Raw genomic sequence first — 72,089 nt, 5'->3', positions numbered from 1 at the left:
ATAATAATAATAAAATAAATGCTTGCACCTTGGAAGAAAAGCTATGACAAGCCTCAACAGTTTATTAAAAAGCAGAGACATCACTTTGCTGACAAAGATCCATATAGTCCAAGCTGTAGTTCTTCCAGTAGTCATGTATAGATGTGAGAGTTAGACAATAAAGAAGGCTGAGCACCAAAGAATTAATGCTTCCAAACTGTGATGCTGGAGAAGACTCTTGAGATTTCCTTGGAGAGCAAGGAGATCAAGCCAGTCAATCCTGAAGGAAATCAACCCCGAATATTCACTGGAAAGACTAATGCTGAAGCCAAAGTTCCAATAATTTGGCCACCTGAGTAAACAGTGAACTCCTTGAAAAAGACCCTGATGCTGGGAAAGATGGAAGGCCAAAGGAGAAGAGGGCAGCAGAGGATGAGATGGTTTGATAGCAGCACAATGTGCTCAATGCACATGAATTTGAGCTAACTCTGGGAGACAATGAAAGACAGGGAAGCCTGACGTGCTACAGTCCATGGGGTTGCAAAGAGTGGACACGACTTATTCAGTGACTGAATAGCAGGAATAATTTTGGGAAACAAAAAAAAGTCTTTATTTGCAGAGTATATGATCATTTATGTAGAAAATCAGCAGAAGCTACATAGAAGAGTAGATTTTTGAACGATAATATTCTATCTGTTTCTTCAGAGCAATCTCTTTATCTGAAAAACTTGTGACTTCCCTTTTTCTCTGCAAAAATTCTGGGGTCTTATATGCCTAACCATTTTACTCTTCATAGAAGGAAGAAAACATAGAAATTGTTGAGCTGGGACAGATCTTAGGAATATTCTAATAAAATGCCTTATATCTGTATTTTAAGAGCAATGTGATAACGGCTCAGAGAGGCAAAGACTTCCACACATAATCACACAATGGGTTAATATCAGAACTTCCAGTTGAAAAGTTTTGCTTCCTCAAATATGAGTTTTTTAATCATGTGAATCTAAAGAAATTGTAAATATTGAACATAGTAAACACATGCTGTTAAATTTTAACTCTCTAGTAAATTAACATGAGAAAGCTGAAAGGTTACAAAAGTTTGTGGTAACCTGTGTTACCCCAGATAAGAGGGACATCAAAGTTTAGGGTACAACAGCCTTCTACCTAAAGTCCTCAATCAGAGCTCAAAAAGAAACTTGGATGTTAATAGAAGACATACTCTCTTGCCCTTTGCTCTCAGTGATCCCCAAAATTATAAATAAAGAATATGTCAGAATATTTGAGTACAGAATCTACTTTCTAGGCCCCTGACCAGAACTCTAATTTGTGAGTAGGTAGAGAATAGGCATTGCTGCTGCTGCTGCTGCTGCTGCTACTAAGTCGCTTCAGTCGTGTCTGACTCTGTGCAACCCCATAGATGGCAGCCCACCAGGCTCCCCCGTCCCTGGGATTCTCCAGGAAAGAACACTGGAGTGGGTTGCCATTTCCTTCTCCAATGCATGAAAGTCAAAAGTGAAAGAAGTTGCTCAGTCGTGTCTGACTCCAGGGACCCCATGGACTGCAGCCTACCAGGCTCCTCCGTCCATGGGATTTTCCAGGCAATAGTACTGGAGTGGGTTGCCATTGCCTTCTCTGAGAGAATAGGCATTAGTTGAGGCTAAAAAAAATCACACCATCCCCTAAGTAAGCAAGGTTCAGTGTGGTGAGGGAATCTCCCAGGTAGAAAGAGTTCACCTCACCAGGAGAGGGAGAGAAGTCTGAGCAACAGGCTTCTCCAGCCTTTGGGGTCATTGTACAAATGTCCTGCTTTGATTTCACCCTACCCAGACTCACAAAGCTCAAATGTATAGAGTTCTGAGGAACAAGAAGAAAAGCAGGGACTACTAATAGCAGCCACAGAGTAGAAGTTGTTGCAGTTCACAGGGACCTACTTAAGAGACAAACTCAGCAGATTCTACCACTGATTAAACAAAGATCTTGCAAGCCACCTGGCATTTCCTGCAGATGACACCAGATTTTGCACCACAAGTATTCACATTTGCTGATGTGGCTACAGGAATCTCCCCACCCCTCCCCTACTCTGTCCCTAGACCCCAGCCAGAGTCCAAGACCCACACCCAAAGCCAGCTCTTTTTCTGAGGCTGTGTGAGTGCAAGATGCAAGCATAGACTCCTCTGGCTGATACCCACTGCTGGTCATACACTTAGACTAACTGCTCCAGCTGAGCACCCGCACACACCCAGCCTGAGCCCTGTGTGTGGCCTCCACTGCAGTGCACATGTCTAGAGGGAGAGTTTGCAGCTGTGGGAGAAAATGCCAACAGCCATGACCCCTGCAACTGCCAGTGAGCCCTTACTTGGCCTGATTCTTGCTTCCTACACATTATATATATGTCTGCACCTGGCTTCTGCCCCAACATAAGACCTGTAGCTGACTCATGCTGCTGAGTTTGTGTCCACCACTTTCTCTGGCCACCACCAATGCCTGTCCTGTTCCCTAGCCACTGGGCCTTTAGACACCACTGAAGATGCCTATTATCCTTACAGCCACTGTGCAACCCCAGCAGTGTTCATCAAGGTCCACATAGTTTGTCAGTGTTGTGGTACCAGTGGCCTGAGATGAAGAAACATCATGCCCCTTTCCTCAGACTCAGTGCTTCCACATGCTCCCACAACTCATACCTTGCAGCACTTGACCTAGAGTAACAGCATATGTCAGCACACTCCCACTCACAGGTGAAAATCTCTTACTAAAGACAGTCCATAAAGCCTGGAAGAGGTGGATGCTTTTTCAAATCTGTAGACCTATGAGGAAGGTTCCGGGAATCACTGAAGAATCAGGGGGAAATGACTCCATCAGAGGACTACAGTAAATCTCCAATAGCTGGACGTAAAGGAATGGAGATCTAGGAATTGTCCAACAAAGCGTTATAAACAATTGTTCTAAAGGTGCTCTGAGAGCTACAAGAGAATACTGATAAACAATTTAACAGTAACTGGAGACAATCAAAGAACTAAATGGGAAGTTCAACAAAGAGAAAATATAAAAAGAACCAAATATTGCTTATGAGTACAATGACTGAACAATAGACGGTTTCAACAGCAGAGTGGAGAAAGCAAAGAAAAGAAGCTGTGAGCCTAAAGACAGAAGATTGAAATTATATTTTCAGAGGAGTAAATTAATACAACAATGCAGCAGCAGCAGAGAAGGAATGAAGAAATGTTATGGAACATATTGGACATCTTCGAGAGAAATAATGTATTCACCATTGGAGTCCCAGAAGGAGAAAGGTAGGCAAAAGGAGTGAAGGGCTTACTTAAAGAAATAATAGCTAACAGCTTCCCAAACTTGGAGAGACAGTTGGCTATTCAAGTTCATGAAGCAAATAGATTGCCCAAAACTTCAATCCAAAACAATCTTCTCCAAAATATGTGTAATGAAACTATTTAAAATCAAAAATGAGAGAGTTTTAAAAGCAACAAAAGAAAATATATTTCTCTTATAAAAGGGATTAAACCTTAAGGCTATTAGAATATTTCTCAACAGAGACCTTGCAGACAAGGAGATAATGGGATGGTATATATTCAAAGTTCTAAGAACAACAACCAAAAAAAAAAAAAAACTTCCAATAAAGAATGTTTTACCCAGTATGGTTATCCTCCAGAAGGGAAGGCAAGATAAAGAATTTTCCAATAAAAATAAACACAATAGTAAACAAGTGGGACCTGATTAAACTTAAAAGCTTTTGTACAGGAAAGGGAACTATAAGCAAGGTGAAAAGACAACCCTCAGAATGGGAGAAAATAATAGCAAATGAAACAACTGACAAAGGATTAATTTCCAAAATATACAAGCAACTCATACAACTCAATGCCAGAAAAACAACCCAATCAAAAAGTGGGAAAAATACCTAAACAAACATTTCTCCAAAGAAGACATACAGATGGCTAACAAACACATGAAAAGATGCTCAACATCTCTCATTATTAGAGAAATGCAAATCAAAACTACAATGAGATATCACCTCACACCAGTCAGAATGGCCATCATCAGAAAGTCTACAAATAATAAATGCTGGAGAGGATGTGGAGAAAAGGGAATATGCCTCTTCTAAGGCGGCTCTGTCTTGCCACGCTGATTACTGGTGGATATGCGTGACAGGAATACTCTTGCACTGTTGGTGGGAGTGTAAATTGATACAGCCACTATGGAAGACGTTATGGAGATTCCTTTAAAAAACTAGGAATCAAAGCACCATATGATGCAGCAATCCCACTCCTAGGCATATACACTGAGGAAACCAAAATTGAAAAAGATACATATGTCCCATTGTTCATTGCAGCACTGTTTACAATAGCTAGCACGTGGAAGCAACCTCGATGTCCATCGATACATGAATGGATGAAGAAGTTGTGGTACACACACACAATGGAATATTGCTCAGTCATAAAAAAAGAAATGCATTTGAGTCAGTTCTGATGAGGTAGATGAACCTAGGCCTATTATACACAGTGAAGTAAGTCAGAAAGAAAAAGATAAATATTGTATACTAATGCATATATACAGAATATAGAAAAATGATATTGAAGAATTTATTTGCAGGGCAGCAATAAGAAACAGACATAGAAAATAGACTTATGGACATGGAGAGAGGGAAGGAGAGAGTGAGATGTATGGAGTAACATGGAAACTTACATTACCATATGTAAAATAGATAGCCAATGGGAATTTGCTGTATGTCTCAGGAAACTCAAACAGGGGCTCTATATCAACCTAGAGCTGTGGGATGGGGAGGGAGAAAGGGGTGAGGCTCAACAGGGAGGGGATGTATGTATACCTACGGCTGATTCATATTGGTTTGACAAAAACAACAAATTCTGTAAAGCAATTATACTTCAAGTAAAAAAAATCTGGGGAGAGGGGTCCTAAGATGGTGGAGGAATAGGACGGGGACACCACTTTCTCCCCCACAAATTCATCAAAACAACATTTGAACGCTGAGTAAATTCCACAAAACAACATCTGAATGCCGGCAGAGGACATCAGGCACCCAGAAAAGCAGCCCATTTGTCTTCAAAAGGAGCTAGGAAAAAATATAAAAGACAAAAAGAGAGACAAAAGAGGGAGGGACAGATTCCATCCCGGGAAAGGAGTCTTAAAAAAGAGAGAAGTTTCCAAACACAAGCAACACCTGAAGCTCAATTCCAGAAAAATAAACGACCCAATCAAAAAATGGGCCAAAGAACTAAACAGACATTTATCCAAAGAAGACATACAGATGGCTAACAAACACATGAAAAGATGTTCAACATCACTCATTATCAGAGAAATTCAAATCAAAACCACAGTGAGGTACCAGCTCATGCTGGTCACAATGGCTGCTGTAGAAAAATGTACAAACAACAAATGCTGGTGCGGGTGCAGGGAAAAGGGAACCCTCTTACACTGTTGGTGGGAATGCAAACTAGTACAGCCACTATGGAGAACAGTGTGGAGATTCCTTAAAAGACTGGAAATAGAACTGCCTTATGACCCAGCAACCCCACTGCTGGGCATACACACTGAGGAAACCCGAATTGAAAGAGACACGTGTACCCCAATGTTCATCGAAGCACAGTTTATAATAGCCAGGACATGGAAGCAACCTAGATGCCCATCAGCAGACGAATGGATAAGAAAGCTGTGGTACATATACACAATGGAATATTCAGTTCAGTTCAGTTCAGTTCAGTCGCTCAGTCGTGTCCGAATCTTTGAGACCCCATGAATCGCAGCACGCCAGGCCTCCCTGTCCATCACCAACTCCCGGAGTTCACTCAGACTCACGTCCATTGAGTCAGTGATGCCATCCAGCCATCTCATCCTCTGTCGTCCCCTTCTCTTCCTGCCCCCAATCCCTCCCAGCATCAGAGTCTTTTCCAATGAGTCAACTCTTCACATGAGGTGGCCATTCCTTCCAAAGAAATCCCAGGGCTGATTCCTTCAGAATGGACTGGTTGGATCTCCGTGCAGTCCAAGGGATTCTCAAGAGTCTTCTCCAACATCACAGCTCAAAAGCATCAATTCTTTGGCACTCAGCCTTCTTCACAGTCCAACTTTCACATCCATACATGACCACAGGAAAAACCATAGCCTTGACTAGACGGACCTTTGTTGGCAAAGTAATGTCTCTGCTTTTGAATATGCTATCTAGGTTGGTCACAACTTTCCTTCCAAGGAGTAAGTGTCTTTTAATTTCAGTGGAATATTACTCAGCCATTAAAAAGAACACATTTGAATCAGTTCTAATGAGGTGGATGAAACTGGAGCCTATTATACAGAGTGAAGTAAGTCAGAAAGAAAAACACCAATAGAGTATACTGATGCATATATATAGAATTTAGAAAGATGGTACCAACAACCCCGTGCGCAAGACAGTAAAAGAGACACAGATGTATAGAACAGTCTTTTGGACTCTGTGAGAGAAGACAAGGGTGGGGTGATCTCAGAGAATAGCATAGAAACACGTATATTATCATATGTGAAACAGATCACCAGTCCAGGTTTGATGCATGAGACAGAGTGCTCATGTCTGGTGCACTGGGATGACCCAGAGGGATAGGATGGGGAGGGAGGTGGGAGGGGGCTTCAGGATGGGGAACACATGTACACCCACGGCTGATTCATGTCAATGTATGGCAAAACCCATTACAATATTTTAAAATAATTAGCCTCCAATTAAAATAAATTAAAAATAAAGACACGCTAAAGGCTAACAAGATCGTGAAAAGATGCTCAACATTCTTGATTAATAAAGAAATGAAAATCAAAACAATGAGATATCTCACACCTTTCAGATGGCTATCGTCAAAAAGACCACAAATAACAAATGTTGGAGCAGATGTGAAGAGGTAGGCATGTAAATTGGTGCAACCACTAAGAAAAATATCAATAGTATGGAAGTTCCACACAAAGCTAAAATAGAAAGAGCAATTCCACTCTTGGGTATTGTGTTGTTCAGTCACTAAGTCATGTCTGAATCTTTGCAACCCCATGAACTGCAGCACATCAGGCTTCCCAGTCCCTCACTATCTCCTAGAGTCTGCTCAAACTCATGCCCATTGAGTCAATGATGTCATCCAACCATCTCATCCTCTGTTGCCCCCTTCTCCTTTTGCCTTCAATCTTTCCCAGCATTCATTCCCAGTGGAAAATTCTGAAAGAGATGGGAATACCAGACCACCTGACTTGCCTCTTGAGAAACCTATATGCAGGTCAGGAATCAATGGTTAGAACTGGACATGGAACAATGGACTGGCTCCAAATAAGAAAAGGAGTACGTCGAGGCTGTATATTGTCACCCTGCTTATTTAACTTATATGCAGAGAACATCATGAGAAACCCTGGGCTGGAGGAAGCCCAAGCTGGAGTCAAGATTGCTGGAAGAAATATCAATAACCTCAGATATGCGATGACCCCACCCTATGGCAGAAAGTGAAGAACTAAAGAGCTTCTTGATGAAACTGAAAGGGGAGAGAGAAAAAGTTGGTTTAAAGCTCAACATTCAGAAAACTAAGATCATGGCATCCAGTCCCACCACTTCATGGCAAATAGGTGGGGAAACAGTGGAAACAGTGGCTGACTTTATTTTTGGTGGCTCTAAAATCACAGCAGATGGTGACTGCAGCCATGAAATTAAAAGACACTTACTCCTTGGAAGGAAAGTTATGACCTACCTAGACAGCATATTAAAAAGCAGAGACATTACTTTGCCAACAAAGGTCCGTCTAGTCAAGGCTATGGTTTTTCCAGTGGTCATGTATGGAAGTGAGAGTGGGACTATAAAGAAAGCTGAGTGCCGAAGAATTGATGCTTTTGAACTGTGGTGTTGAAGAAGACTCTTGAGAGTCCTTTGGACTGCAAGGAGATACACGAGTCCATCCTAAAGGAGATCAGTTCTGGATGTTCATTGGAAGATCTGATGTTGAAGCTGAAACTCCAACACTTTAGCCACTTGATGCGAACAGCTGACTCATTTGAAAAGACCCTGATGCTGGGAAAGATTGAGGGCAGGAGGAGAAGGGATGACAGAGGATGAGATGATTGGATGGCATCATGGACTCAATGGACATGGGTTTGGGTGGACTCCGGGAGCTGGTGATGGGCAGGGAGGCCTGGGGTGCTGCGATTCACAGGGTCGCAAAGAGTCGGACACGACAGAGCGACTGAACTGAACTTTCCCAGCATTAGGATCTTTTTCAAGGAGTCTGCTCTTCGCATCAGGCGGCCAAAGTGTTGAAACTTCAGGTTCAGCATCAGTCCTTCCAATGAATATTCACGGTTGATTTCCTTAAGGATTGACGGGTTTGATCTCCTTGCAATCCAAGGGACTCTCAATAGCCCTCCAGCACCACAATTCCAAAGCATCAATTCTTTGCTTCTCAGCCTTCTTTATGGTCCAACTCTCACGTGAATACATACATGACTACTAAAAAAATCATAGCTTTGACTATATGGACCTTTGTTGGCAAAATAATATCTCTGCTTTTTAGTATGCTGTCTAGGTTTGTCATAGCTTTTCTTCTAAGGAGCAAATGTCTTAATTTCATGATTGCACTCACCATCTGCAGTGATTTTGGAGCCCAGGAAAGTAAAATTAGTCACTGTTTCTAATTTTCCCCCACCTATTTGCCTTGAAGTGATGGGACCCAATGCCATGATCTTAGTTTTTTGAATGTTGAGTTTGGGGCCAGCTTTTTCACTCTCCTCTTTCACCTCTATCAAGAGGCTCTTTACTTTCTTTTCACCTTCTGCCATTAAAGTGGTATCATCTACATATATGAGGCTGTTGGGCATATCTTGGGTATATATCCAGAAAAAATGAAAATCTTAATTTGCAAAGATACTTGCACCCCAATGTTCCTAACAGCACTATTTACAACAGTGAAGATATGAAAGCAAGGTAAGTGTCAGTCAACATATGAATGAACAAAGAAGATGTACTATATGCATATAATGGAATACTGCCCAGTCATAAAAAGAATGAAATTCTCCTAAATACAAAACCATGGATGGACATTAAGTCAGACAAAGACAAATACTATATGATACTATTATATGTGTAAACTAAAAAATAATACAAATGTATATGTACAACAGAAAGATACCTACAGATATATATACCAGGCTCAGTTCAGTTCAGTTCAGTTGCTCAGTCATGTTCGACTCTGTGACCCCAAAAATCGCAGCACGCCAAGCCTCCCTGTCCATCATCAACTCCCGGAGTTCACTTAAACTCATGTCTATCGAGTCGGTGATGCCATCCAGCCATCTCATCCTCTGTTGTCCCCTTCTCCTCTTGCCCCCAATACCTCCCAGCATCAGAGTCCTTTCCAATGAGTCAACTCTTCGCATGAAGTGGCCAAAGTATTGGAGTTTCAGTTTTAGCATCATTCCTTCCAAAGAAATCCCAGGGCTGATTCCTTCAGAATGGACTGGTTGGATCTCCTTGCAGTCCAAGGCACTCTCAAGAGTCTTCTCCAACACCACAGCTCAAAAGCATCAATTCTTCAGCGCTCAGCCTTCTTCACAGTCCAACTCGCACATCCATACATGACCACAGGAAAAACCATAGCCTTGACTAGACGGACCTTTGTTGGCAAAGTAATGTCTCCGCTTTTCAATATGCTATCTAGGTTGGTCATAACTTTCCTTCCAAGGAGTAACCGTCTTCTAATTTCATGGCTGCAGTCAACATCTGCAGTGATTTTGAAGCCCCAAAAAATAAAGTCTGACACTGTTTCCACTGTTTCCCCATCTATTTCCCATGAAGTGATGGGACAGGATGCCATGATCTTCATTTTCTGAATGTTGAGCTTTAAGCCAATTTTTCACTCTCCACTTTCACTTTCATCAAGAGGCTTTTGAGTTCCTCTTCACTTTCTGCCATAGGTGTGGTGTCATCTGCATATCTGAGGTTATTTATATTTCTCCTGGCAATCTTGATTCCAGCTCGTGTTTCTTCCAGTCCAGCGTTTCTTATGATGTCCTCTGCATATAAGTTAAATAAGCAGGGTGACAATATACAGCCTTGATGAACTCCTTTTCCTATTTGGAACCAGTCTGTTGTTCCATGTCCAGTTCGAACTGTTGCTTCCTGACCTGCGTACAAATTTCTCAAGAGGCAGATCAGGTGGTCTGGTATTCCCATCCCTTTCAGAATTTTCCACAGTTTATTGTGATCCACATAGTCCAAGGCTTTGGCATAGTCAATAAAGCAGAAGTAGATATTTTTCTGGAACTCTCTTGCTTTTTCAATGATCCAGCAGATATTGGCAATTTGATCTCTGGTTCCTCTGCCTTTTCTAAAATCAGCTTGAATATCAGGAAGTTCACGGTTCACATATTGCTGAAGCCTGGCTTGGAGAATTTTGAGCATTACTTTACTAGCGTGTGAGAATGGTGCAATTGTGCGATAGTTTGAGCATTCTTTGGCATTGCCTTTCTTTGGGAGTGGAATGAAAACTGACCTTTTCCAGTCCTGAGGCCACTGCTGAGTTTTCCAAATTTGCTGGCATATTGAGTGCAGCACTTTCACAGCATCATCTTTCAGGATTTGAAATAACTCAATTGGAATTCCATCACCTCCATTAGCTTTGTTCGTAGTGATGCTTTCTAAGGCCCACTTGACTTCACATTCCAGGATGTCTGGCTCTAGGTGAGTGATCACACCATCATGATTATCTGGGTCGTGAAGATTTTTTTTGTACAGTTCTTCTGTGTATTCTTGCCACCTCTTCTTGATATCTTCTGCTTCTGTTAGGTCCATACCATTTCTGTCCTTTATCGAGCCCATCTTTGCACAAACTGTTCCCTTGGTATCTCTAATTTTCTTGAAGAGATCTCTAGTCTTTCCCATTCTGTTGTTATCCTCTATTTCTTTGCATTGATCGCTGAAGAAGGCTTTCTTATCTCTTCTTGCTATTCTTTGGAACCCTGCATTCAGATGTTTATATCTTTCCTTTTCTCCTTTGCTTTTCGCTTCTCTTCTTTTCACAGTTATTTGTAAGGCCTCCTCAGACAGCCATTTTGCTTTTTTGCATTTCTTTTCCATGGGGATGGTCTTGATCCCTGTCTCCTATACGATATCACAAACCTCATTCCATAGTTCATTAGGCACTCTGTCTATCAGATCTAGTCCCTTAAATCTATTTCTTACTTCCACTGTATAATCATAAGGGATTTGATTTAGGTCATACCTGAATGGTCTATTGGCTTTCCCTACTTTCTTTAATTTCAGTCTGAATTTGGCAATAAGGAGTTCATGATCTGAGCCACAGTCAGCTCCCGGTCTTGTTTTTGCTGACTGTATAGAGCTTCTCCATCTTTTGCTGCAAAGAATATAATCAATCTGGTTTTGGTGTTGACCATCTGGTTATGTCCATGTGTAGAGTCTTCGCTTGTGTTGTTGGAAGAGGGTGTTTGTTATGACCAGTGCATTCTCTTGGCAAAACTCTATTAGCCTTTGCCCTGCTTCATTCCATACTCCAAGGCCAAATTTGCCTGTTACTCCAGGTGTTTCTTGACTTCCTACTTTTGCATTCCAGTCCCCTATGATGAAAAGAACATCTTTTTGGGGTGTTAGTTCTAAAAGGTCTTGTAGGTCTTCATAGAACCATTCAACTTCAGCTTCTTCAGTGTTACTGGTTGGAGCATAGGTTCAGATTACTGTGATATTGAATGATTTGCCTTGGAAACAAACAGAGATCATTCTGTCATTTTTGAGATTGCATCCAATACTGCATTTCAAACTCTTTTGTTGACCATGATGGCTACTCCGTTTCTTCTAAGCGATTCCTGCCACGGTAGTACATATAATGGTCATCTGAGTTAGATTCACCCATTCCAGTCCATTTTAGTTTGCTGATGCCTAGAATGTCGACGTTCACTCTTGCCATCTCCAGTTTGACCACTTCCAATTTGCCTTGATTCATGGACCTGACATTCCAGGTTCCTATGCAATATTGCTCTTTACAGCGTTGGACCTTGATTCTATTACCAGTCACATCCATAATTGGGTATTGTTTTTGCTTTGGCTTCATCCCTTCATTCTTTCTGGAGTTATTTCTCCACTGATCTCCAGTAGCATATTGGGTACCTACTGACCGGGGGAGTTTCTCTTGCATTTTGTATCCTATCATTTTGTCTTTTCATACTGTTCATGGGGTTCTCAAGGCAAGAATACTGAAGTGATTTGCCATTCCCTTCTCCAGTAGACCACATTCTGTCAGACCTCTCCACCATGACCCGCCAGTCCTGACTGGCCCCACATGGCATGGCTGTTTCATTGAGTTAGACAAGGATGTGGTCCATGTGATCAGATTGTCTAGTTTTCAGTGATTATGGTTTCATTGTGTCTGCCCTCTGATGTCCTCTCACAACACCTACCATCTTACTTGGGTTTCTCTTACCTTGGATGTGGAGTATCTCTTCACAGGTGCTCCAACAAAGCGCAGCTGTTGCTCCCACCAGCTGCGATGGACCACAAAAAGTGGGGCCTAAAGGAGCTACCCCTCGCCCAAGGTCAGGGGAGGCGACCAAGAGTGCCAGGCTGCGATGGCACAGGAGTGGCCTAGAGGAGATACCCGACACCCAAGGTCAGGGGCAGCAGCCAAGACGAGCTACCACACGCCCGAGTTCAGGGGCGGTGGCTGAGAGGAGCTACCCCACACCCGAGGTCAGGCGCGGCGGCTGAGAGGAGCAACCCCACATCCAGGGAGGGGTGGCTGCACAGGCGCAGAAGGGCCAAGAGGAGCTACACCACGTTCAAGGTCAGGAGGGGCGGCCCTAATGAGATATACCAAGCTGCTGCTGCTGCTGCTGCTAAGTCGCTTCAATCGTGTCCGACTCTGTGCGACCCCTTCTATGGAGAAGGCAGCCCATGAGGGTCCCCCATCCCTGGGATTCTCCAGGCAAGAACACTGGAGTGGGTTGCCATTTCCTTCTCCAATGCATGAAAGTGAAAAGTGAAAGTGAAGTCGCTGAGTCTTGTCTGACTCTTAGGGACCCCATGGACTGCGGCCCACCAGGCTCCTCCATCCATGGGATTTTCCAGGCAAGAGTGCTGGAGTGGGGTGCCATTGCCTTCTCCAATATACCAAGCTGCTGCTGCTGCTAAGTCGCTTCAGTCCTGTACGACTCTGTGCTACCCCATAGACGGCAGCCCACCAGGCTCCCTGCGAGTGGTTACCAAAGGAAAGAGACAAGGGGAAAGGTCAATTCAGGGCATGAGATTAAGAGTTACAACTACTATCTATAAAATAGATAAGCAACAAAAATATATTGTAAAGCACAGGGAATTATAGCCACTACCCTGTTACAACTTTTAAGGGAGTATACTCTACCGAATACTAAATCATTATGCTGTTCATTTGAAAAATATATTATAAACCAACTATGCTTAAATGTGTAAATAAATGAAAACTTTTTCATATATCCATAAAGAATAGAGAAAGAAAGAAAAAGAACTCATACAACTCAATTTTCAAAATATTCAGTTTTTAAAATGGGCAGATGTTCTTATATGTGGAATCTAAAAAGAAATTATATGAATGAAATTACTTACAAAACAGAGACTCACAGAGTAGGAATTTATGGTTGCTGGGGGAAAGGGATAGAGAGTTTGGGATGGACATGTACACACTGCTATATTTAAGATAGATAACCAACAAGGACCTACGGTATAACATATGGAACAATGATCAATGTTTTGTGGCAGCCTGGATGGGAGGAGTATTTAGGCAGGAATGGATACACGTATATGTATGGCTGAGTCCCTTCACTGTTCACCTGAAACTATCAAACATTGTTAATCAGCTATAACCCAATACAAAATAAAAAGATTTTTTTTTAATGGGCAGATGATCTGACATTTTTCCAAAAAAAGTTTCCAAATGGCTAACAGGTTTGTTAAAAGATGCTCAACATCTCTAGTCACCAGGGAAATGCAATAAAAAACCACAGATAGGCATCTCCTCATACCTGTTTTAATGTCAATGATAATTATGGAATAATTGTGGTAATCATTCACAATGTATTCATATAAAACCATTACATTGCACCTTAAATATGTTCTTTTCTGCTTTTTATTCTGGCATGGCATTCTTTCTCTTTTCATTTCCATAATTTTTCATCATACTTGCTATTTTCAGATAATTCCAATGCATAGATTTAACAGGTTTTTCTTTCTATTATCTACTTTTTATCCTCATCCTTTTGTGTGCATCGTTTTTTATGTCAATTTTTTAATTTTTTCCCTTGATAAAATATTAATATAAAATACATGCAGTAGAGTGTATTAACCTTAAGTGTACACTTTGGTGAATTTTTACATATGTGTATACCTTCCTAAGCACCATCTACATCAAAATCTAGAACATGTTCCTATACCACAGGAGGCTCTCTCACTTCCTTTTCCAGTCTCTCTACCCGAGACAACAAATCATTATTCTGACTTCTCTCAATGAAGTTTAGTTCTGCCTATGCTAGAAAAGAACAGAAACAGAATCATACAGAATGTACTTTTTGGTGTCTGGACTCTTTCGTTTAACTTCATCTTAGAAATTCTTCCATGTTTCCACAAGTTGCAGAGGAGTGTCTTTTTCTATTGATGGCAGTATCCTACTCCATGAATGTGATGTGATATATTTACCCACTGTTAAGCTAATAGACATTGAGTTGATTCCAGTTTGGAGCTACTATAAAGAAAGCTATTGTGAACACTTTTTTCCATGTGTGATCTTAGATACAGGCTGACATTTTTCAAGGATATACAGCTAACAGTCCTCGGGCTCCAGGACCAGGCAGATGTCTAACTTTACAACATATGGTTCAACATTTCAAGGTTTTGAAACAGTTTGTCCTCCCACCAAATGTATGGTAGGTCTAGTAGTACCACTTCCTCATGATACTTGGAATTTTCAGGACTTTTTAAAAATTCTGGTGGGTACATACTAGTAATCCATTGTGATTTTAATTTTTATTTCCCACATAACTAAAAATATTGAGTACCTTTCTTCATATTTATTGACCATATGGATATTCCTTTCTGTGAAGAATTTGTTCAAACATTTGCCCATCTAAAAAAAATATCTGAGTGGAAGTCTTTCATTTTACTGATGTAATCTCGATGTGAGTCCTTCATTGGATTTATTCAGTGTAAATATTTCTCCCAGACTCTGGCTAGCTTTTTGATGATATTAAATGATATCTTCTGAAGAAGAAGAGTTTTAAAATTAATTTAAATAAAGACCAATTTGTTGATCTCTTGTAATTAGTGCCTTCTTGTTCTAATTTTGTTAAAACTTTTTCAAGTGCAAAGTCATAATGATTTTCTCTTATGTTTCACAGCAGAGGATTTTTAGTTCTATTTTTCATACTTATGTCCATGGTCCGTCTCAAATAAGTGTTTGTAAGCAACTCATAAAAAGAAGTTGATTTTTTCCCAATATCCATTTTATCTAGCATGAAGATTATTCTTTCCATGCTAATTAAATAGCACTATCACATGGCCATATAGGTGTGAGTCTGTTTCTAAAGTTTTTTCTATTCTAGTGTATTTCAACTTGTTATTCTTGTGCCAATACCATATTGTCCTAATTATTATAGCTTTAAACTAAGTCCTCATATCTGGTGTAAGTCTTCTACCTTTATTCTTCTTTCTTCTTGATTATATTGGCTTCTTTGTATTTCCACACAAATTTTAGATCAATTGATCAATTCAGAAGATCTGATATTTACTGAGAATTCACTGAATCTTTACATTGACAGAATTGACACTTAAACAATATTGATTTTTCTAAATTTATGAACATGGTATAACTCTATATTTGGGTATAATTTCTCCCAGCAACGTTGTGAAATTTGAAGTATTGACGTGTTTCACATTACTCATTAGATTCAGCCCTAGATATTTGCGGGGAGTAGTTAGCTTATTTAAAATGATTCTTTTATCAATGTCATTTAATTATTTGATCTTAGTACAAAGCAGTACAATTCATTCTTTTCAATTCATTTTTTTTATTAACCTTGTAGCCAGTTCTCAGGCCACTCTACTTTCCCATCAGCAGTGTACTTCGATTACATCCTCAGGTGTAACACTCTCAAGATCTAAGGAGGACATGCTTAACAATTTCCTTTGTTTATTTTTGTTTAGCAGCTCCTTGGAACTCACATAAAGTTTCTATTCTTTGTCATATATATCCACTAAAGACCACTCAATTAGCTTAGTCCTCATCTAATAATTGGACAGATATTTCCTTAGTAGTTTTAGGAACCAAAACAGCACCTACTATTTACAAGACACTTTATATATATGTTGGAGCATGCCTTCAACATGCATCCAGACACTTTATAGTTCTGCTGTATCCTTCACTTCCTCCTTGCACAGAACCTCCAGGCTTGCCAGAGGTGAGAGTTTAGGATCTTCTCCAGTCTTTTCAGAACATTTGTAGATTTCTAATGTCTCAGGAGGGCATCCCAGGTGTTTCTAGAGGTAAAGAACCTGCCTGACAGTGCAGGAGACATAAGAGATGAGGGTTCAATCCCTCGATCAGAACGATCCCCTGGAGGAGAGCATGGCAATCCAGTCCAGTATTCTTGCCTGGAGAAGCCCATAGACAGAGGAGCCTGGCTGATTATAGTCCTTAGGGTTGCACAGAGTCAGACACAACTGAAGTGACTTAGCACACACACATACACACACACACACACACACACATGCACGCAGTGTCTTGAGAATTCATCAGGTTTCCAAAGCCTTCCATGAATATCTCTTTCCTCAACTTTTCCTTTTAAGCTTTTTGGTTAGCGTATTGATTTCTATAGCTTCAGGCATCTACAATATTCAAAAATTGCCCCTGATTGTTTTCAACAAATGTGTCTGTGGAAAGGCTGTTCATACTGGGAAACTTCTGAGATCAATCCTGAATGTAGTCTTCCACAGTGACCACAGGCAGGTTAAATAATAATGATTCTCTGGGAACAGGGTTTTGAAGGAGTTCCAGCTCCACTCACTGCCTCCTACTTGAGGCTGATATATTGTTGATGCTTTTCACCATGATTATACCCTGTAGCTTTTCAAGGCTACCTCAAAGCTGGGAAGATAGAAGGGAATAAGGCAAAACATGATAAACCTCACTGTTATTACTGAGGTTTATCCATTTTCTTGAAGAAACACTCTGCAGATTGATGCACATCTTGGCTAATGGTCAAAGATCTGAAAAAGCAGACCTGATAAGTTTTACTTGTGCTTTCATTGTTTTATATCAGAGAGAATTATTAGAAGTCGTTACTCCATACCACATTTGCTGACATCCTTCAGTCTAATTTTGAAAGGAAGTAATGAAAAGTGGATACTCTTACTTTTTCAAAATCATGGGGAATGGGTTCAATATTTCACCATTAATGAAAATAGTTTCTAGGATTTTGGAGACATCTTTTTTTCAGAATTTTTCTCAATTTACAGAGAATGTTTATCATTAAAAAATGTTAACCATTATCAAACTTTTACATTTACGGAGAAGGTCACTTGTTCCCTCCGCTAGGTTTGTGTCTATGCTACACATTGTACATCAAATAATGCAATGATAACCTGGGGCTTGGGGTGACATTAGTTTTCTCCAGCAGAAAATATGTTCCAGCAAGCAGAAAATGTTTAGGGGTGAATCAATGTAATTTAAGCAATGTTTAAAATTACTTAAAGATGAACTCTAGTCTTATGATTACTCTTCAACCTCAGGTTTATTCTTAAGGCTTGTTTACAGATCTTTGTAATCTTCAGGCTTCAGCTGAAGTTGGAACATTCACTTGATCCTTCTTACTTGGCAAGCTTTAGACTCCATTTTTTTTTTCCTCTGAGCCCTCAGAACATTTCAATTTTTTTGTTTTGTTTTGTTTCTAAAGCTCCTACACAACATTTTGTAGTCACCCCTTCAGACTCTCAGCTCCTGATTTCAAATCAACAATCACTTCAAAGATAAAATCACATCAAATAACAGGCTTCCTGATATGGATTTCCTAAACCCTCTGCTTTCTTGTTCCCAGAAGTCCTCACAACTTTGAACACTCCTCCCTGCTGACAAATATATATGTACATAGGCATGTGTTTGTGTGTGTATATCTGTGATGAGCCAGACAGAGGAAGAAAATACAGAAATAAATATAGATGTTATATCAAGAAGTTTCTGGTCATTGCAATTATATATTATTTGTAGATGATAAAATTTCCTACTTGAAAAATCCATGAAAGGTAACTGAAGTTACTAAATCTACCAAAGAATTCAGTTCTCAGCATATAAAAGGGTTCGGTCAAATAGTCTTTCTATTCCAGTCATGACAGAAAAGTAAAGAGATACATACTTTTTAGGGCATTATTCTTCAGTATTGATGGAAAACAAAAATGCACATATATGGGCAGACACTTCACTTCTAGCAAACTACCCCAGAGAGATAGTATAGGAATAATAAAAGATGTATGCAGGTAGGAGCATTTCTATATTAACAAAAGTTCAAAATAATCTAAATATCCTTGAACACTAAGATAATTTTTAAGATTATTATAGGCATGAAATATGGTATTATGAGATACACTTATTTATATAGATTGTGAAAGTACCTGTTTCTATAATATAATGTCACCAAGAAGTCAGAGATATATTGTAAATAATAAATACATACACACATATCCACAGCAACACACATGCATATTTTTCTGTGTTTTCAAATATAACCATAAATACATATTATTTTCCTTCTTTTTTGCTTTAATATGTCTATATCTGTAATTGAGTCTATGTGTGGGTCTGTGTTGAATAACTAGGGGAAAAGAGAAAGGACAGCCTTGAAAATAACCAGCAAATGTAATTTTGGTCTCATGTTATTCCCTGTAGCTGGAGCAATCTTCCTCTGCTTTCTTCCTGCATGTGTGTATGTATATATACATATATAAAAACATATACATCACACATATAATTACACTTTAATGAACATTGAAAAAAACAGAAATTATACATGCCAAACTGTCAAGAGATTACTCCCCCGAAGAGATAATAACAGTAAGAGATGAGTACATTATACATATATATTTTTTAGCACATGTGATAATTTTCTACTTTAATTTTTTTTTAAATCAAAATATAACATTTATAAGGTACCTTTCCACTGTAGATGAGATACAGCTTAAGATCTCAGGATAGAATTACAAAAAACATTTTATTGAAGACAAAACAGTGAGCTGTAGTTCATGAAGCAAAACTTGAACTGAATCTTAAAGAAAATCAGGAGAGACAGGGCTCAGGAAAGTCACTCCTGACTCTAAGGGAGAGGTGGACCATAGCTAACAGCAGGGGCACAGGGCACCAGCTTGTGTGGACAGAGCTGGAGAGGCTCATCTGCGATCCGGCAGCAGCCCTTTCTTCAGACTGGAATGAAACAGACCTCGTAGAAGTGTGGTATAGATCCCACTCCTTTCAGAAGTGGTGTAGTATCAATGTTCTTCGGATCAACCAGAGGTTTCAAGGTAAATTTCTGTAAAATGCTGACCAGGAGTAAAAACAGTTCCATGCGGGCCAGGCCTTCTCCAATACAAACTCTTTTTCCTAGAAATGAGACATAAATGAAATATCCATATAATTCTTATTTGATCTAGTGCACAGGGAGATGTAGATAAATATGAAATGAAATAATAAAGTAAATAAATAGGTAAACTAAGGAAAGATGAAATAACCAATGGCTTGTCCTATTTACACCAAAATCTGGTCTGCTTCATTCCCTCAGAACATATTTCTGTGTACATTCTATTTAATATATTTTTTAATCCCTTTTGTACACCCATGTGGGAATTGCTTTACTGAGGGTGGCCAGTGACATTTTTCTATACTCACACACACACACACACAGATATACACAAACATATACACACAAACAGACCTATATACACACACTTGCTCGTCCCAATCAGCATGAGACACACTAAATGTTCTCCATCTACCTCCAACCCAAGTCTCAACAACAGGTTTATTTCTCCTCATCTGATTTCTAAAAATAATCTTGACCTTGCCATGTCCCTGTTTTAACACTATTTTAAGAGTTTACCACTATCAGCTATAAAAAGAAATGTCACAAACTAGACATGAGTATTACTACATGTTCACCAATCCTGGACACATAAGCTATTTCAAGTGTTAGGAATTTCCAGTCATTCCTCCAAATGAAATACTTGTCCCCTCAGCTCTGCCAGCTGAGATTCTCTACATCTTTATAGATCCACGGCAGGTGTCATTTTTTCTATACAAACTTCTTTGATCTATTCAGGCAGATATAATTTACTCCTTCACTGGTATTCCACAAGACTTATTAGTGCTTCTAATACAGAATATTTCACATGAAATTATAATTATTCCTCTGTCCCACACACTGGAATATAAGCTCAGAAGGTAAAGCCTTAGATCTTATAATGGTAGCACAGTGTCAGGACAAAAGCAATCCCACAAACTCTGTAAACTGAACAGAAATCTTGAGCAGGCTCATTATGGACCCAAAATTCAGGAAGAATATAAGATTAGCATTGTCTCTCCATGCGATCACCTCTGGGCACTGTTCATAGTCTGGGGGTGTTTCTCCATCTTCCCAGATCCATTCTGTTTGTTTTTCTTTTGCACCTACTCTGTGTTTAGGAAGTTGATTTCTTTGGAACGCACAACCCCAATAGTTAGTTACCTTCTTTACTGTGAGTAAACTCAGAGGATTAAACATTGAGAAGGTTAGAGTATGCCCTCCCTCAGTCCCAGCCTGTCAGGCCACAGTTTCAGCAGTGGCTGTATTCTCCAACCTACAGACCCATCTCCTGCTGAGGCAGCCATTCTCTTTGCTAAAAGTCTGCTTGAGTTTCAGCAACACCCTCCTTCTCCTGACTCTTCAACATAGGATGGTAACATCGTCCTGCTGATGCTCATCCCTGAGTACTTGACCACTCCTTGCCACGTCCCTTAATCGTGTCCACACCTCTGAAAACAGTCTCTTCATTAAACTGTCTAAAGTATCCTACCTCTTTCTTTCAAGGACCCTGACAAATTAAAGGAAGATACTAAGTATAAAATGTTTCTTCCTGCAAGAAAACTTCCTTTATCTTCCAACTACTCTGCCCTCTGCTGTGTCCCTCAAAATGCAAGATTCAGGAGCTTCTCTCTCTGGATGCCCACTGAAAGAGTGGAAACACTCTGAAGAGTATTTTCTCTCTGGAGTATCCTTGCCTTTAACCTGCATTTCTCTTTCTTAGAGGAAGGATGCATCTGTTACTCACATTTGTATCTCTGGACCTGAGTGAGCATGAGTCTACTACATATAAGGTATGCAGACTACATTGAGTGAATTGACTTCATTGAGTGAATTGACTTCTCAGGGCAGGGGAGAAAAGCCGCAGTGTCTAGAAGCCTAATATCTAGGAGGAGCTCTTAGGAGACTCAGCAGTGGGTAAGAGAGCAGAAGTCAGGAAATACAGCCTCCAATCCAATGAGAAATTATCTGCACTTTGGGAGTGGTGCCTCTGGCCTCATGCAAATGACAATTTGTCCAGCCCAGACTAGCCTCCATGCAAAGCCCTTCCTTCTCTCATTTCACCACTGATGTAGACAAAAATGAAGCATGCTTGCCTGCTGAAAAAACCATGAAGTAGTCACTCTTCTTAAAGTTACCACTTTTATCCAGGAAGTGACCAGGATCAAACTGCTCTGGGTTGGGAAACTCCTTGCCATCGTGCAGGACAGAAGTCAGAGATGTTAATATGGTTGTGCCCTGAGATAAAGAGAAACAGATTAACTGGATTATAAAAATGGTCATGGAGCTTGAAAAAAAAAATACCTTGTCTAATCCTTTCCTTTTGTAGATGAGATGACTGAAGCACACATACAAAAAAAAAAAATTTATTCTTTCCATGTCAGAGAACAAGTTAATGACCAAGCCTGTGCTGTGCTTAGACACTCAAGTCATGTCCGACTCTTTGCAACCCCATGGACTGTAGCCCACCAGGCTCCTCTGTCCATGGGGATTCTCCAGGCAAGAATACTGGAGTGCCATGCCCTCCTCCAGGGGACCTTTCCAACCCAGGGGTCAAACCTAGGTCTCCCTCATTGCAGGCAGATTCTTTACTGTCTGAGCCACCAGGGAAGCCCAGTGACCAAGCCTAACAGATCTTAAATCCTACAACGCCAGTTCAGGGCACTGTTAAAACCTGACTCCAAGACAATAGTCTTCAGCTTGTAGTCTACCTACTGCACTTGCTTTCCAGTAAATTAAAGGAGCTGCGTTTTTCTTGACAAAAAACGTTAAACGTGCTGATGTCACTGAAAATCTAGCTCTTTCTCTTTGGAATCAAATATGACATCTTCTTCAAAACTACATGAGTGGCCATATTTTTAAAAACTATTTTCTTCTCCTACTAAGATGAGTAACTAGTAAGCATACCCTCCTCCTGCCATGTTTTTTCAATGTATTTGTTGAATATTCTTCTGGAAGTAGGATGGCATTTCTGGTTTCTTGTAAGGTTTTCCTAAACTCAGAGATACCAAATAACATAATGATTTAGAGTTTAGTTTTTAGAATGAGTTGAATTTTTCTCTGCTAAATTAATCTCTGTGACTATAGGAAAGTTTTTTGTTTTGTTTTGTTTTTAACATTTGCATGCCTCATTTTCATCACAAGTAAAATATAAACAGGGAGTTGCCTGGTGGCTAAGCTTCAATCTGTAGCTTAGGTTTAATCCCTGGTTAGGGAACTGAGATCCCACAAGTGGCTCAGCAAGCCAAAAAAAACTAAACTGACAACAACAACAACAAAAAACATAAGCAATAAATTTGCATTATTTTATTATATAATGAGATAATATAAGAAATACTTTTTAAACAGAGATTATTGCCACAAGCTAAAATGCTCAATAAGTAGAAATTTTGCTGCTGTTATGATAACAATGATTTTATTCACAATATTTTGGGATCATAATACTACAGAGACAAAATTCAAATTCAGATTCATCTGAATGCCTTCTGGTGTACTGTATGGCCTTTCCAAATACATGATATACTTCTCACTCCAAAACATCATAGATTGAAAGACAGACCATCATTTCCATATGGGCAAATAAATAAAAGAATCAAGATTGCCAGGAGAAATAAAAATAACCTCAGATATGAAGATAACAACACCCTTATGGCAGAAAGTGAAGAGGAACTAAAGAGCCTCTTGATGAAAGTGAAAGGTGAAAAAACTGACTTAAAACTCAACATTCAAAAAACTAGGGTCAGGGCATCCAGTTCCATCACTTCATGGCAAATAGATGGGGAAACAATGGAAACAGTGACAGACTTTATTTTCTTGGGCTCCAAAATCACTGCAGATGGTGACCACAGCCATGAAATTAAAAGACGCTTAGTCCTTCGAAGAAAAGCTATGATCAACCTAGACAACATATTAAAAAGCAGAGACATTACTTTGCTGACAAAGGTGTATCTAGTTAAAGCTATGGTTTTTCCAATAGTTAAATATAGAGTTGGAACATAAAGAATGTTGAGCACTGAAGAATTGATGCTTTTGAACTGTGGTATTGGAGAAGACTCTTGAGAGTCCCTTAGACTGCAAGGAGATCAAACCAGTCAATCCTGAAGGAAACCAGTCCTGAAAGTTCATTGGAAGGACTGATGTTGAAGCTCCAATACTTTGGCCACCTGATGCAAAGAACTGACCCATTCAAAAAGACCCTGATGCTGGGAAAGATTGAAGGCAGGAGGAGAAGTGGATGACAGAGGGTGAGATGATTGGATGGCATCACCAACTCGATATACAGGAGTTTAAGAAAGCTCCAGGGGATGGTGATGGACAGGGAGGCTGGCATGCTTCAGTCCATGGGGTTGCAAAGAGTTGGTCATGAATGAGTAATTGAACTGACTGGAATAAAGGGGAAACTGAAGTTTCAGTCTTTCCTGAACCTCTTCCTTATGACACAGCAACTCCTGTGATTCATTTTCTGACCTGGATGGGCTTAGAGATATACCCTGAGCATGAAGTACAGGAAGATAGTATGGCCACAGTACAAAGGCTTTCATATAAAGTTAATTAGTGACAAAAAAATTTATCCTGGATGATGGGACCATCTGTTGCTATTTAGTGTCTGAGTTGTGTCTGACTCTTTACGACCCCAAGGACTATAGCCTGCCAGGCCACTCTGTCTGTGAGATTTCCCAGGCAAGAATACTGGAGCGGGTTGCCATTTCCTTCTCCAGGGGATCTTCCCAACTGAGGAAGATGGGACCATCTACTTCAAGATATAACAGAGTAACTGTTTTTGAGTTACCCTCACAAACCTGAAATATATAAAAACAGACAGAAGGACTTCCCTGGTGATCCAGTGGTGAAGAATCTGCCTGCCACAGGACATGGGTTTGATCCCTGGTCCGGGAACATCCCACATGCCTCGGGGCAACAAAGTCCATGCACTGCAACTACTGAGCCCGCATGCTCTACAGCCTGCATGATGCAAGAAGACACGCCACTGCAATGAGAAGCCCAGGCACTGCACTAGAGACTAGCCTCTGCTCATCACAACTAGAGAAACCACAAGCAGCAATGAAGACCCAGTGCAGCCAAATTAAATAATACTTTCTGAAATCCTCAGGGGAAAAAACACGAAGTAACAGTTTTCCAGCATTGAACAAGAAGCAATCCAGGATTGTGATACTTTAATAAAGAGGAATTAGGTAGACCCTATGCTGCTGCTGCTGCTGCTAAGTCGCTTCAGTCGAGTCCGACTCTGTGCGACCCCATAGACGGCAGCCCACCAGGCTCCCCCGTCCCTGGGATTCTCCAGGCAAGAACACTAGAGTGGGTTGCCATTTCCTTCTCCAATGTATGAAAGTGAAAATGAAGTCGCTCAGTCGTGTCCGACTCTTAGCGACCCCATGGACTGCAGCCTACCAGGCTCCTCCACCCATGGGATTTTCCAGGCAAGAGTACTGGAGTGGGTTGCCATTGCCTTCTCTAGGGTAGACCCTATATTCACTCCTAATATACTTCTGAGAACGCTTTCCTCCTAGTGTGCAGGGAGGTGGCAGCCAAGCAAAGTGGGACCCTTTCTGAGCTAAGGAGACAGAGATCAAAACTTGATGCCTACAACTCATGAGGAAGGACACAAGTCAGGAAGAATCTATAAACAGGGAAGATCTCAAAAGTATACAAGACTATTCTCTGTACACTCATGTCTGTGGGTTGGGCAGCTTCAGGACCCCAATTAGAGTATGACTCTTGGGGAGGTGAGAACTGAAGGTGGATACCAGATGCTGTACAGTGATAGAGAAGTTGAGGTTCAAACCCAGTGCAACTCAGATTTTCTGTCATGAATGATCCCCCAAATTCTAAGTTGTTGGATTAATGAACCCACCCTGGACTAAGGGTCATGCCCTAAGATTAAATCAAAAATTGAAATTAAATCACAATGACAAACAATTATAATAAGCTTAAGAGACTAAAGGACGTATGTCAGTGATTTAGCTGCTTATCAAAATAAAATTCAGTGCCCTTAAAGAAAGGGTAATCCAGACTCCCCATAAGACATCACTCAAAACGTTCACTATACAACAGAAAATTAAAAGTAAATGTGAAATGAAGTAAATGTGACCCAAGTTTGAAGGGAAAAGAGCCAATAGAAGTAGAACCCATATTATCCTAGATATTAGAATTATCTAAGAACTACACAAGAACTACAAACCATCCATCATAAGTATATCCAAGTTCTTAAAGGAATAATTAATAACAAAAAAAGAATAAATGGGAGATCTCAACAGAGATTTAAAACGATAAAAATAGAAATTCTAGAAATGAAACTTTTACTGGATTGAATTAAAACATTAGAGACTGCAAAAGAAAAGATTAGTGAATTTAGAGACATAAAAATAGAGTAACGGCTGAGAAGCCCCTATTGGAAGAACTTCCCAACAGACAGTAAGTATAAACTGTGAAATACAAACAAACACACACATTCTGCAAGGTAGCCAAAACCATGGACACTCAAGTGTAGAAAACACTTGAGGAGAGAAAAAGATACTGGGTGAGTTTTCCATTTTAATGATGTTATCATGAGGAGAGGTCTCAGACAACAAAATATTGAGTGACTAAAACATGGCCATAAGCCACATCTCACTGCTTTAAAGAATCAAGGACAACATTCAGCTGTACCTACTGCACAGAAATGAAAAAAGCGGGTGTGGGGGGTAATACCATAAAAGAAAGAGCCAGAGCACAGGACCCTTAAATTCCGTATATGAAATATCCCAAAAAACTGACAATCCTATAATCCTTGAATTATATGCAGAATAAATTCCAGATAACTACCCTAAAGTTAAAAAAAAAACTAAATTTAAAACTCAGAATTTTGAGTTGAGAACAACAATGACCTGCTAAAACAAGAAAATGAACAAAGCTGGATGTTCCTCAAAGGACATAAATGAACCAAAAGTCCCTATGATATATCATTAAAAATATGTAGGACAAAATCCAAAATAATTAGACACACATACATACACACACACACACACACACCAAGAAAATGTTACCTATACACAAGAGAAAGAGAAGAACAACAGTAACACTAAAATAACAATAGTGATAATGAAATAAACAGATAAGAATTTTGAATCACAATCAAATTTTGAATTTATAATCATAACTATTATAGTCAAGGAAATGAAAAAATGTCTCAACATGAAGTAAAATGTTAATGAATGAATTATCAAAATATAAATTGTAAAGAGAAGCCAAATGGAAAATCCAAAACCTAAATTTATGGTAGATTAGATTAATTATTAAATAGGCTTTGCAATAGTTTGAAAGAAAAAATTGGTGAAATAGAAGAAAAATCAATAAAACTTTTTTCAGTCTGGAGAAAAGGAAAAAATTGAAAACAAATAAGCAACCAGAACCTAAGGAACCTTTTCAACAACACAAAAGGTGATTGGAGTACCAAAAAAGAAAAAGAAAATAAGTAAGAGAGGACGGGTAAAATATATTAGAGAAAATAATGAAGAAAATGTAGACATCTACAATGTAGACAAATAGAATAAATAAAACAAAATCAGACTTAAACATAAATATATTGCAGTTAAAATTTAGTCAGATACACACAGAAAACTTGAAGGCAGTCGAAGAAAAATGGCCCATTACCTACACAAGAACAAGAATTCAAATGACGGCTGACTACTCATCAATAAAAATGGAAACCAGAAAATAGTAAAATGAAATATTTAAAGTGCTAAAGGGAAAAAACGTATAGCCAGTTAACACAGTAATCTATATCCAGATACCCACCTGTTGTAAACAAAGTTTTATTGGAATATTTCCCTGCATATTTCTTAAAGCATTATCTATGGTTACCTTTTTCTACAATGGCAGGTTAAGACCACATGGTCCACAAAATCTGTATCACTGCTTGGCCTCTTAAAGAGATGTTTGCCAACCCTGTTAAAAGCAATAATTATAACACTAATGGTAGCTTTATAATATACATAGATATTATACATGTGATAACTTTGGTATAAAGGAAGAGGAGCAAGTTGAATAGTCATATATGATTGCAGTGTTCTTGTATTCTTTAATTTAATAGTTTAATTTTAAGAAGACTGTAAAAATTTAAGAATACATATTGTAATCTCAAGACAAATCATTTAAAAAATAGTTCAATGACAATAGATATTTACAATCCTGAAAAAAAAACTACTAATCTAGAGGAAGGCAGGAAATGAGAAGTAGAGAGATATAAAAAAGAGGGACAAAAAAAAAAAAAGCAATTATTTAAAAGTACAGTTATTCCCAAGAGAAAACAGTAAAGGAGGAAGAGTAGAGTTATGAACCTGATGGGTAAGCAGGACACAAATGATGAATCTGCAAATATAGACCCATCATATCAGTAATTATATTAAATTGCAATAAACTAAACATTCCAATTTAAAAAGTAGAATGCACTTACTAGACCTATAAGGACAATCCATCCAAAAGCAATAGAACACAGTGTCCTCAAGCACACATGAAACATTACCCAGAATAGATCATATGTTAAGGCACAAAACAAGTATTTAGAAGTTTTAGAAGACTGAAATCACATCATATCAAGTATATTTCCAAAGGAAATATTATAAATTGAGAAATCAATTATAAGAAAAGTGGAAAATTCACAGAGATGTGGATATTAAACAATATGCTACTGAACAATCAAAGGATCAAAGAATAAATCAAAAGAGAACCAAAAAGTACCTTGAGACACACAAAAAAGTAAACATGATGGCATACCAAAACTTGTGAGATCAGGAAAAGCAGTTCTAAGAGAAAAGTTCAGTGATAAATGCCTACATCAAAAAATGAGAATGATATCAAACAAGCAACCTAACTTGACATCTCAAAGAACTAGAGAAAGAAGAAAAAACAAAGCTCAAAGTCAGCAGAAGGAAGGAAATAGAGATCGTAAAGTAAATAAAAGAAACAGAGACCAATAAGAAAAAAGAAAAAAAAAAAAAAAACAATGAGACTAAGAGTTAGCTTTTTAAAGCCATAAACAAAACTGACAAACCTTTAGCTAGACTTACCAAGAAGAAATAAGACTAAAATAAGCAGAAATAAAACAGGAAACATTACAACTGATACCGGACAAATACATACAATCATAACAAACTGTTAATATAATGAACCATACCAGAACAAATTGGAGAATTTAGAAAAAATAGATTCTTAGAAACCTACAACCTATCAAGAAAGAATCATGAAGAATTAGAAATCTGAATACATGAATCACGAGTAAGGAGATTGAACTGGCAATCCCAAAACACAAAGTGCAGGACAAGACAGTTTCACTGATTAACTCTAACAAATATATAAAGAGAAATAAATACCAATTCTCAAACTCTTCCAAAAAATACAAGAGGAAAGGCCACTTGCAAACTAACTTTGAAAAGCCAACATTACCCTTCTATTATAACCAAAAAGAATATTACATGAAATGAAAATTATAGGCCAATATCCTTGATATCTGGTCCCATCACTGCATGGCTAAAAGAAGGGGGAAAAGTGGAAACAGTGACAGATTTTGTTTTCTTGGGCTCCAAAGTAACTCACTGCAGACAGTGACCACAGCCATGAAATTAAAAAACGCTTGCTCCTTGGAAGAAAAGCTATGATAAACCTAGGCAGCATATTAGACAGCATATAAACCTAGACAGCAGAGACATCATGCTGCCAACAAAGGTCCATACAGTCAAAGCTATGGTTTTTCCAGTTAATTATGTATGGATGTGAGAGTTGGACCATAAAGAAGGCTGAGTGCCAAAAAATTGGTGCTTCCGAATTGTGCTGCTGGAGAAGACTCTTGAAGAGTCCCTTGGACTGCAACATCAAACAAGTCAATCCTAAAGGAAGTCAGCCCTGAATATTCATTGGAAGGACTGATGTTGAAGCTGAAGCTCCAATATTTTGGCCACGTGATTCGAAGAACCAACTCATTGGAAAAGAAACTGATGCTTGGACATCAGTTGAAGACAAGCGGAGAAGAGGGCGGCAAAGGATGAGATGGTGAGACAGTATCACCAACATAATGGACATGAATTTGAGCAAATTCTGGGAGATGGTGAAAGTCAAGGAAGCCTGGCATAATACAGTCCATGGGGATGAAAAGAGTCAGACACGACTTAGGGACTGAAAAACAACAACAATCCTTGATAAACATAGATTCAAAAATCCTAAACAAAATATTAGCAAACTGAATTGAAGAATACAGTAACAGGTGGATTTATGAGCAAGATGGATTTATCCCAGGGATGCAAGGATGATTCAACATGTGTAAATCAACTGGTGTGTTAGAACTCATTAACAAAATGGGGAATAAAAAACAAAGAATCCTCTCAGTTGATTCAGAAAAAAAAAAAAAAGCATTTGATGAAATTCAACTTTCATTTATCATAAAAACTCTCAACAAAGTGGTATAGAGGGAAGGTACCTCAACCTAAAACAAGCTATATATGACAGCCCAACAATCAATATGATACTCAACAGTGAAAAGGTGAAAACTTTTGCTTTAAGATCAGTAAGAAGACCAGAATCACCACTTATATTGAACAGAAGGATTCAGGGTTTGGGGGAAAAAAAATTTTTTTTTTTTACTTTACAATATTCCATTGGTTTTGCCATACATCAACACGAATCTGCCATGGGTATACACGTGTTCCCCATCATGAACCCCCCTCCCACCTCCCTCACCATACCATCCCTCTGGGTCATCCCAGCACACCAGCCCCAAGCATCCTGTATCATGCATCAAACCTGGACTGGTGATTTGTTTCACATATGATGATTTGTTCACATATGATGATTCATTCTACATGTTTCATTGCCATTCTCCCAAATAATCCCACCCTCGTCCTCTCCCACAGAGTCCAAAAGACTGTTCTATACATCTGTGTCTCTTTTGCTGTCTTGCATACAGGGTTATCCTTGCTGCTGCTGCTACTAAGTCACTTCAGTCATGTCCGACTCTGTGCGACTCCATAGATGGCAGCCCGCCAGGCTCCCCTGTCCCTGGGATTCTCCAGGTAAGAACGCTGGAGTGGGTTGCCATTTCATTCTCCAATGCAAGAGACTGAAAAGTGAAAGTGAAGTCGCTCAGTCGTGTCCGACTCTGTGCGGCCCCATAGACAGCAGCCCACCAGGCTCCTCCATGCATGGGATTTTCCAGGCAAGAGTACTGGAGTGGGTGTCATTGCCTTCCATATATATGCATTAGTATACTGTATTGATGTTTTTCTTTCTGGCTTCCTTTACTCTGCATAAGAGGCTCCAGTTTCATCCACCTCATTAGAACTGATTCAAATGTATTCTTTTTAATGGCTGAGTAATACTCCACTGTGTATATGTACCATGGCTTTCTTATCCATTCATCTGCTGATGGGCATCTAGGTTGCTTCCATGTCCTGGCTATTATAAACACTGCTGCGATGAACATCGGGGTACACATGTCTCTTTCAATTCTGGTTTCCATGGTGTGTATGCCCAGCAGTGGGATTGCTGGGTCACATGCAAGTTCTATTTCTGGTTTTTTAAGGAATCTCCACACTGTTCCTCATAGAGGCTGTACTAGTTTGCATTCCCACCAACAGTGTAAGAGGGTTCCCTTTTCTCCACACCCTCTCCAGCATTTATTGCTTGTAGACTTTTGGATAGCAGCCATTCTGACTGGCATGAAATGGTACCTCATTGTGGTTTTGGTTTGCATTTCTCTGATAATGAGTGATGTTGAGCATCTTTTCATGTGTTAGCCATCTGTATGTCTTCTTTGGAGAAATGTCTGTTTAGTCCTTTGGCCCATTTTTTGATTGGGTCATTTATTTTTCTGGAATTGAGCTGTAGGAGTTGCTTGTATATTTTTGAGGTTAATTCTTTGTCAGTTGCTTCATTTACAATTATTTTCTCCCATTCTGAAGGCTGTCTTTTCACCTTGCCTAGAGTTTCCTTTGTTGTGCAGAAGCTTTTAACTTTAATTAGGTCCCATTTGTTTATTTTTCTTTCATTTCCAATAATCTGGGAAGTGGGTCATAAAGGATCCTGCTGTGATTTATGTAAGAGAGTGTTTTGTCTGTGTTCTCCTCTAGAAGTTTTATAGTTTCTGGTCCTACATTTAGATCTTTAATCCATTTTGAGTTTATTTTTGTGTATGGTGTTAGAAAGTGTTCTAGTTTCATTGTTCTACAAGTGGTTGACCAGATTTCCCACCATCACTTGTTAAAGAGATTGTCTTTAATCCATTGTATATTCTTGCCTCCTTTGTCAAAGATAAGGTGTCCATAGGTGTGTGGATTTATCTCTGGGCTTTCTATTTTGTTCCATTGATCTATATTTCTGTCTTTGTGCCAGTACCATACTGTCTTGATGACTGGCTTTATAGTAGAGCCTGAAGTCAGGTGGGTTGATTCCTCCAGTTCCATTCTTCTTTCGCTAGATTGCTTTGGCTATTTGAGATTTTTTGTATTGCCATACAAGTTGTGAAATTATTCATTCTAGCTCTGTGAAAAATACCGTTGGTAGCTTGATAGCGATTGCATTGAATCTGTAGATTGCTTTCAGTAGTATACTCATTTTCACTATATTGATACTTCTGATCAATTAAGTTTATTTCTGCATCTATTAGTGTCCTCTTTGATTTCTTTCACCAGTGTTTTATAGTTTTCTATATATAGGTCTTTTGTTTTTTAGGTAGATATATTCCTAAGTATTTTATTCTTTTCTTTGCAGTGGTGAATGGAATTGTTTCCTTAATTTCTTTTTCTATTTTCTCCTTATTAGTGTACAGGAAAGCAAGGGATTTCTGTGTGTTGATTTTATATCCTGAAATTTTACTATATTCATTGATTAGCTCTGGTAATTTTCTGGTGGAGTCTTTAAGGTTCTATGTAGAGGATCATGTCATCTGCATACGGTCAGAGTTTTACTTCTTCTTTTCCAATTTGGATTCCTTTTATTTGTTTTTCCGCTCTGATTGCTATGGCTAAAACTTCCAAAACTATGTGGAATAGTAGTGGTGAAAGTGGGCACCCTTGTCTTGTTCCTGACTTTAGGGGAAATGCTTTCAATTTTTCACCATTGAGGATAATGTTTGCTGTGGGTTTGTCATATATAGCCTTTATTATGTTGAGGTATGTTCCTTCTATTCTTGCTTTCTGGAGGGTTTTTATCATAAATGGATGTTGAATTTTATCAAAGGCTTTCTCTGCATCTATTGAGATAATCATATGGCTTTTATTTTTCAATTTGTTAATGTGGTGTATTACATTGATTGATTTGCAGATATTGAAGAATCCTTGCATTCCTGGGATAAAGCCCACTTGGTCATGGTGTATGATCTTTTTAATGTGTTGTTGGAGTCTGATTGCTAGAATTTTATTAAGAATTTTTGCATCTATGTTCATCAGTGATATTGGCCTGTAGTTTTTTTTTGTGTGTGTGGCATCTTTGTCAGGTTTTGGTATTAGGCTTATGGTGGCCTCATAGAATGAGTTTGGAAGTTTACCTTCCTCTGCAATTTTCTGGAAGAGTTTGAGTAGGATAGGTATTAGCTCTTCTCTAAACTTTTGGTAGAATTCAGCTGTGAAGCCGTCTGGACCTGGGCTTTTATTTGCTGGAAGATTTCTGATTACAGTTTCAATTTCCATGCTTGTGATGGGTCTGTTAAGATTTTCTATTTCTTCCTGGTTCAGTTTTGGAAAGTTGTACTTTTCTAAGAATTTGTCCATTTCTTCCACGTTGTCCATTTTATTGGCATATAATTGCTAATAGTAGTCTCTTATGATCCTTTGTATTTCTGTGTTGTCTGTTGTGATCTCTCCATTTTCATTTCTAATTTTATTGATTTGATTTTTCTCCCTTTGTTTCTTGATGAGTCTGGCTAATGGTTTGTCAATTTCATTTATCCTTTCAAAGAACCAGCTTTTGGCTTGTTGATTTTTGCTATGGTCTCCTTTGTTTATTTTGCATTTATTTCTTCCCTAATGTTTAAGATTTCTTTCCTTCTACTAACCCTGGGATTCTTCATTTCTTCCTTTTCTAGTTGCTTTAGGTGTAGAGTTAGATTATTTATTTGACTTTTTTCTTGTTTCTTGAGGTATGCCTCAAGAGGTATTGCTATGAACTTTCGCCTTAGCACTGCTTTTACATGTCTCATAGGTTTTGGGTTGTTGTGTTTTCATTTTCATTCATTTCTATGCATATTTTGATTTCTTTTTTGATTTCTTCTGTGATTTGTTGGTTATTCACAATTCGTTTTTCTTTTTTCCTCTCTGATTCATTTATTTCTACCATTCTATCTTCTACCTCACTAATCCTATCTTCTGCCTCTGTTACTCTACTATTTGTTCCCGCCAGAGTGTTTTTGACCTCATTTATTGCATTATTCATTATATATTTACTCTTTTTTATTTCTCCCTGGTCCTTGTTAAACCTTTCTTGCATCTCCTCAATCCTTCTCTTCAGGCTATTTATCTGTGATTCCATTTTGATTTCAATATTTTGGATCATTTTCACTATCATTATTCAGAATTTTTTATCACATAGATTCCCTATCTCTTCCTCTTTTGTTTGGTTTAGTGGGCATTTATCCTGTTCCTTTACCTGCTGGGTATTCCTCTGTCTCTTCATCTTGTTTATATTGCTCTGTTTGGGGTGGCCTTTCTGTATTCTGGCATTTTTTGGAGTACTCTTTATTATGGAGTTTCCTCACTGTGGGTGGGGTTGTATGGGTGGCTTGTCAAGGTTTCCTGGTTAGGGAAGCTTGTGTCAGTGTTCTGGTGGGTGGAGCTAGATTTCTTCTCTCTGGAGTGCAATGAAGTGTCCAGTAATGAGTTATGAGATGTCAATGGGTTTGGAGTGACTTTGGGCAGCCTGTATACTGAAGCTCAGGGCTGTGTTCCTGTGTTGCTGGAGAATTTGCTTGGTATGTCTTGCTCTGGAACTTGTTGGCCCTTGGTGGTGCTTGGTTTCAGTGTAGGTATGCAGGCGTTTGATGAGCTCCTGTCGATTGATGCTCCCTTTAGTCAGGAGTTCTCTGGTGTTCTCAGGATTTGGACTTAAGCCTCCTGCTTCTGGTTTTCAGTCTTATTTTTACAGTAGCCTAAAGACTTCTCCATCTGTACAGCACCATTGATAAAACATCTCCTTTCGAAAACAATGGGCTGCTTTTCTGGGTGCCTGATGTCCTCTGCCGGCATTCAGAAGTTGTTTTGTGGAATTTACTGAGCGTTCAATGTTCTTTGATGAGTTTGTGGGGGAGAAAGTGGTCTCTACGTCCTATTCCTCCGCCATCTTAAGACCACCCCACCACATTTTGGGAAAATTTTTCTTAAGACACAAGAGAATTGGATATGTGTAAATGCTAATAGAAAGGAGCCAACAGGGAAGGAGAGAATAAAGAAAAAAGAAGAACTGATTATTTAATTATGAATGCTCAAACTACTGCACAATTGCACTCATCTCACATGCTAGTAAAGTAATGCTCAAAACTCTCCAACCCAGGCTTCAGCAATACGTGAACCATGAACTTCCAGATATTCAAGCTGGTTTTAGAAAAGGCAGAGGAACCAGAGATCAAATTGCCAACATCTGCCGGATCATCAAAAAAGCAAGAGAGTTCCAGGAAAAAAAAAAAAAAAAACACACATCTATTTCTGCTTTACTGACTATGCCAAAGACTTTGTGCAGATCACAATAAATCATGGAAAATCCTGAAAGAGATGGGAATACCAGACCACCTGACCTTCCTCTTGAGAAACCTGTATGCAGGTCAGCAAGCAAGAGTTAGAACTGGACATGGAACAACAGACTTGCTCCAAATAGGAAAAGGAGTATGTCAAGGCTGTATATTTTCACCCTGCTTATTTATCTTATATGCAGGGTACATCATGAGAAACGCTGGGTGGGAGGAAGCACAAGCTGGAATCAAGATTGCTGAGAGAAATATCAATAACCTCAGATATGCAGATGACCCAACCCTTATGGCAGAAAGTGAAGAAGAACTAAAGAGCCTCTTGATGAAAGTGAAAAAGGAGAGTGGAAAAGTTGGCTTAAAACTCAACATTCAGAAAACTAAGATCATGGCACTCAGTCCCATCACTTCATGGCAAATAGGTGGGGAAACAGTGGCAGACCTTATTTTGGGGGCTCCAAAATCACTGCAGATGGTCACTGCAGCCATGAAATAAAAAGACGCTTACTCTTTGGAAGGAAAGTTATGACCAACCTAAACAGCATAATAAAAAGCACAGACATTACTTTGCCAATGAGGTCTGTCTAGTCAAGGCTATGATTTTTCCAGTGGTCATGTATGGATGTGAGAGTTGGACTGTGAAGAAAGCTGAGCAGTGAAGAAATTATGCTTTTGAATTCTGTTGTTGGAGAACACTCTTGAGAGTCCCTTGGACTGCAAGGAGATCCAACCAGTCCATCCTAAAGGAGATCAGTCCTGGGTGCTCATTGGAAGGACTGGTGTTGAAGCTGAAACTCCAATACTTTGGCCACTTGATGCGAAGAACTGACTCATTCAAAAAGACCCTGATGCTGGGAAAAATTGAAGACAGAAGGAGAAGGGGATGACAGAGGATGAAATGGTTGAATAGCTTCACTGACTCGATGGACATGAGTTTGAGTGGACTCTGGGAGTTGGTGATGCACAGGGAGGCCTGGTGTGCTGCACTTCATGAGGTCACAAAGAGTCAAACATGACTGAGCAACTGAACTAAACTGAACTGATTGAGTTGGTGACTATAATATTACCCGGATGGGCTGCACGGTCTTCCAGAAGGGATCAGTAGCTCAAATGCAGGTAGGGAGGAAGAAAACTGTTGCATTAGACTTTTGACAAGTGAAACGGATAAGGAGGTGCTTACTGATTAAGTGGTAAGAGTAATAAAATATACACTGGAATATAAGGGTTGGACAGAAGATTAGCCTAATGAACAGGCAGAATATGGGACTAACAATTTACTGAGAATCCTGTGGGAGTCTAAGTACTACTATATTTATTAAAATGTATCTACAAACTAAAAGGAAAGAAGCATGTGGTCAGCGGGTGAAATACCTGAGATATGACTGTGTAATAATATAGACAATTAGGCAATCTATACATCTTCTGCTGTGATAGTTGAACCTAAGAGTCTTAATGAGGAGTATAGATGAAATACCTCTCACCTTGGGAATGAGATATTCTCTGAATTTAATGTCCTGAGCTGCTGCATGGGGTAGGTTGTTGGGGACAATGTCAATGTATCTCTGGATCTCGTGGATCACAGCATCTGTGTAGGGCATGCGGCTCCTGTCCTGCATGCAGGGACTCCGGTTTCTGCCAACCACACGGTTAATTTCTTCCTGGACTTTAGCTGGCAAGGTAGAAATCAGAATTTATGTCAAGTGATAAAGATATTTTATCTTCTTAATCATGATTACATTGTGGTAGGATATGGAGAGAAGGAAAAATTACATGTGTTTCCCTACAAGGGAAAAAAAGATATAGAATCAATGTCATGGGCAAATTGGAATTTCATTAGAGACTTAAATACACACATATATAAAGCACAGTTACATCATGAAATTCATTTCTCAATTCTGATTCTCTCCTTTGTGTATTTTTTAAAATAAACTCAGGGATGTGGGATCTCAAAGGCTCACATCATGCAGTTTAACCATTTTGTTTATGTCAGTTTTATTTTATAAAGGTTCTAAGAGAGTAGAAGTACTCCATGCAGTAAATACTTAATAAATGGACCAACTGAACAATATGCTTGGTTGACTCAACACATAGGAATAATGAGTAAGTTAAGGGAGAATATCCATGATGACAGAGTAGAAAGACTCTGAGATCACCTCCTCCCACAAGCATTACAAAACGATTAATACAATGATTTACAGAGCAACTATCAATAAGAACAACCTGAAGTCTAAGAGAAAGTTCTTCAACAACTAAAGATCTAAGGATGGAATCATGAGATGCATAGGAGAAGCAGAAACATAGCACAGTTAAGACCATACCCCGGGGTAAGAGACCCATGAACAGGATAATTACAATTACAGAGGTTCTTCCTGAGAAGTGAGGGGTCTGAACCCATCACTGGGCTCCCTAACCCAGGAGTGCTGCACCAGGAAGATGAGCCCCCAGAGCACTTGGCTTTGCAGGCCAACAGGGCTTATTTCAGATGATCTAGTGAGCTGTGGGAAGTAGAGACTCCACTCTTAAAGAGTGTATACAAAATCTCACCCACTCTGGGACCCAGAAGCAGGAGCAGTAATTTGAAAGGAGCCCTGGGTCAGACCCATTTATTGATCTTGGACAGGCTCCCAGAGAGGCACAGGACAGTTGGGGCTCACCTCCAGAACACATATGCTGGTAGCAGCTACTTTGGAGAGCTCATCCCAACACATGGACACGGATGATAGTGAGTGCAATTTTAGAATCTTCCCTGTGGTTTATTAGTGCCAGAACTTGGCCCTTCTCATCAGCCAGTTATCACCCATTCTTGGATGTGGGAGGCCAAGTAGCTAGCTGGGCTGGGACATAGTCCTACCCACCAGCATGCCAGTTACTATAGCAGCCCTGACCCCCAGCTGTCCCTGGACCCAACTCCTCTCAACCATTGGGAGACACCAACCCCTGGTCTCCCTGGGCCCCCGTTTAGACAATGGGCAGGCCAACTCCAATTCCAGGACCCCTAAGGTCTTACAGCCAGAGAACACAGGATCTGGCTCGCCCTAACAAGATACCCAAGACCCTGCAGCCAGAGAAGCCAGGATATGGCCTCATATACCAGAAGGCAGGTACTATCCTCAAGACTCCTGGGGCCTGATCCACCAACTAGCAGGCCAACCTCAGCCCCAGGACCACAGCAGTCCTGCAGCCAACCATGTCAAGATCCAGCCTACTCAATAGCAGGTCAGCACCACTAGAAGACATCTTGGGTCTCAGGCTCACCCAACAGCAAACTGACACCCAATTCTAGGAAGCCCCAGAACTCTCTGCCAGCCATCTCAGGAAGAGGCCCTGGACCCAGCTCTAACCACCAGAGGACCAGCACTAGACTGGACCCCATGGGCTTTCATAACCAGCTGCCACATGACCCAGCCCCACCCACCATCACCCAGCAGCTACTCCACTAGAAAAATGTATTGAATACAAATGGAAGAAAAACAAAGTTGAGGAAACAATTCCTAGACAAAATAGACTTTAAAACAAAGACTGCATGGAACAAGTGAAAAAAGAAGGACATTACATAATGATGAAAGAATCAATCCAACAAAAAGATACAACCATTATAAATCTATATGCATATAGATTTATAATAGTGCTAAGTTGTTTCAGTCATGTCTGACTCTTTGTGACCCTTTCAACTGTGCCCACCAGGCTCCTCTGTCCATGAGATTCTCCAGGCAAGAATACTGGAGTGGGTTGCCATGCCCTCTTCCAGGGGATCTTCTCAACCCAGGGAATGAACCCACATCTCTTATGTATCACACACATGTTGGCAGGTGAGTTCTTTACCACTAACACCCCCTGGGAAGCTCGTAAATATATATACATATAACTGGTTCACTTCGTTTTACAGCAGAAACTAATACAACATTGTAAGACAATGAAACTCAAAAAAATAAAAATAGAAGTGTCTTAATAGGTCAAAGCACAAAGCATGATAGAGTAAAGGAAATATTCTCTTAGATGAGGATTGAATAAGAAAAAAAGGAGGATGAGAAATTACATTTTTCAGGAAATTTTGTTTGACCAAAAGGGTGTATTTGAACAGATTTTTTGTGTATAACTTTTTAATTTAACTCAAGGGCAGGGCACCCAGCCCAGCTCAGAAACTCAAGGGCAGGGCACCCAGCCTAGCCTTCCCTGTTGTCATGGGGGTGTGTGAACCCAGAGCCTCCTGTCTCACTCATATATACCCGTTTAGCATTCCCTCCAGAGAGGGTCCTCCTGCCCACAACCTAGGTAAATGCGAGATCCACCTTTCCCACCAGGGCTGCCAAAACTGGTCTGCTTTCCCCACCAGAATGATGTTATTATTGCGAACCAGGGAAACAGGAAAAAGGTACAGTCTCTATCCTCACAGAGAAGGCAATGGCACCCCACTCAAATACTCTTGCCTGGAAAATCCCATGGACAGAGGAGCCTGGTGGGCTGCAGTCCATGGGGTCGCAAAGAGTTGGACACGACTGAGTGACTTCACTTTCACTTTTAATTTAAAGAGTGAGGTTTTTTGATGAAGAAAGATTGTGATTTTGTTGAGTCAATCTTTCCATTGCAAATGCATCTGAGTAGAATTAACTTTTGACAAAAGTACATTTATGTGGACTTGGAAGGCTTATCAAGCAATATCATTGTAGAGAAGATTCTTCACCATCTGAGCCACCATGGAAGCCCTACTGCACCTGACCTGATGCAAATCAAGGATACTCCACCACAGTAGGGAGGACAGTGACCTCTGCCCTCCATAACTCTGCTACTGGTTAACTATTTCATTCTCCTTTTTTGCTATACTCTAATTTAAATGCAATTCATACAATGATAGGAAGATGTACTAAGGATGGAAGTTTTTCTTGGACATCTTCGAGGCAGATGAAAAGTAGAAAAGTCATCAGTGCCTGCCAATTTCTAACCAGAATTTGATCCTGTCCATAATCTGTGATACTACCTGTGACCTCTGGGTGCTTCAGCAGGAGCAGCAGTCCGTATTTCAGAGAGATGCTTGTTGTCTCTATTCCAGCAGTAAATACATCCCATACAGTGGTGATCAAGTTGTCCATGGTAAACTCAGACTGTTTATTGTGTTTCTCCTGGCAATGATGTATTAGGATTACATGATAAGTAAAAGCAACTTACAAGTAACTTACAATAATTCCATAAAACAACATAATTGTTTAAGTTTACTTATTTGACAAATTAAGCCAAACATTAGAGAATGTTACAGATGAAGGTAAAGTTAGATGTGTTGTTAGAATTTCTTCAATTAAAATATAACCAGAGTTAAACTTCCAAGTCCTTTCTGATTCCTCACTTTCTCACCCACTGGAGTATATCAGTTCTTCAGTAATTTCTATCTAACCTGACTCTTATCAAGTCATCACTGCTACTCACCATCAGTTCAGGCATCTATTGTCAATTTCATCATATCTGAATTTCTCACTCAGGCCTTCAGAACCACCTATCCTCAAACTGAAACACTATTCCCAAATTCATCAGTCATTAAACCCACGACAGTTCCTCAGTTACTATCAAGACAATCTCTTTAAAAATTCCACTTCATCACTGCACTTATCTTTCCCTGAACCAGTTTTATCATCTCTGCTAATCCTCAAAACCTACTTCATCTGTTTTCTACTGTCTTTCCAAGAGTAAGCCTTTCTAGATTCCCATCCATTTCTGCCTTCTCTCATTTCTTACATCACCCATTCATGGAATTTATTTAATGAAAGAGAATATACCATCTATCACTTATCTTGAATGTGTGTGTCTGTTTCAATCTGTTCTCAAATAAAGAACCAGCTTTAACATGGTAAATATAAACACTTCCAAGCAATTTTCAGTGACAATGCAGAAATAATTCAAGACATCCAGTATGGTTTGCACAACAATAGGTTGCAATGAATATATCTTTAAGAAGGAGCATTTGTTTTAATAAACTGATTCCACTGAGAAGAACAAAGCTATTCCATGCATCACATCACTCCACCTACAAAGATGAAGCAGCAAATCTGGATCCCATTTTACCTTTTCCATTTTAATCAGGAAGTAATCAATAAAGTCTTGAGGGTTATTGAGGTCCAAGGATTCTTGGTGTTCCTTTATTTTCTCCAAAATAAACTTTCTTTGCTCAGTCATGTTTTTAAATAATGTGTTATGACTCCCTGGGAGATAATGTAGTAAAGAGGGGAAAGCATTGTAGAGCTGAAAAAGAAAAGAAACAGTCAATTCATTCAGCAAACATTTACAAGCCCATATTATGGTGCAGACATATTGCTATAAAATGAGCAAACAAAGATAAGTAAGATATGGTTCTTGCACTGGAACCCATTTGGGATTTGAAGGAAAGGGAACTGATAAAATGGCCTGAATGAGAGTATGCACAAATTAACAACTAATTTCAAAATCATTAGAGTTATTTTCCTAACTATAATTCTGAAGAAATTCAGGATCATACCACATCTTTCCAAATGAGGGTACTGAGGTTCAGAAATGCCGGAGTCCAGCTCCAGCAGCCAGGGAACCAGCCTGAAGGGGTGAGCGGTGTCGGCGGACGATGATGTAGTCTCCAACTCATAGTACGGAACTACATGTTTATTTCAAGCTTCAGGTTCTCTTTTATACTTTGACCAAAGCATTAGGTCAGAGGTTTGACATTTTCAGTTTCCCCCACCCAGATTTACTGTCTCCAGAAATCATTGTTGTCCTACAAACAGAGTTCCTGCTTCAGCGATTCTCTCAGAATCTCAGGCTTTACTATCTACTATCTACTTTCTCTTATGTGTCCTATACTTACTTGTGATTACATTGTAACTCAAGACATATTCCTCCGTTTATTTCTTATCTTTCTAAATCCTGTTTGCCCCAGCATCTTAAGATCACTATCTCCTAAAAAGGCTTCTAGCTATTCTTAATTATCCCTAAGCCCTAAACTCAGCAAACTACTTTTGCCATAAATATTTCCCTCACAAACAGGTCTCAGAAAACAATCCTTCCCATGGCCTCAAGCTAAGGCCTACGTGCTCATCCTGGGACAGTCTTTGTAAAGATCCTTGAACAAATGTCAATGGTTATTTTATAGATTATTTTCTGGGCACAACCGCAGAAGGCTTTGTGCTTTCTCATGCTTCTCTCGAGCACCTTAACATTCTTTCCAGCCAACTCAACCAAAGAAAGGAAAGAACAAGTCAGAATCACAAGTCCTAACTCCTTCACCCTGGGACCGTGCCTGCGAGATGAGGAGAGGCGGTTGGGGCCGTGCCTCCATTTTGTCAGTAATGCCTAACGCGGCTCCTGACACAGAAAGGTTAGTCAACCAGTCTAAGTCACAAAACTAGTGACAGAGGTAGATTCCAGTGTTCATCCCAGTTTACACTACACACGTGTCTACAGAGAGTCACCCAAACAGTGTGCAGGGATCATACACTTTTTCTACATTTATCTTTATGAAAATATATTAACTGTTGACACGTATTATATTAGTTTCAGGCGTACAAAATGGTGATTCACCATTTACATGCATTACAAATTGATTGCCATAATAAACCTAGGAATCATCTGTCATCATACAGTTATTGAAATGTTATTGACTCTATTCCTTATGCTTTATATTACATCGCTGTGACTTATTACATTTATATTTGAAGTTTATACTTCTTAATCCCTTTTACCTGTTTCATTCATCCCTCTACTTCTTCCTCTTTGAGGACCACCAGTTTCTTCTCTGTATCTATGAATTTGTTTCTGTTTTATTTTGTTTGTTTTAATTTTTAGATTCTAAATATGAAGTAAATCATATGATATTTGTCTTTGTCTGCCTGACATTCTTCCCTTACCATAATATCTGTGAGGACTATCCATGCTGTATAAAAGGCACAATTTCATGCTTTTATATGGCTGAGTAATATTTCAGTGTGTGTGTGTGTGTGTATACCACTTCTTCTTTATCCTTTCATCTGTTAATGGACACTTAGGTGATTTCGATATCTTACCTACTGTCAACAATGCTACAATGAATATAGGGGTGCATATATCTTTTTGAATAAGTTTCTCTTCTTCAGATAAATACCCAGAAGTTTTCTAGAGAGAAGTACCCAGTTAAGTCCCAGATCTTATAGGACCTCTATTTTTAACTTTTTGAGGAACCTCTATACTGTTTGCCATAGTGACCATTTCAATTTACATTCCTACCAACAGTGCATTAGTGTTCCCTTATCTCCACATCCTCCCAACACTTGTTATTTCTTCTCTTTCTTATAGTAGCCATTCTGACTGGTGTGAGGTAAAATCTTTTAGTGTTTTTATTTGTATTTTTCTGATAATTAGTGTTTTGACCATCTTTCCATGTGCCTATTAGCCAACTGTTTGTCTTCATTGGAAAAATACCTATTTGAACCTTCTGTCCATTTTTTAACTAGGGTTTTCTTTGGGTTGTTGAAGTGTATGAGTTCTTTGTGTATTTTGAACACTAACTCCTTATCAGTTGCATCATTTGCAAATATATTCTATTCAGCAGGCAGGCATTTTGTTTTGTTGATAGCTACTTTTACTGTGCAAAAGCTTTTACATTTAAGTAGGTCACATTCCTTTATTTTTGCTTTTGTTTCCCTTGCCTAATAATGCATAACCAAAAAAATATCAACAAGACTAATGTCAAAGAGCGAACATCTATGATTACTTCTAGAATTTTTATAGTTCTGGTTCTTACATTTAAATCCTTATCCATTTTGAATTTATTTTTATATGTGGCATGATAAAGGCATCCAGTTTGATTCTTTCATATGTAACTGTCCAGTTTTCCCAGTACCATTGATTGAAGAGGGTGTCTTTTCTACATTTTGTATTCTAGCTTCTTTTGTTGTATATTAATTACCTACTAGGTGTGGGTTCATATCTAAGCTGTCTCTTCAGTTCCATTGATCTATGTCTGCTTTTGTGCCAGTACCATGCTTCTTTTTCTTTGCTTGCTGTGGCTGGAACTTCCAGTACTATGCTGAATAAATGTGGGTAGAGTGGGCATCCTTGTGCTATTCCTGATTTGAGAGGAAATACTTTCAGGTTTTCACCATTGAGAATGATGGGAGCTTCTCCTATGGGGGCTTTATTACATTCAGGTATGTTCCCTCTCTATTCACTCCAGAGTTTTTATCATAAATGGATGTTGAATTCAGTCAAAAAGTTTCTTTGCAAAACTTTAAAAATCATATGACTTATTCTTCATTTTTAATGTGATGTATCACATAGATTGATTTGCAGACACTAAACCATCTTTGCATCCCCAAAATAAATTTGGCTTATTCATAGATTATAACATGTTAATGTATTGCTGATTTCAATTTCATGCAAAGATGGGCACCATAAAGGAGAGAAATAGTATGGACGCAACAGAAACAGAACATATTAAGAAGAGGTGGCAACAATAAACAGAAGAACTATTAAAAAAAGGGGGGGGGGTCTTAATGACCCAAATAATGATGAAAGTGTGATAACTCACATAGAGCCAGACATCCTAAAATGTGAAGTCAAGTGAGCCTTAGGAAGAATCACTACAAACAAAACGAGTGGAAGTGATGGAATTCCAGTTGAGCAATTTCAAATCCTAAAAGATGATGCCGTGAAAGTGCTGCACTCAATAGGCTAGCAAATTTGGAAAACTCAGCAGTGGTCACAGGACTGGAAAAGGTCAGTTTCATTCCAATCCAAAAGAAAGGCAATACCAAAGAATGTTTAAACTACCACACATTTGCACTCATCTCACACACTACAAAGTAATGCTCAAAATTCTCCAAGCTAGTCTTCAACAGTATGTGAACTGAGAAACTCCAGATGCTCAAGCTGGATTTAGGAAAGGCAGAGGAACCAGAGATCAAATTGCTAACATCTGTTGGATCATCAAAAAAGCAAGGGAGTTCCAGAAAAACATCTACTTCTGCTTCATTGACTACACCAAAGCCTTTGACTGTGTGGATCACAACAAACTGGAAAATTCTTCAAGTAATAGGAATACCAGACCACCTGACCTGCCTCCTGAGAAACCTGTAGGCAGGTCAAGAAGCAACAGTTAGAACTGGACACGGAACAACAGACTGGTTCCAAATTGGGAAAGGAGTACATCAAGGCTGTACGTCACCCTACTTATTTAACTTATATGCAGAGTATATCATGGGGCTTTCTGGTCTGGATGAAGCACAAGCTGGAATCAAGATTGCCTGGAGAAATAGCAATAATCTCAGATATGCAGATGACACGACACTGATGGCAGAAAGCAAAGAAGAACTAAGGAGCCTCTTGATGAAAGTGAAAGAGAAGAATGAAAATGCAACTTAAAAACTTAACATTCAAAAAACAAAGATAATGGCATCTGGTCCCATCACTTCATGGCAAATATATGGGGAAGCAATGGAAACAGTGACAGACTTTATTTTCTTGGGTTCTAAAATCACTGAAGATGGTGACTGCAGCCATGAAATTAAAAGACACTTGCTCCTTGGGAGAAAAACTGTGACCAACCTAGACAGCATATTAAAAAGCAGAGACATTATTTGCTGACAAAGGTCCATCCAGTCAAAGCTATGGTTTTTCCAGTAGTCATGTATGGATGTGAGAGTTGACAAAGAAAGCTGACCACCAAAGAACTGATGCTTTTGAACTGTGCTGTTGGAGATGACTCTTGAGAGTCCCTTGGACTGCATGGAGATCCAACCAGTCCATCCTAAAGGAAATCAGTCCTGAAAATTCATTAGAAGGAATGATGCTGAAGCTGAGGCTCCAATACTTTTGCCACCTGATGCAAAGAATTGACTCATTAGAAAAGATCCTGAAGCTGGGAAAGATTGAAGGCAGGAGGAGAAGGGAATGACAGAGGATGAGATAGTTGGATGGCATCATCAACTCAGTGGACATGACAAGATCCAGGAGTTGGTGATGGACAGGGAATCCTGGCATGCTTCAGTCCACAAAGAGTTGGATGTGACTGAGTGACTGACCTGAACTGAATATTATGTTGAGGATTTTTGCATCTAGCTTCATCAAAAGTATTGACCTTAATTATTCTCTTCTTTTTAGTGTTTTTTTTTTTTTCCTTTTCTAATTTAGGTTTAAGCATAATATTGGCATCATAGAATAATTTTGAAAGTGTTCCTTTGGACATGTTTGGAAAGGTTAGGCATTAGGTCTTTTTAAAATATTTGGTAGAATTCACTCGTGAGGCCATCTGGTCCTAGATTTTTGGTTTTGGTGAGTTTTGATTCCTGGTTCTATTTCATTGCTAGTGTTCACTCTTCAGATTATCTATTTCTTCCTGATTCAATCTTGGTATGTGTGTTTATATGAATTTATCCATTTTCACTAGGTGTTCAATTTGTAGGTATATAATTATTCATTGTAGTCTCTCATGATTCTTTGAATTTCTGTGATATATTTTCCTCTTCTATTTCTGATTTTATTTATTTGAGCGTTCTTTTTTTCTGATGAGTCTGGCTAGAGTTTATCCAATGTGATTATCTTTTCAAAGAACCAGCTTTTAGGTTCACTAATCTTTTCTAGTGAACCTAAAAGCTGGTTCTTTGAAAAGATAATCACATTGGATAAACTCTAGTCAGACTCATCAATCTTTCTAAAGTGGGTGACTTTATTTTGGGGGCTCCAAAATCACAGCAGATGGTGACTGCAGCCCTGAAATTAAAAGACGCTTACTCCTTGGAAGGAAAGTTATGACCAACCTAGAAAGCATATTAAAAAGTAAAGACGTTACTTTGGCAACAAAGGTCTGTCGAGTCAAGGCTATGTTTTTTTCCAGTGGTCATGTATGGATGTGAGAGTTAGACTATAAGGAAAGCTGATCACTGAAAAATTGATGCTTTTGAACTGTGGTGTTGGAGAAGACTCTTGAGAGTCCCTTGGCTGCAAGGAGATCCAACCAGTCCGTCCTAAAGGAGATCAGTCCTGAGTGTTCATTGATAGGACTGATGTTGAAGCTGAAACTCCAATACTTTGGCCACCAGATGTGAAGAGCTGACTCATTTGAAAAGACCCTGATGCTGGGAAAGATTGAGGGCAAGAAGAGAAGGGGACCACAGGGAATGAGATGGTTGGATGGCATCACTGACTCAATGGACATGAGTTTGGGTAAACTCCGGGAGTCGGTAATGGACAGAGATGCGTGGCGTGCTGCAGTCCATGGGGTTGCAAAGTGTTGGACATGACTGAGCGACTGAACTGAACTGAACTGAATCTTTTCTATTGCCATTTTAGTCTCTATTGTTTATTTAATCTGTGATATTTATTATTTCCTTCCTTCTGCTAACTTTGGGCTTTGTTTGTTCTTTTTCTAGTTTGTTTTGTGTGTGTGTGTGTGTGCGCTCGCGCGCGTGCGCGTGCAGCAGTTTTATTAAATTAAGAAAAGGGACAGAGAAAGCTTCTGACATAGACATCAGAAGAGGGACAGGGACATCAGTCTAAGCAAGGGAGTTACATACTTTTTTAATTAGTCATTATGATAAATCAAAAGAATGTCTCAATGTTGTAAAGATCTTACTAGATCCACTCCCATAATTAACATTTTAAGATAACAGAATTAGCCAGAAGGTTTTCAGGAAAGAGAAATTGTCCTCAAGCAGGATGTATTGTTGTTATATAATCTTTAGTACAGAGTTTAAACTGAGTTGTTTGTTGTGTAATCATCAGTACCAGGCTTAGAGGAAAAAAAAGTTTTATGTGACTAAGACTAAAGAATGTAGAGGGGAAAAAAAGATGTTTGTCTTTTCCTCCTCCTTGAGAATTCCAGACCCCTATCTCCACTTCATGAGCTCCAGATCCCTTTCTCCTCCTCAGGGACACCGGACTTCTTATCAACCTGCCTGGGAATGTACTCTCTTATTCCCCCCTTTTCTTTTAAGACAATTATGTTGCCAACAGAAAAGGACACCGTTTTCATTCCGTAACTACTTGCTGCTGTTGAGAGGCATCGTCCCTAAATTGTTGAGGCAACATATTCTCCTAACCCTCATATTGAAGGTCTCTGATCCAAGGGCCCCAAGTAATAGTTGGAGGAGGCTGTGGCACTCCTAGGTTACAAATGGTTGTCAGACATGACTGAGTGACTGAACTGAACTGAACTGAATCTTTTCTATTGTCGTTTTAGTCTCTATTGTTTTATTTAGTCTCTGATCTTTATTATTTCCTTCCTTCTGCTAACTTTGGGCTTTGTTCTTCTTTTTCTATTTTGTTTTGTGTGTGGGAATTGACTCTCTCAGGACAACCATTTGTAACCTAAAGGCTTTCCAACGGTTAGAAACAAACCCCATTTTGGAGTTACAGATGTGAGGCAAAATAGTCATTAAACCAAGTTAAAACATAATCAAAATTAAAAGTACATTATGTCCATAGTTACATCAATCCATCTTAGGATTGCTAGTGGTCATCAGATCCCAAAGAGGCATCACATACGATTGTTGTGGTGAAGAGGTGAAGAAAGTCCTTTCCTTGAAGTGGAGAAACCCACCATGGGAAGCCTTCAATTGATAAGGCAATTGAAAAGCTGAAAGCTGAGTCACATGGTTAATTTTAAGGCTTCAGAGTCTATAACAATATCTGTGTGTAAGAAGGGTCTTCCATAGATACATTCAAGGGGGGACAGACCTTCCTTTTTAGGGGCAGTTCCAGCCCTCATTAAAGCTACAGGTAGAACTTTAAACCAACAGTCTTGTGTTTCCTGAGTTTGCTTACACAGATGCCTCTTACTAATGTCATTAGCCTTTTCAGCTTTTTCTGAATATTGATGTCTCCAGGAACTGTGTAAGTGATATTCTATTCATAAAGTTGGAGCCACTGTTGCTCTGAACTTTAGAGTTTAAGATCTCACTTACATCGTGAGAAGTCAGTACAGTAAGATTTTGTCCATTAGTCAACTTATGACCTATAGACATTAGCAGGTCAATAGCAGCAATTACCCTTAAGGAATGTGGCCATAAGTTGTTTTTTTTTTTTTTTTTACTAAGAAACAAACTCAATTCTGATCTTGTGGGCAAGCTCAAAGCAGGAGCGTGCAAGAGAACAGTTTTAAGAGCCTTAAAAGCCTATTGAGTCTCTGAGGGCCTAACCAGCTTGTCGGTTTAGACCTGCTGAGTCTCAGTTATAAGTTTATATAAAGGCCAGGCAAGTTCTCCATAACCAGGAATCCAAATGTGGCAGTAGCCTGTAATGCCAAAAATCCTCTCAATTATCTTAAAGTCATGTTTGGCTCATTTAGGAATTTCAGGCAATAAAGTATAAAGATTAGGCACTTACTATTTGTATATCTTGAATTAGTCTCCATTTATCATTTGACATTTTTACACCCAAAAAAGGAGTGTTGCATGGACTATTACAGGGAATTAATAGCCCCTGTTCCTTTAAATCTTCAATGATGTGTTTTAACTCTTCCTTAACCTCGGGCTTTAGTGGGTACTGCTTTTGATGTGAAAATAGGTGAGGGTCTTTGAGGTTGATAACAACAGGAACAGCATTTTGTGTTCAACCCTCAGTTTTTCCATCAGCCCACACTTTAGGGTTTATATTCTGTTCAATTAATGGGAGAGGAAGAGCAGGCTCCATATTCATGAAGACAGAGGCCTGGACCTTGTTCATTATATCCCTCCCCAGAAGGGGTGAAGGAAATTCTGGCACAATTAGAAACTCGAGAAAATAGCACAGAGTTCTAGTTGTAGTTTAAAGGACACCTGAGATAATGTTTGGCTTATCCAGATAGTCCCATTACGGTAGTGGATTAGGAGGAAAGAGGACCAGAGGCTTCAGTGAGCACACAGAAAATTGCCCCAGTGTCCAAAAGAAATTGACTGATTGGCCCCCCACAGTTATTAATACCCAGGGTTCCTCAGGTGTAATTAGGATGGGAGCTTGTGTGGGGAACCCTGGGCACCTTCAGTCCCAATTGTCTTGAGAGTCCAACCCATGGGGCCTACACCTCGGAAGGCAGTCTCTTCTCCAGTATGGTCTTTTGCAGACTGGACATGGAGCCGGGGGCAGCTTAGATGCCTCAGGCCAATCCCACTTGAGATGCCCCTCATTTCCACAGTAATGACAAGTCCATCCCTTTTCACCCGGGTCCCTCTGGGCATTTTTCCTCAGGCTGTTTCAGAGTGGATCTAACAGCCATGCTGGGGCTTTAGTCTTTTGCCTGGTTCTTTTTTGTCTCATTTTCCTCCTCATATTCTCCACCATAATATACTGTCTGAGACAGCTGCAACAGTTTTTCTAAAGATTGATTTGGTCCAAACGCCTGTTTTTGTAACTTACAGCAGGTATCTGGAGTCGATTGAGTGAGAAAACTACCTTTTAAGATCATTTTTCCCTCTGTAATTTCAAGATCAACATCAGCAAACTTGCAGAGAGCCCTCTGTAGTCTATCTAGGAATTATCAGGAGTTTTCTTCTCTCCCTGTTCTATGTCAGTCTTAGCATAGTATAAAGTCCTTGTGCTCACTTGAGTCCTTCAAGAATACATCCAGCAATCTGGCTCTGTTATCAGAACTGCTTGGCTCCCAGTAGGAAGGAGGGCTATTTCATGTTCCCTCTTTCCCCTTGCCTTCAAGCCATTCATCTCCAAAAGTAGTGGCTTCCCCCAAAACTCGAGTTTTTGAATTAAGAGTCAGTGTCTGTCCCAAGACATACATTACATCTCTCCAAGTAAGGTCATAAAGTAAAGTTAGTCCCATAAAGCCTTCTATGTACTTTTTGGATCCTCTAAATAGTCTCGACCACAGTTGGGACTGTTTGAATTTCTACTGAGACTAAGGCAACCCCTCCTGGGAGGGCACCCTGATTCTCAGCCTGTTCAGTTGGTAGCCCCAGATACAGAGGCAAAGTAAGCCCCAGATACAGCCCCAGATACAGGAGGCAGCTGAAGGCTTCATACCCAAATCTGCACACTTTGTACATAAGTCTGGCATGTCTTGCAGAGAGATAAAGAGCAACACATCTGCCACTTCTACCCATTTCCTTTGTTTTCTACAGAACTTGTCTAGTTGTAAAATGGTATCATAATTGAGAGACCCTTTAACTGGCCAGTGTTCCCCATTTTCCAAAGGATAATGTGGCCTTTCAGTATCACAAAAGATCAGACGTGTATTTTTTAAACTCTGGAGATCAAACTTGTCCCAAGTTTTTTAACATTGTAAAGGAATGGTTCTGGAACTGTTAATTCCCATCTGTAAGAGAGAAAAAAGCAGCACCCACGGCCGTGGCTTCTTTCCACCAGAGGCGTCCCTCCCTACTCTAAATGAGTGTGCAGACAGACTTGCCAATGAAGCTTTCCTTCCCTGGTCAGAATTAGTCTGTCCCTTACTGACACAGGCATCTTACTCATCCCTCCCGGTTCTACCACCAAGGTGGGGTGGAGATGCACCAGGGGTAGACCTGATGGCTTACCAGATTGATTTCTAGTTTCTTACCACCAAAACCTTTGTTTGATTTCCCAAGTAGTTTCCCAGAATGTTTCCCAAGCTAGGACTACTAGAGGAAGCAGCTATCTTATGTGTGCCATGTACATTTCTAAATACAGTCCTGACTGCAGTAGAAGTGGTGAGTCATAAAGAGACAAGCAACTACCAAGATGTCCCTTCTGAGTGTCACTGTGCCAGTATATGTGATAGCAAAAGAGGTGGTAGAGGGCTGGCCAGGGACGAAAAAGTGATTTTTGTCCTCAAGCTACTAGGTCCAATCATTCCAGTTCCTTTCCACAGATTCCGCAAAAGGAATATCTATGGAATTGAGACAGAAGCCATTGGAGAGCTTTCTCTGGTCTGCTAACAGCTAGCACTACCAAAGAAGAAGCCCATTGCACTTCCAATCGAAACAGATTCTACAATTCTCAACCTATGTCCTCAAAAACCTCATGGTCACCAGCAGTGCTTTTATCCACATAGATAAGAGGCACAGTCATGACAAAAACTCACTTTTAGGACTCTGGGCCCTGAGGCAGGCAGTCAAGAGAATGACCTTTAGCCTGAGAGACTTTCCTGGAGCTAGAGCTCCTGCTCGCTCCCAAACAAGCTCTTGTAACTTTTGCCTTCTAGCAAGGCTAGGCGCTTCCATACTTGGGGTTTAAGTAAAAGTGCATAGTATCAGCATGAATCCCAATTCCCTTGAAAGTCTATGATCCAACAGACTAGGTTCAGTATCAGTTCAGTGGTTCAGTCGTGTCCGAGTCTTTGCAATCCCATGAGCCACAGCATGCCAGGCCTCCCTGTCCATCATCAAATCCCAGAGTTCACCCAAACCCATGTCCATCAAGTCGGTGATGCCATCCAACCATCTCATCCTCTGTCATCCCCTTCTCCTCCTGCCCTCAATCTTTCCCAGCATCAGGGTCTTTTCAAATGAGTCAGCTCTTCACATCTGGTGGTCAAAGTATTGGAGTTTCAGTTTCAGCATCAGTCCTTCCAATGAACACCCAGGACTGATCTCCTTTAGGATGGACTGGTTGGATCTCCTTGCAGTCCAAAGGACTCTCAAGAGTCTTCTCCAACACCACAATTCAAAAGCATTAATTCTTCAGCGCTCAGCTTTCTTAACAGATTAGGTTAGTAGTTCTAATTCCCCAGTTACGGAATGGTCAAAGAGACCAGAAAAAATTGACCGAGAAAGGAAAGTTCACTCCACATGCTTTGCCCACTTATGGCCACTCCCCTCGAAGGAATGTTGAGTGCCTCTTGGCATTGGCAGGTCAGCATAAACCCCTAACAAGGCTCCCTTTTGGGGAGCTGCCTTCAGTCATTATGAGGCACCTCAAAACCACTGAGCAGGGCTCATCACTTCCTTCGTACAGGGTGTGTCATTCATTCACACACGCAAACCATAGCATTAGTAAAGTAAAGCAAAAAATGTGTATACTGAGAAAGCAGAGAGGCTAGAGCTCTTGAGTGTTCTTACCTTGTCCTGAAAATCCCGGATGAGCCCCCAAGATGATAGCTTACAGTGAACTGTGTCGGATTTGTGATCTCAGAAGATTTAGCTTCGGGACCAGAGACCATTCTTGATCACTCAAGAGCTTTTGTGTAGCAGTTTTATTAAAGAAAGAAAAGTAACAGAGAAAGCTTCTGACATAGACATCAGAAGGAGGATGGAGAGTGTCCACTCTTTTTCTAGTTTTATGTGTAATGTTAGATTGCTTACTTGGTATTTTTCTGGTTTCCTAAGGTAGACCTGTTTCACTATAAGCTTCCCTCTTAGAACTGCTTTTGTGAGTCACATAGATTTTGGAATGTTGTGTTTCCATTTTCATTTCTCTCAAGGTATTTCTACTTCCTCTTTGACCCATTATTGTTTAGTTCAGCTAACAACATATTCAACAACATATTCATCTCCTATGTGTTTATGTTTTTCACAGTTTTTTTTTTTTTTCCTTGTAATTGATTTCTAGTTTCATACCACTGTGGTCAAAAAGATGCACAATATAATTTCACCTTCTTGAATTTACTGACACTTGTTTTGTAACATCATATGATCTATCTTGGAAAATGTTTCATGTGTACTTGAAAAGAATGTGTATTCTGCTGCATTTGGACGGAATGTTGTATATAAATCTATCAAGTCCATCATGTCTAATATGTTGATTAAGGCCAATGTTTCCTTACCAATTTAGTTTGGCTGTTCTGTCCATGGGGCTGCAAAGAGTCAGACACAACTAAGTGACTGGACTGAACTGTTCCGTCCATTGATGTAAGTGATGTGTTAATGTCTCCTAGTATTATTGTATTACTGTCAATAACTCCTTTTAAGTCTGTTCACACCATACCATTTTTTAAATGAAGAAACTATACCATAAAGACTAAGGAAATGCCTATATTACCTAACTTACTTTTATTTAGGCATTTTACATCTTCAGAAATGTACACATTGCCCTTATTCATTAGGCCATCACAGTCCTAGAGTTTACAGAATCCTTTTTAAACAGTGTCTTCATGACTTAATACCCTCGGTAGGTACTGAAGAAATTTATTCAGCTGCTATCTTCTCAGTGAACTCCGGGAGTTGGTGATGGACAGGGAGGCCTGGCGTGCTGCGATTCATGGGGTTGCAAAGAGTCAGACACGACTGAGCAACTGATCTGATCTGATCTTGTATCAAACTGGATAGAGAATCAAGAAATCTAGTTTTTATATCTAACTCATTCTTCTTTTGGTTAGGTTACTTTGAAAATAAGCTCAGTATTTCCAGTGAGCTTTCTGTTCCATAGACTACTTGCTCTCTAGAGTCCTTCTCAGGTAGAAAACATCATAACATTATGATCCATGGAATTTTAGTTGTTGGTTATAGTACAGCATAGGTTATTGTTTTTTTTTTCTGACAGTTTACTAACAGTAAAAATACAATGTATATACATCTTATTTAAACACATAAAAATCAGAGGAAAAAAGATTTCTCAAAAAAAACTTGCTATAATTGTTGCACTATTTTTTATTACTATTCTTATATTTTGTTTACAAACTCATTTCAACACATTCAATTGCTTTGATAACTCGATGCTGCTCCTGCTGCTAAGTCACTGCAGTCATGTCCGACTCTGTGCAACCCCATGGATGGCAGCCCACCAGGCTACGCCATCCCTGGGATTCTTCTGGCAAGAACACTGTAGTGGGCTGTCATTTCCTTCTCTAATGCATGCAAAGTCGCTTCAGTCGTGTCGGACTCTGTGCGACCCTATGGACAGCAGCCCACCAGGTTCCTCCAGCCACAGGATTCTCTACGCAAGAATATTGAAGTGGGTTGCCATTTCCTTCTCCATGATAACTCACTAAGTGGTACCAAACAGTAGCACAAAGAAATGTTGTAATCACTTTAGATAGAAAGTTACTTCTTATTTAAAGAGAACCTTGACCTTACCTCAATCCAGGGGGTGCTAAAAATTGTTGCATTTTCATGAATATACTTTGCCAAGGTCAGAAAACTTTCATCACTGTATTCAAAACGATTCCGGAATATAATGGAGCAGATCACATTGCAGGGAGCATAGGTCAGAAGGAAAGTAGGATCACATGGACATCCTAAAAACAATATAAGAAAGTTGGAATATAATTTGCAAATAAATCTTAAGTTTACTGTTTAAAATAATGGAGAAAGGTTGATTTCTAAGATGTTTTTATTATTGGAACAACCTGAACCTGCCATCATCACTATAAATTCAACATGCCTAGAGAGTTGGACAATATAGAAGGCTGAGTGCTAAAGAATTGATGTTTTCGAACTGTGGTGCTGAAGAAGACTCCTGAGAGTCCCTTGGACAGCAAGATTAAGCCAGTCAGTCCTGAAGGAAATCAGCCCTGAATATTCTTTAGTGCTAAAGCTGAAGCTCCAATATTTTGGCCATCTGATCCAAAGAGCTGACTCATTGGAAAAGACTGTGATGCTGGGAAAGACTGAGGGCAAAATGAGAAGGGGCTGACATGAGTTTGAGCAAACTCTGGAAGGTAATGAAGGACAGAAAAGCCTGGCATGCAGTAGTCCATGGAGTTGCGAAGAGTCGGACATTACTTGGCAACTGAACAACAACAACAAAATACAATTGTGTTTCCCTAAGCAAAATTATCTAATCCAGTGTTATTTATTTATTAAATTTCTCCAAATTATTCTATTTATATCATTCTCCAATTAAAGCCACAAGGTAATACACAAGAAGGAGACCATTTTGAAATGTATTTAAAATTATAAAATTTAGCTCTTGGTGTTGATATTCTTCAAAATACCCAGAAGAAACTGACCAATATAATAAGAAGGTAAGGAGACTGAGGAGAATTGCAATCACATTTTACAAAATGCATTGAAAAAGGTTGAGTGTGCTTTTCTCTGAGAAGACAATAATGAGAGGGATTGAAGATTAGAGATCACGTCAAGAAAAGCAGAGATACAAAGGGAACGTTTCATGCAAAGATGGTCACAACAAAGGACAGAAACGGTATGGACCTAACAAAAGAAGACAGTAAGAAGAGGTGGCAAGAATACAAAGAACTACACAAAAAAGATCTTAATGACCCAGATAACCACGATGGTGTGGTCACCCACCTAGAGCCAGACATCCTGGAATGTGAAGTCAAGTGGGCCTTAGGAAACATCACCATAATCAAAGCTAGTGGAAGTGATGGAATTCCAGTTAAGCAATTTCAAATCCTAAAAGATGATGCTGTGAATGTGCTACACTCAATATGCCAGCAAGTTTGGAAACTCAGCAGAGGCCACAGGACTGGAAAAGTTCAATTTTCATTCCGATCCCAAAAAAAGGCAATGCCAAAGAATGTTCAAACTACCATACAGTGGCATTCATCTCATATGCTGCAAAGTGATGCTCAAAATTCTCCAAGCGAGGCTTCAACCGTATGTGAACCATGAACTTCCACATGTTCAGGCTGGATTTAGGAAAGGCAGAGGAACAAGAGATCAAATTGCCAACATCCATTGGATCATAGAAAGAGCAAGAAAGTTCCAGAAAAATATCTACCTCTGCTTTATTGACTAGACCAAAGCCTTTAACTGTGTGGATCATAACAAACTGTGGAAAATTCTTCAAGAGATGGGACTACCAGACCACCTTACCTGCCTCCTGAGAAACCTGTAGGCAGGTCAAAAAGCAACATTTAGAACTGGACATGGAACAACAGACTAGTTCCAAATCGGTAAAGGAGTACATCAAGGCTGTATATAGCCCCCCTGCTTATTTAACTTATATGCATAGTTCAGTTCAGTTCAGTCACTCAGTTGTGTCCGATTCTTTGTGACCCCATGAATTGCAGCATGCCAGGCCTCCCTGTCCATCACCAACTCCCGGAGATCACTCAAATTCATGTCCATCCAGTTGGTGATGCCATCCATCCATGTCACCCTCTGTCGTCCCCTTGTCCTCCTGCCCCCAACCCCTCCCAGCATCAGAGTCTTTTCCAACAAGTCAATTCTTCGCATGAGGTTGCCAAAGTACTGGAATTTCAGCTTCAGCATCATTCCTTCCAAAGAACACCCAGGACTGATCTCCTTTACAGTGGACTGGTTGGATCTCCTTGCAGTCCAAGGGACTCTCAAGAGTCTTCTCCAACATCACAATTCAAAAGCATCAATTCTTCAGCGTTCAGCCTTCTTCACAGTCCAACTCTCACATCCATACATGACCACTGGAAAAACCATAGCCTTGACTAGACGGACCTTTGTTGGCAAAGTAACGTCTCTGCTTTTGAATATGCTATCTAGGTTGGTCATAACTTTCCTTCCAAGGAGCAAGCGTCTTTTAATTTCATGGCTGCAGTCACCATCTGCAGTGACTTTGGAGCCCAGAAAAATAAAGTCTGACACTGTTTCCACTGTTTCCCCATCTATTTCCCATGAAGTGATGGGAGCAGATGCCATGAGCTTAGTTTTCTGAATGTTGAGCTTTAAGCCAACTTTTTCACTCTCCTCTTTCACTTTCATCAAGAGGCTTTTGAGTTCCTCTTCACTTTCTGCCATAAGGGTGGTGTCATCTGCATATCTGAGGTTATTGATATTTCTCCCAGCATCTTGATTCCAGCTTGTGCTTCTTCCAGCCCAGCATTTCTCATGATGTACTCTGCATATTAGTTAAATAAGCAGGGTGACAATATACAGCCTTGACGTACTCCTTTTCCTATTTAGAACAAGTCTGTTGTTCCATGTCTAGTTCTAACTGTTGCTTCCTGACCTGCATACAGGTTTCTCAAGAGGCAGGTCAGGTGGTCTGGTATTCCCATCCCTTTCAGAATTCTCCACAGTTTATTGTGATCCACACAGTCAAAGGCTTTGGCATAGTCAATAAAGCAGAAATAGATGCTTTTCTGGAACTCTTGCTTTTTTGATGATCCGGCAGATGTTTGCAATTTGATCTCTGGCTCGTCTGTCTTTTCTAAAACCAGTTGAACATCTGGAAGTTCACAGTTCACGTATTGCTGAAGCCTGGCTTGGAGAATTTTGAGCATTACTTTACTAGCGTGTGAGATGAGTGCAATTGTGTGGTAGTTTGAGCATTCTTTGGCATTGCCTTTCTTTGGGATTGGAATGAAAACTGACCTTTTCCAGTCCTGTGGCCAGTGCTGAGTTTTCCAAATTTGCTGGCATAGTATATCGTGTGAAATGCTGAGCTGGGTGAAGCTCAAGCTAGAGTCAAGATTGCAGGGAGAAATATCAAATAACCTCAGATATGCAGATGACACCACACTTGTGGCAGAAAGCAAAGAAGAATTAAAGAGCCCCTTGATGAAAGTGAAAGAGGAGAGTGAAAACGCTGGCTTAAACCTCAACATTCAGAAAACTAAGATGATGGCATCTGGTCCAATCACTTCATGACGTATAGATGGGGAAACAATGGAAACAGTGACAGACTTTATTTTGAGGGGCTCCAAAATCAATGCAGATGGTGACTGCAGCCATGAAATTAAAAGACACTTGCTCCTTGGAAGAAAACTTTGACGAACCTCGACAACATATATAAAAAACAGAGACATTACTTTGCCAACAAATGTCCATCTAGTCAAATCTATAGTTCTTCCAGTAGTCATGTATAGATATGAGAGTTGGACTATAAGGAAGCTGAGCACTGAAGAATTGATGCCTTTGACTGTGTTGTAGGAGGAGACTCTTTAGAGTCCCTTGGACTGCAAGGAAATCCAACCAGTACATCCTAAAGGAAATCAGTCCTGAATATTCATTGGAAGGACTGATACTGAAGCTAAAACTCCAATACTTTGGCCACCTGATGAGAAGAATTGACTCATTTGAAAAGACAACTGATGCTGGGAAAGATTGAAGGCAGGAGGAGAAGGGGATCATCGACTCAATGGACGTGAGTTTGAGTGGACTCTGGGAATTGGTGATGGACAGGGGAGCCTGGCATGCTGCAGTCCGTTGTGTTGCAAAGAGTCGGACACGACTGAGCAACTGATCTGAACTGAACTATAAACAGGTTAACAATATAAAATAGAGAATATGACACCATTTTTTGTTTTTGGAGTCCTGGCATCTTTTAAGCCTTAATTTTTCTTCTTCTACTCACACTTGGACTAGCTGATGTGAGTGCTTCTTTGGCACAAGCAGGAAGTTTAAACCACACATACATTGGATCTCCACCCCCCTACTCCACCCCCTAACCACCATAAAAATTCCAAGCTGGTGTCCTTTTCAAGCTTTCTCCAGGCATTTTTTGGTTGGTTTTCTAGCACTGTGCCCTACCCCAAAAGCCTCATTATGTGAGTAACAGAATTTTTCATATCCTATTGAAATGTGTGTATCACTACCAACCTCAACAGTTATACTAAATTTTCAGTGGGAAATCCATCCTGCCTCTGCCTGGTGACTACTACAACAACACTTTACTACAGAATAAAAAAACTTAGTAGGGATCAAAAAGTAGAGATTATGAGAAAAAAGGTTCTGCTCAACATGTGAAATAACAGTTAGTTAACCAGTGACAAACTGGGCTACCCCAAGAGGATGAGGTCTCCATAGTTAGGTGGATTTGAGCAGAGTCTGGGAGGTCATAGGCAAGGAAGCTGAGAGAAGGTCATACTCACTATGGGAAAATTGAATCAGTTAATAATAAACTGTTTAAAAGATACTTGTTCCTTGAAATAAAAGCTATGACAAACCTAGATAACATATTAAAAAGTAGAGACATCAGTTTGCTGACAAAGATCCATCTAGTCAAAGCTATGGTTTTTCCAGTAGTCTTGCGTGGATGTGAGAGTTGGATCATAAAGAAGGCTAAGTGCCAAAGAATTGATGCTTTCCAATTGTGGTCCTGGAAAAGACTCTTGAGAGTCCCTTGGATAGCAAGGAGATCAAACAAGTCAATCATAAAGGAAATCAACCCTGCATATTCATTGGAAAACTGATGCTGAAGCTGAAGCTCCAATTCTTTGGCCACCTGATGGTAAGAGCCAACTCTGATGCTGGGAAAGATTGAGGGCAGGAGGAGAAGGGTGTGACAGAGGATGAGATGGTTAGAGGGCATCACCAAATTAATGTACATGAATTTGAGAAAACACTGGGGGATATTGAAAAACATTGAAGCCTGGTGTGCTGTGGTCCATGGGGTCACAAACAGTCAGGTATCACTTAGTGACTGAACAACAACAACATGCTAAAACCCAATATTTACTGATTTATTAATTGCATTTCCAAAATTTTACTCTAGAAAATAATCAGGGATGTTCAATGATTGATATAGATTGCATTATTTAACATTATTAGCAACAAAATACTGAAAGCGAACTATTTGGCCTAAAATAAATTATGGTACATCCAAAATAATGAACTACTATTCTGTTTTGTTAACAATATTCATGATAAACATTTAAAAATTAATCATGTGAAAATATTTATTTAATATGTTAAATTTGAACAGAAGAATAGAGAACAATCTATGCAGGCTGAGCCTTGTGTTCTTCATCTGCCAGATCTCCCACCCATTCCTAGATAATATGGACCAAGTTCAAATGATGTTCATTGACACTTTATTGCCATCTTGAGAAACTTACTCAAAAGAGGAAACCCAAATCATGCAAATATTTGTAATAATTGCATTATTTATATGAGTAACAACAAAAAATGAGGGGCAAAACCTATCTGGACAATAATGTAACATTGGTAAAAAACCTTGAAGGTTAGCACCTTTTAGAATATAGTGTTATAAGTTCATAATGTTCTTCAAATTTAAATATTGTGGTTTACAAAAGCACAGACTAAGATCCTCATCTTGCTCCTTCCCTGTCAAGTCTCCTACTCACCCCTTTCTCTCCTATCCCTCTTCCTGTCCTGCATGGGCATCCACACACGTGTACACTGAGCAGATGTGTGCTGCTGAAGCTCCCTCCCTTCACACCCACAGAGGAGCTGTAATACAGGCCTACTCAGAGAAGGATTTGGTGCAAAGTCCACACCTGAACCACTAACTTTGTTTCAGTTTTACTAAGATATCACTGATAGACAGGACTGTTCAAGTTTAAGGTGCTATACGGCATAATGACATGACATGTTTATGTTGCAAAATATTTGAAATGCTTCTCAAGAAGTTACCTGAGAACTTAGTCTTTCAAGTTACTTGCAGATTACCCCAATCCATGTTCTCCTCTTCTTCCTGAGCACACAGCTAACCACATTTCCCAGCTCCTTGTACATTTAGGTGTGGCCCTGTGACTGAGTTACAGCCCAGGGAATATGAAAGAACTTTGTGTGCAAGTGCCATATCTTACCTGTTAAAAACATTATTTGTTCTTTTCTTTCTTCTTTACTATCCCCGCTCTACCATTCAAAGAGATGAACTCTGGGAGCCACAGGAAGGCAACCATGTGCTGAAGGCATCAAAGGCCCTGGAAACCAGTTGCTTGAAAAGGCCATTATACCAGCAACTTCCCCTCCTGCCACTGTCATGTGAGCAGGAAGTCAACTTCTGTTGTATTTGAGCCATTATCTCTCTGTAGTCTACTTGTAATAGCATTTGGTCTGCCCAAGCAGTTACTGCTAATTATATAAAGAAATACCCACCATTGGTTTTTTTTAATGCTTCCACCAAATATAAGGCTTCCTCTTGAATTCTGTGTTCAATAGTCCTCTTCCCCATCCCCATATTCCTCAAAACCATGAGGGAGAAACGCCGAGTTTGCTTCCATATTTCTCCATTGCTGAAAATAATTCCTATCAGGGCACAAACCAAAAACAGAGAATAATCCATTGCCACAAATTCTAGCTGAGAGTCTTTAAAGAGGAAATGACAAGGACACCTAAGCAGGGATTAAATATAGGAGTGACAGCCTCAGGAATTCCTATCGGGCCCTTCATCACCTGCCTCCTCCTCTCTTAACCCAGCTTGTATCTTACTTTCAAGACTCTTGGTTTTACACTCTTCCTTACCCATTAGCTCCTGCAAAATTCAGAACAACCCTAAGAACCAAGTGTTTTCTCTCCCGTTTACTTATGAGGATGCTGAAAATCACAGAGGCAAAATGCTTGCTCTTTGATGACTCAGCTAACAATCCATAGAGTCCAAGTTATAGGTTAAGTTTTCAGGATTGATTTGGGCATTGAAAATGAACTGTAGGAGAAACAACAAAAGAGTCAATTCCTTTTTTTTTTTTTTTTTTGATAGTTTATAAACGACAGAAATTTATTTCTCACAGGTCTGAGGGCTGAGATCAGGTATCAGCATGGTCAGGAAGGATCCTTTTCTGGGATGTAACTTCTTTTATGTTCACATGGTGAAAGTGAGTGATGACGCTTAATTCTTAAGACAGGGATAAATAGTACTTGTGTATTGAAAGGAAGCTCATGAAAGTCTATTCCTCAAGTAAGGAACATGGCCATAGCTCTTCCCATTTTGACATTTTCCCTCTATATGCTAATCTCTTCCACAAAATATGGATGTCTTCCCGTGTTCTACCCTGTGGGTCCCTGCCACCCCCTTCTGACAACCCCACAGCTAGGCTAGGTCTATAATACAAAGCATAAAGCACAAAAATGCTCTAAAAAGAGGGTCACGTGGAAACACAATAAATGTAAATTAGAATATTAAAGAAAATCTTTTGAAATCGAATACTTGCACGGTCTGTCGTCTGTTTTTCACATTGTACCAAGAAAGTTCAATGTCAGACTTCCAGAGCCAAGGACAAGTCAGAGGAAAAGACAATGCTCTTAGGGACCTTGTCAAATAAGACCTTAAAGAACAATGTAAAGGATGAACTGACCCTATTCGGCATTATTTTTGTAAGAAACCAGTGACCCACAGAGGATGGGACAGTTTAAGGTCTAGCTATTAAAACACAGATGACAGACAGAGCAAGTATTTGATTTCAAAAGATTTTCTTTAATATTCTAATTTATATTTATTGTCTTTCCCCATGACCCTCTTTTCAGAGCGTATTTGTGCTTTATGCTTTGTATTACATTCTATTGGATTAAAAAAAATTGTTGTGCTTTTTTTATTCTAACAAGAATAGAAAATTGAATGCAATGTACATACTTCAAACCTTTGTTGGTTCCATGTATATATCATGCAGCTTCCAAAACTAGTCTCTTAGCAACCATGACTCAGGCCAGAAAGCAAAATATTCAATAAATAGGATAATTCATTGTCATTTTCCTTCCTTCTTTTTCTCTCTGTCTCTTTCTCATTTTCTTACCTTGCCGTAATTTATTAATAGAACATTAGTGGTTAGAAGATTTGCTTTCACTGCACTTAATGTTTCATTCAGACTGTGTCATCTTCATAATTTTAAATAGGGATTAATGATCCATAGAAAACTGTTTAATGATGATGCTTTCATAAACTTCTCTATTATCTATAATTTCTCAATTCCTTAGCCTATTTGAATCTTTCCAACTTACAATTCCCACACACTTCTCAAGTAGAAGCATACCTAATCCCTGGTTGATGTTGTCTGCCACTGGTAAACTACCTCTGCCAGAAAATTCCTCACTCTGATCAATCAGGACTTGCTTCACTGCTTCATATCCATGCAACACCACAGTGGGCTTCATGCCAAAATACAGAGTGAACACAGGACCATAATCTTCTGCTAGCTGGAAAAGGAACAGGAGATGTAAGAACAGTGAGCACTTCAAAACTGAAAATGTAGATAATATAGGAAAATGTAGATAATGTGGGAAATATTTTTAATCTTCTTAAGATTTATCCATTATAAAAGATTTCAATTTCTAGAACTAGTAATTTCATATGACATCACTTTACTACCATGGTAATTATCATTATATTATTAGGAATGCTGTTATTATTATCATCACCATCAATAGTTATTCTTTATTCAGCTCCTACTATGTGACAAAGGCCATAGTATGAATTTTATTAGTATTATTCTATTAAACTTTTTTCTGCTAAACCTATAATTGCTCCTCCCTTCTTATAGTGGCAATAAATGACGTTTCCTCTGTTTAAAGGAAGGTGCTCCATCTCTCACACATGCAGACTAATAATCATCCCCTCATCATCCATTCTTCACATCTTTAGCACCAGAGACCTCTAAGCTTTCAAAATACACAAGGACGTAGCCACAGACATTTTCTGTCTTCCCAGTGTGATGATGTAAGTAAGTTTTCATGAAATGAGATAAGCAGAAGGGACGTGCACAAATTTTGCACTGGCATAAATGGGTGACATCTTTCATTTCTCCTCCTATCCATAGGTTGAAATGACAGCGTGCAGATGACCCCTCTGTGGCTGCAAATAAGAACAACAGCCTTAGAGCACAGGATGGTAAACTACAAGACTGAGAAGATCTGGTTCTCTGAAAGACCTGGTGGAGGAGAGGCAGGCCAGCAGCACTTAACTCTACGCCTTCTATGTGGAAGGCAGAAATAAACTGTCTTCCTTAAGTCACTGCATTATTGTGTCTTTCTGTCATAGCAGCTTATTTAGTGTAGTACATGATATAGACTTTTACTCTTTCAACTTGTCCAATATTTGAGTTCTTTTGCTACCTTATAATCCATTCTCCATACAGGACCCCTTTTCACAAAGCATATGTTAAAGAAAATCATATTGCTCTTATGCTAAAGACCTATATTCTTAAAATCCCTGTAAGATCTACGTACTCTGGTTCCTGCTTACCTGCTTAATCTCATCTCACACCAAGCTTTTACCTACTCTCTGGGCGACAAAAAAAATTGGTCCTCTTTCAGACATTCCAATAACTAAGTCTGCTCCAGACTGAAAAAAAAAAAAAAATGGAACATTCACCTGTATTTTATCCAGTTAATGTCTAATTATTTTTCAGATCTCAGCTCCAATTTCACTTCCACAGAGAACCCTTACTGACTGTGCCTCCGACCTGTAATCCTTTAAACTACATCACCTTTTTCTACTGTGCTCCTGTTACATGGTTTGTAATCATCCACTTATTTGCATGAGTGTTTCATAAATACATGCCTACCATCTAGACTGTAAATTCCGTACTGCTGACCTTTTTTTGTTTGTTTTAATTCACTGCTTGAATAGTTAAAGAACCTGCCTGCAGTGTAGGAGACCTGGGTTCAACCCTACCCACTCCAGTATTCTTCCTTGGAGAATTCCATAGCCAGAGGAGCCTGGCTGGTGGGCTACAGTCCATGGGGTTGCAAAGAGTCGGACATGACTGAGTGACTAAAATTTTCACTTTCTTTCACTTTGAAAATTCCCAGCATCTGACACACCTGGGACTGAAAGTAGGCATTCAACAACTTGTTAAGCTCAGGTATTAATATTTGTGCATAATAATTATTATTCACCTTTTAAAAAAATATAAATTAAAGCTCAGGGAGATTTTTAAAATTTGACCAAGGCTGTGAGTTAAGAACTGTATGAGCTGGGGTGCTGACACAATCTCTTCAAAACCAGAATCTGATACACAGAAGGAGGAGCTTCCAGGGGTAGTGCTTTCATGACTACCTTTCCCAGAGAAGTCAGATTTCAGATAATTCCTTCAAGATTTAAAGAGCTATTGAACAGTTATTCATTCATTGAGCAAATACAACAGAAACTGTGAAATCTCTTGAAACTTGGTTATTTCCTTGATTTCAAATCAATGTATTCTTTTGGGAAATTTTGGGGTTGTCACTCTATATGCAGTTTTTAAAAATTAAAGCAATTTCATTGCCACTAGAATTCACCAAAAATAAATGCTATAAAGGACACATAGGTCACAACATGGACAGAGAATTCCTACTTTTGACAGTTTCAACAATGATCTCATTGATCTCACTCCCTTCTGGCAACCTTTAGCTGTATACCATCTAAAATCATGTCTGGGTGTCATACATCATGGACAAGTGAGATTAATCCCAGGGATGCAAGTATGGTTCAATATTCTCAAATTAATCAATGCTATACCCCACATTAACAAATGGAAAAATAAAATCATATGATTGTTCAATAGATGTAGAAAAGTTTTTTTTACAAAATCCAATATCCATTTAAGATTAAAAATTCTCCACAAGGTAGGTATAGAGGCAACATACTTCAACATAATTTAAAAATCACATATATGATAAGTCCACAGCTATCATCATCATACTTGATAGTGAAAAGCTGAAAGCATTTTCTCTAAAATCAAGAACAAGACAAGGATGCCCACTCTTGCCAATTTTACTTAAAATATTGTATTAGAAATCAAAGCCATAGCAGTCAAAGAAAGAGAAATAAAAGGAATTGAAATTGAAAAGAATGAAGTCAAACTGTTCTTATTTGTAGATGACACAATACTATCTATACAAAATTCAAAGTTCAGTTCAGTTGCTCATTCATGTCCGACTGTTTGCAACCCAATGGACTGCAGCACGCCAGGTCTCCCTGTCCATCACCAACTCCCGGGGTTTACTCAAACTCATGTCCATTGAGTTGGTGATGTCATCCAACCATCTCATCCTCTGTCATCCCCTTCTCCTCCTGCCCTCAATCTTTCCTAGCATCAGGGTCTTTTCCAATGAGTCAGTTCTTAGCATCAGATGGCCAAAGTATAGGAGTTGCAGCTTCAGCATCAGTCCTTCCAATGAATCCGGGACTGATTTCCTTTAGGATGAACTGGTTGGACTCCTTGCTGTCCAAAATTCTAAAAATCCCAACAAAAGTCTTCTAGAGCTCATGAATGAATTTGGAACAATTGTAGGATAAAAAATTAATGTACAGAAATCTGTACCATTTCTAAACAATAAGAACAAACTATCGGAAAGAGAAATTAATAAACCAATCCCATTTATCATCACATAGAAGAGAATAAAATTCCAAGCAATAAATCTAATTAACCAAGGAAGTAAAAGACATGTACTCAGAAAAGTATGAGATGCTGATTAAAAAAAAAAAAAAAGACAATACAAATAGAGGGAAAGACATAACATGCTCATGGACAAGGAAAGTTAATATTATTATAATGAACATATTACATATTACCCAAGGAAATCAACAGATTCAAAGACAATCTTGTCAAAATACCAGTGTAATATTCAAAGTACTACAACAAGTAATTCTAAAATTTGTATGGAAACACAAAATAACTCAAGTAGACAAAGATATCCAAAGAAAGAACAGAACTGAAAGTGTCATACTCCCTGATGTCAGACTACAGTACAAAGTTACAGTAACCAAAACAAAATTGTACTGGCACAAAAATGGACACAGGTCTATGGAGCAGAGCATTAGCCCAGAAAATAATCCACACTTACATGAACAACGAATCCGTGAAAAAGGACACAAAAATATACAGTGGGGAAAAGGCAATTTCTTCAATAAGTGGTGTGAGGAAAACTAAACAGCTACACGTAAAAGAATTAAATTAAAATATTTCACATGCTAGTAAGGTTAGGCTCAAAATCTTTTAAGATAGGGTTCAGCAGTACATGAATCGACACTTTCCAGATGCAAAAGCTGGGTTTAGAAAAGGCAGAGGAACCAGAGATCAAACTGCCAACATTCATTGGATCATAAAGAAAGCAGGTTCAGTTCAGTTCAGTCACTCAGTTATGTCCAACTCTTTGTGACCCCATGGACTGCAGCACGCCACACCTCCCTGTCCATCACCAACTCCAAGAGTTTACTCAAGCTCATGTTCACTGAGTCAGTGAAGCCAACCAACTGTCTCATCCTCTTCTAGGAGAAAACAAGCGAATTCCAGAAAAATATCTACTTCTGCTTCATTGACTACATTAAATCTTTCTACTGTGTGGATCACAACAAACTGTGAAAAATTCTTAAAGAGATGGGAGTACCAGACCACCTTACCTATCTCCTGTGAAACCTGAATGTGGGTAAAGAAGCAGCAGTTAAAACTGGGAATGGAACAATTGACTGGTTCAAAATTGGGAAAGGAGTAAAACAAGGCTGTATATTGTCACCCTGCTTATATGAAGAGTATATCTTAACTTATATGCAGAGTACATCATATGAAATGCTGGGCTGGGTGAATCATAAGCTGTCATCAAGATTACCAGCAGAAATATCAGTAACCTCAGATATGCAGATGATACCAATCTAATGGCAGAAGGGAAGAGGAACTACAGGAAGGTGAAAGAGAAAAGTGAAAAAGCTGACTTAAAACTCAGCATTCAAAAAACGAAGATCATGGCATCTGGTCCCATTTTTTTCATGGCAAACAGAAAGGGAAAAGTAGAAGCAGTGAAAGATTTTATTTTCTTGGGTTCCAAAATCACTGTGGACAGTGACTGCAGCCATGAAATAAAAAGATGTTTCCTCCTTGGAAGAAAAGCTATGACACATCTAGACAGCATATCAAAAAGCAGAGACATCACTTTGCTGACAAAGGTCCATATAATCAAAACTATAGTTTTTCTAGTAGTCATTTATGGATGTGAGAGGTGAACCATAAAGAAGGCTGAGCACTGAAGAACTGATGCTTTTGAATTGTGGTATGGGAGAAGACTCTTGAGTCCCTTGGACTGCAAGGAGATCCAACCAATCCATCCTAAAGGAAATCAGTCCTGAATATTCATTGGAAGGACTGTTAATCAAGCTGAAGCTCCAATACTTTGGCAACCTAATGGGAAGAGCCAAGTCATTGGAAAAGACCCTCATGCTTGGAAAGACTGAAGACAAAGGAGAAGAGGATGGCAGAGGGTGAGATGGTTAGATAGCACCACTGACTCAATGGACATGAGTTTGAGCAAACTCCAGGAGATAGTGGAGGACAGAGTATCCTGGCATGCTGTAGTCCATGGGTCGCAAAGAGTCAGACAAGACTCAGTGACTGAACAACACAGAAACAAGTATTTTCTCATACTATATATAAATCTTAACTCAAAAAGGGTTGAGGACTTAAATGTAAGACCAGAAACCGTAAAACACCTGGAAGGAAACATAGGCTGTATACTCCTTGACATGATTCATAGCATATGTTTTTGGATCTGCCTCCTAGTGAAGTGAAAGTGTTAGTCACTAAGCTGTGTCCAACTCTGCGACCCTCTAGACTGGACTGCAAGGAGATCCAACCAGTCCATTCTAAAGGAGATCGGTCCTGGGTGTTCTTTGGAAGGAATGATGCTAAAGCTGAAATTCCAGTACTTTGGCCACCTCATGTAAAGAGTTGACTCATTGGAAAAGACTCTGGTGCTGGGAGGGATTGGGGGCAGGAGGACAAGGGGAGGACAGAGGGTGAGATGGCTGGATGGCATCACTGACTTGATGCAGGTGAGTTTGAGTGAACTCCGGGAGCTGGTGATGGACAAGGAGGCCTGGCGTGCTGCAATTCATGGCGTCGCAAAGAGTCAGACATGACTGAGCGACTGAACTGAACTGAGACTGTAGCCTACCAGGCTCCTCTGTCCATGGAATTCTCCAGGCAAGAATTCTGAAGTGGGTAGCATTCCCTTCTCCAGGGGATCTTTCTCAACCCAGGTATCGAACCCAGGTCTCCAACATTGTAGGCAGATTCTTTACCATCTTTACCACAAAAAAGAATGAAATTTTGCCATTTGCAATAATATAAACGAATCTGGAGGGCATTACACTTAGAGAAGTAAGTCAGACAGAGAAGGAAAAATACTCTGTTATCATTTATATGTGGAATATTTTTTTAAATAAAATGAATAAATTGAACAGAATATAAACAGTTTCACATACATAGAGAACAAACTAGTGGTTACCAGTGGGAAACAAGAAGAATGGAAGGGGAAATGAGCAGTAGGGGATTAAAAACTATAGACTACTATGTATAAAACAAATAAACTACAAGGATAAATTGTTCAGCGCAGGGAATACAGCCTATAATTTATAATAAATTTCAAAGGAGCATAATCTATAAAACTTTCTATATTCTCACTTGAAACTAACATAATATTGTAAATCAACTTTAGCTCAATTGAAAATAAATTAACAGGGTTCCCCTGGTAATCCAGCGGTTAAGAATCTGCCTCGCAATGCAAGGGAATCTGGTTTGATCCCTAGTCTGGGAAAACCCCACATGCTGCAGACAACAAGCCTGAGTGCCACAGCAACTGAGCCTATGCTCTGGAGACTGTGAGGAGCAACTACTGAAGCCCATGAGCCACAGAGTCTGTCTATTGCAACAAGAGAAGTCATGGCAAGGAGGAGCCCACACACTGCAACTAGAGTGTAGTTTCTGTTTGCCACAACTAGAGAAAGCCTGTGCACAGTAATGAAGACCCAGCACAGCCCAAAATAAATATTTTTAAATAAATGAATAAAAATAAATAACAATGAATAAATAAATAAATAAATAAAACCATGTCCAGGTGTCCAATGGGAACTCCCCTTTAAAACCACTTCTTTTAACAAACATGGTGTCTGGGACTAAGGAGTCTGGGACAAGACATAGGGCAGTCTTATTTATTCATTACCAACAACTGGAAGAAAAGTAATCATACTTGCCTTGCTTATGGATTTGCTGACATTCTTAATATTTATCTGCAGAATATTTCCAACAATTGGGAGAGGAGTGGGCCCAGGTGGAAGCTTCCCTTTGGCATGCCTCTGATTCCATAGAAAAAGGAAAATCAAAATAGAAAGACAGATCACTAGAACTACAGAGAGATCCATTGGTGTGCTTTGCGTGAGGGCAACTGAAAGCTTAGAATCCAAACACTTTATAAAAACTAAGTGCAAAGAAAAAAACAAACAAAGAAAGTGCAAGCTTATCACCAAACATGCAATAAGTCTTGAACTTTTAAATAAATAAGACTTTATCATCAGTACACTTTGTCTTGTCAATAGATATTTAAACAAAATGTTACATTAGTATTGATAAACATGTAAGTTTCAATGGAAATCTCAACTAAACAAAATTCACTTTCTCAGAGTTGGCCATATTTTAGTAGTAAAATTGAAGCTATCAAAGTTTCAAAGGACTGGAATTCACAATCACAACAAATGATGAGAACATCTCTGCTCATCATATAAGCAGAAAAAGAAGCACTGTCAGAGCTTTTTCTCATAAAATCCATGGTAACGCCAGGTGAAGACAGAAGGAAGCAGGACAAATAAAGAAAGGAATATGGAGCTAGTCTTACCTTAAAAAGAGTAGAGCTATCCCACTAGTCCTCACAGAGCCCTGTTTTTGTGCCAGGAGTTCTGACACCACTAACTTCCAGAGGAGATGCTGGTCAGCAGACAGTAGACAGAAAACAGGAATAACAAGTCAAGGAAAGAAATCACTCAAAGATATCAGTGGAGGATCCCTTGGCTGCATATCACCCACCCCGCTTCTTTGCATACCCATTTCCAATAAGGATCACATAGCCAGAGCAAACCTTGTATGTTCACACCTAGGTGAAAAAATACACTCCAGCATTCAATACTATAAATATTTGAAAGTGTCTAGAAACTCATAGATATGAATGAAATTTCAAGACTCAAAAGATATTTGAGGACCTCCAATTGCATAATAAGCATCATACTTAAAATTCAGAAAACTATTCCTTGAAGTATTTAACTTAGTGAAAACAGAAAAGTTAAAATAAGTGTATCATCAGATAAATTTAGCCATGGAAAAGAAAAAGTTATTAGAAAACTGAGAAGTTCTTGGTAATTAAGTATGTGGTGGCAAAAAATATTTTTCAATAAATGAATATGCTGAGTAATAAAATAGATTTAGTTCCATTTACACTTATTTTAAACAGCAGTAAGATTTAGCAGTAACATGGGTTTCCACAAGGATAGAGTACAAAATAGTAATGATGAAAACATTAAACAAATTAAGTAGTATGGGAAATAGTTCTATTAATAGAAATCCTAGTGACTTTATCACAGGAGTTTTAAGGAGAGAGAAAAATAAGCAAATAAT

General features: G+C 39.3%; 1 protein-coding gene across 1 annotated transcript; it reads right to left on the bottom strand.

The window, feature by feature from the left end:
- Nucleotides 1–18,968: 18,968 nt before the first annotated feature.
- Nucleotides 18,969–70,874, bottom strand: LOC113884516 (cytochrome P450 2C31-like). Its single transcript, XM_027529141.1, has 9 exons — nucleotides 70,679–70,874; nucleotides 63,708–63,870; nucleotides 61,840–61,989; nucleotides 55,189–55,349; nucleotides 41,336–41,512; nucleotides 40,260–40,401; nucleotides 36,766–36,953; nucleotides 21,663–21,804; nucleotides 18,969–19,610 (listed from the first exon to the last, which is right to left on the bottom strand). Exons 1-9 carry the CDS (start codon nucleotides 70,844–70,846, stop codon nucleotides 19,429–19,431), a joined length of 1,473 nt encoding a protein of 490 aa, XP_027384942.1. The 5' UTR covers nucleotides 70,847–70,874; the 3' UTR covers nucleotides 18,969–19,428.
- Nucleotides 70,875–72,089: the final 1,215 nt, after the last annotated feature.

This window comes from Bos indicus x Bos taurus, chromosome 26 (genome assembly GCF_003369695.1).
Source record: "Bos indicus x Bos taurus breed Angus x Brahman F1 hybrid chromosome 26, Bos_hybrid_MaternalHap_v2.0, whole genome shotgun sequence".
In the NCBI taxonomy this organism is placed as follows: Eukaryota; Metazoa; Chordata; class Mammalia; order Artiodactyla; family Bovidae; genus Bos; species Bos indicus x Bos taurus.
This window is presented reverse-complemented; position numbering and strand designations above follow the sequence as displayed.

What these genes read in the sequence shown, in the direction of transcription:
- LOC113884516 (XM_027529141.1), bottom strand. Translation starts at nt 70,846, where the DNA reads ATGGATCTCTCTGTAGTTCTAGTGATCTGTCTTTCTATTTTGATTTTC. An exon ending in TCAGCAAATCCATAAGCAAG is followed by an intron (nt 63,871 to 70,678) that starts GCAAGTATGATT and finishes TTCCTTTTCCAG; the next exon opens with CTAGCAGAAGATTATGGTCC. An exon ending in TCCTGATTAAAATGGAAAAG is followed by an intron (nt 40,402 to 41,335) that starts GTAAAATGGGAT and finishes CATCATTGCCAG; the next exon opens with GAGAAACACAATAAACAGTC.